We start from the raw sequence: 72089 nt of genomic DNA on the forward strand, positions 1-72089 counted from the left end.
CGATTCTAAGAAAGACCTAGTTGAGACTAGAGTGCAGGGACAATGTATTATCAATTGTATGATTTCACTGAGTTGTAAATATCATGCAAGCAATCAGGAAGAGGACCTAATGGATTCTGTAGTTTTGAGGAAGGATTTCCCACATTAAATATGGGTTTATTGTCAAAGGAATAGTGCAAGGAATCAGGGGGTTGGAGAGTAGTAGAAGAGGATAGAGATTGGCTTGATCTTGCTTATGAGCAGGGAGATTGATCTTACTAAGTGTTGGGATTGTTCTTGTGAGAACAAGCATTCCATTATCATCTTGGATTTCTGATTTAATGCAATATAAATAGTGGGTTTTTCAGCTGCGGCTTTCTTGGGATACCTATTGTGTATATGCCATTGATTTATCTTCTTCTTATTCATATTTTTTTCATCGATCTATTGGCTTTTGTTGGTTGAAAGTATAAGTATATTCTTGTCTTGTGCTTTAGTAAATTGCATGAGCTTGAGAATCTACAAGATTTTCTACAATGAATATATGACCTAATGGATGATAATGCAACTATCATGAGAGGGCATAAGACCTTCTTGAAAAATCTCAAATAAGTATGAAGCCCCTATGCTCAGATGTGTTTATATGACCTTTAGATTACATGTTTATAATGTGCCTGATGAAATGTCTGTCATGACTAGGCATTATCAGGTCAGGCCCTTATTCACATTTTTCTTTAGAGGCATCGTCATTATGTTATTTATGATTTATGGAAGTTTCATAAAGTTTTGGGCAGATGCCTAAGTCTTGGCCCTGAAAAAGTGTCTCAGAATCCACAGTCACTAGCACAAAAATGCCTGAAAAAGGCCACAGTGACATGGAGGCCTTGCTATGGGAGCAAATGGAGGGTATTAATTGCATGGAGGGCTTGTAATGGGAGTGAATGGGGTCTAATTCAGTTAAGAAGTAAGTTCTCTCAGAGGTTGGACATCTAGAGGGGTTGGTTGGATCTTGAAGGTTTTGTAGCTCTTGAGGAAGGTCAGTATGGTTTTGCTTAGTCGATTCCACTTCCTTAACTGTACTTGGGGAGTTGAATCATATCATAGTAACTCTTTTTCACATGTTTACCACGGTGGAATGGTTAGCTTGGGTAAATGTGGGAGGAGGGTGTTACAGAGTGGTATCAGAGCATGGTTAACCTCTTGGACTAGATGGGTAGAATGTGTTTGTCATGCATACATGTCAGTTTCATATGTGTTCTCTATGCTTATGGTTTATGTAGTTGTTGTGCAGGCATGGTGGTGGTCATTGTTATAGGTGTGTCGCCATGTAGAGGATGATGGTGATTGTTGTTGGATGTGGTTGTGTTGAAGGCTCGAAAATATCTGCCTCAACATCGGGGAAAGCCACTCGGTCAGGAACTTAGGGAAACTCCTTTTCCATTTGGAATAGTGTTTCCAACTAGGTTTATGGGACTAGTTTCCCTAAATAAAAGATAAAAAGCAGATGTGATATATAAGTGTGGGATTTATTATGTGAATGAAACTAAGAAAAAAAATACATAGATTTTTTTTTTTGTCAGTAAAAAAAGATGCATTATATTATCATAATTTAAAAAAAAAATACATCAACAAATTATATGAGTACATCATTGCTGCCACATTAGAAAAAATAACAGGCTTGAGAGCTAATAAGAGTTCTGCTCTAGACAAGATTGAGCCTGTGAAGAAGCCAAGAAAACTTGTGTCATTGGTTATTTCCGAACCAAAAGTAGCACAAGAAGATAAATTTCCAGAATTGCACATTATGGGAGTGGGTTGGGGGGAAACAATGGCGGGGCTGAAAAGAACGCTACCCACTCATGCGTGTGGTAATCAATATGCTCCACCTGTGTCTTCAAATAATGGAGGTGGTCATTTTTTCGCCGGTGTTGCCACTAAAGGCCATCTATGGAGTCCATGAGTTCATTTTGCGTGTGTTGGAGGTCATTAATGTAGGCCACCAATTCATTCCAATCGTCGTAACATTGTTCCCTCAGAGTCTCCATGCTCAGATCGATATTTTTCAATTGTGTTGCAATGGAGTCCAGGGTGGCCGAGGCCTCTACGCGGCCTGGGGAGCGACCTGGGGACATGGTTGCCTCAGTATCAGAGTGGCGACTCTTGGTTGACTCTGAGCCCCAACTGGGCACATCCTGTTGTGGACGGTTTTCCATACGGTGACCAGCTCCCCGTCTGCGAGCATGAGCTCTCTATCTCAGCATACAACTGACTCCTCCTTCGCCAGTTGCACCACCACGACGACGAACCTGGCTATCCTGTGCAACCCACCACATAAATCCAATATGGACCAAACACAAAAATACACTACTTACCTCCCCAATGTTAGGGTTCACTGTATACCTGGTGCAATTCCCATACCCCTCCCCACTGTCTGTCGGCGAGCTGGGGTGCATGCTACTAGTCTCTAAAGTGGACAAGTTGCTCTAGGGGAAGAGCCACGACCCAAATTCTCCACCACACTACCTCTCCAAAGGAGAAATCCCATTCTTGAAGTAGACCCAGAGTGAGGTAGGGGAAGTGAAAGCCCACCACCCACACTCTCCAACCCCAGGACTGTAATTCTCATCACGACAACTATTCCAGTTCTCTCCCGGATCCCACAACCAGAGTGCTTGTAGGTTCTAGTCCCTTGCATACCCTCTTGCACCGAACTCGTCTTTCATTGTCACCCCAATCCTTTGCCTGAGCCAGGATGCCAATACCTCACTTCTCTCCCACACCCAGCACTCCCTCCTCATCACCCAACAAGTGAAAATGACCACCCTCCTATGTTTGTTGCAAATTAAGTAACGCTCGCAGAAGGAGCCCAGGTCCCAACGACCTTTACGATGTTCGTGTTATGCGCGGAGGTCCATCTGGCTCCACACTCCAATGCGCAACCACCTATCATGATGATTGGACACCCCCAATAGGGAGAAATACATAAACTTAAACTATCTATCTCGGGAAAGTTTTTTGTTGTTGTTGTACATGTGACTTATAAACATCTCACATTAAACATGATAATATAGATCATCAAATCCTTTTTGAGGTTAAAATATATAAAGATAACTAATTTAATTAAATAGTTAATTAAATTAGTTGTTGAAACATATCACACATATCAGATATCATTGTTCATTCATATACTTAAAAGATTTCAATTAAGCACATCAATAGTGATAAAGCTTAACTGCTTGCAAACATGTATATGATAAACACAAATACAATAACCATTTAAATCATAAACATAGTACTAGTATTCAGATAATAGTACCCGATAAACATTAACTCTGATCATAAGTGAAATAGTAGTGGTTCCTCTTTCTATTAAGATTCCTCCAAGATACAATAGTGCAAACTAGAAGCTTTCTCGTAGAAATTCAGAACCTTTCCTTCATAAAAATGAAGGGGATTTATAGTTCGTAATAAAAACACAAATCTAGAAAAGTGCCTATTGTACCAGCTACAACATTCTTCCAAAATTTTGCCTTAGCTTCGTTTTGGAGCATCCCTACCGACCATCCTTAGCAGCATGTCTTGCACTGCCCAGGTACATATGCTTTCAGTTGAGTTTCTTTGGCTTATCAACTTGTGTTCGCTAACTTGTTTTCCTTTCACCCACAAGCTGACCTCTCATGACTTGGTTTTCAACTGGTTCTGGTGCTGAATTGGGGGATTGCATAGAACTGGAGGGTAACTAGCCTTGCTCTCCATAATTGTGCAGAGTATCCAGGCATCCAACTCCTCTCCAAAATTGTGCAGATCATGCAATTTTCCTTCCCCTTGAAAATTGCGCAGAGAAGCCCATTACTAGGCTTTCTCTCAGAATTTGCACAGTTTTGGCTGGCAACCTTGGCTTCAGTCCAAAAATTGAGTAGAGCTTGAGGGGTAGCCAGAGCCTCTCAACCTAGAAACTGTGCAGAAGTTATCCTGAGGATTGTTGTCTATTTCATGTGCGCCCAAGTTGACCAGTTCCCTCCAGGACTAAGCAATCTTGCCTTGCATGCTTAGGCATGTTTTTCCTAAAAAAGAAAAAAGAAAAAAACATCCCTAGATTTTAGGGATCTATTTTTAGCAGCTGGGGGTTACATGCAAGATCTGTTTTAGAAACCTCCCTCCAAGTGTCACATTTTCCTAGATTTGTGGCATGCGCGTCATAAGCCTCGATCTTGTCAAAACTATTTATTTGACTCTTCAGAGCTCATTGTTCACTTCGATCTTGGAGTTCTGGCATCCTCGACGCATTTAGGAACATTCAGCACACTTATCATAACTTTTTTTGGGTAAGTTTGCTTTTCATGTCTTTTGCTGCCTTTGTTTCTCTTTTTGTATTTTGGTTTGTGTGAGTGCTTTTTGCTTGGTTTTGTTGAACGCTTGCTATCATTTTAATGCATGTTAGCTTATAGAAGCACTATTTCAATTTTTCCATTGCATCTCCTTGCTGTCGCATGCATGACACTGTTTCTTCACTGACGGTCATTGTCGTGGTGAATCAATTCACACTCCTCATTGTTTTCCCAGTACACTGAATCTGACACTCACTGATTGCATGCATGTTCATTCACTCATGTATGCACCCAACTTCAGACATGCATTGAGTCCTTACTGTTTTCAGTTGCCCGTCGGCGGGTCTAAGCTGCCTTGGCTCAGACCTTGCCTTGCCCGCTTTGAACTACGTATTTCTAGGATGGAAGGCCTTGCCTTGCTCCCAGAAATTGCACAGAGCTTACCTAACACTAGCCTCCCAATATTTTCTATGTGCAATTCTGAGAGGCAGTGCCTCAGTTGGCCCGTGGAAGTGCGCAACACAGTTTTCCCGGTTTGTAGTCATGTTGACTGAAACTACGCATTGCGCAGTTGCAGTCCTTAGTAGGCTAAGCTTTACTATGCTCTGCGCAGTTCTGATAGTTAGTCTCCCAACCTCCCAATGAAAATTGCGTAAATTTCCTAGTCAGTCACTTAGGTGTGTTGCATGTCAGTCCTTAAGTTGCTTTTGGTTTTCAACTAACAGTTTTCTTGCCATGAGTGTTGCTCTATCTCCAGGTAGCACATGTTTTCATCAGTCCCTCAATAGTAAGGTACAATGGCTTCCAAGAGAGCAGGGTCAAAGAACACCATTGAGAGAGCAACTGGAGATGTGGTCGAGCAAGTGTCTATGAGCTTGCCCATCTACGAAGACACTAAGTTGTTCATAGACAAAGAGATCAACATCAAATGGAAGGACATCAATGACATATTTTTAGGCACCTTTGAGGATAATTTGGAGGACTACAGAGTTTATGTCAACATACACAAGTCTTACTTGTACCGGGTTGCATGTAGGTATCCCGCATTTCCATGCGCGGACATGATCCATTGGATTGTCTCGTATACTGATCTAGAGACAATGGTGTTGAGAAATGTCATTAGAATAGAGCTTTCGACCTTTAGGGTAGAGAAATTTAAGGAGATGTATCACTTTCCGCATCTGGTGATCACAATGGATGCACCCTTCACCAAGCCTAGAAACAGTGCAAGCTCAAGAGACATCTTGAAGAGCTGGGTAAGAGAGCTGTTGAAGTTCAGGAAAACACCCAACCAAGTATACAAGACACAGATACTACGGAAGGCTTATCATTTCTTGGTCATCTTCGCATGCCACTTATATGGCCAAGATAGTACAAAGACCTTCCTGTAGAGTTGGGAGATTGTGTTGGATCAACTAGCGAACGAAGGAAGACCTTTTAATTGGTTTGACATGTTGGATCTCTAGTTGAAGGGACAAGTAGCAGATGCTCAACATCTGCCCAAGGGTCAACAAGCAAAGATATTCATGTTCTCCTACATTCTTGATGCAATATGTGCCCGCTAGCAGTTCCCTGGCTTGGGTTGGGCATGGACACCTTCAGAAACCTCTGTGCACACTAATTGTAGGTTGTTCTCCGAGTGTAGCTTCCATGGAGTTATACTATAGCTATTATACCACTTTGTCACCCCGGTGTATAAGATGATCTTTGAATAAAATCCACCTTGCATGTCACAGGCAGTGATGGAGGCATTGGTTAACATAACAGATTGGTATGCCTCACCCCTTGGCACCTTCATCCGGATGTACAACACGGAGAAGGCTCCACATGTTTTATCGAAGTTTTCCATGGATAAGATGGTCATGCAAGAAGTTGCATACCACATCTCGATAGGGTTGTCAGCAAGACTGCACAGGAAGAAGAAGGCACCTTGGCCCGCTCTTCCTTTGTGGATCGGGTTGTATGAGATCTAGAATCTGAAGCATTCTGAAGCCGAGATGAAGGAATTAAAGAGGTTCACCTTTGGCACCATAAGTTTCAATCCATATGACCTGCATCACTTAATGGAAGACCACTGTGCGAGAGTGTATCATCCTTGGATCCACGGGGCATGTCATTGGCCCGAGGAAGACCCATGGAGATACTACTACAACTCCTCAAGGCTCAATGAACCAGTCAGAGTGGTTGTAGAGTGGTTAGTAGTGCACAAGGCGACAACATCAGCAGTTGTAGAGGACAATAGGCCTGCACATGACAAAGTCAAGAGGAAAGTTAACAAATGCGCAGTGGTGGAGCAAAGCTGCAATTTCAAGACAAATCCACTTATATTGAGAGTAGCTTTGGAGATTGAGGCAAAGAAGCAACATCGTGATAGAAGGATTGCTCAAAGATAGAGGGAGAAGCAAAAGCTGTGGGAGGCAAAAAAGGAGTTGCAGGAGTTGAAGCAACAACTAAGGGAAGAACAATAGGTGTGCAGAAGAGAGAAGGAAGCATAGGAGGAACAAGAACAACAGGAGGCGCATCATGCACACATTGATGAAATTGCACCCATACAGGTTATTGATTCATCAGAACAATTGGAAGATAGAAAATAGAGTGAGTAGTCATAGGAGCAGGACTTGTCTCAGGAGATTGAGTAGATGTTGGAACAAATGGACATGGATGTGGTTCAACTAGGCAAGATCAAGATACAGACCTCATACCCAAAGAACAAGAGGTCACTCCATTGGCTTCACCAGATTCGAGAGCAGAGCAAGTCCCAAGTATCAAGGAGACACTGAAATCCTCAAGGACAATCCGGAAGAAGATGTGCACAACATATCCTTTGATGAGTCACAAAACAAAGTTGTGCAGTCACGCAGAGTGCCCACTCCGGATGTGCATGTATCTCCTGCTCATTTTCAAGAATGAGTGATCGTGTCCGATTAGTGCAGACATCTAGCTGCATTGGACGATGCTACAAAGGCATATGCCAAAGCCACTAGCACAAGTGTGAAATTCTTAATAGCTGAGAATGAGCGCATGGCTAAGGAGTTGCAAGCGACCAAGCAGGGAGAAGAGAAAGCTACAACATCCGCCAGAGCAGAGTTGAAGAAAGCGATACTTGATGAAGTATCATCTCTCGAGACAATCATGTGGAAGTTGTACTTCAAGTTCGTCACCGTGCATAAGTCGGTTGTCCATCTTAACAGTTGGTAGCATCACTGTGCTAGGAGAGCACACATCTTGATAGACGTACACACTATTTTCAATCGCATGCAGATATGGACAATGAGGTACAAGGGAGCCTCGTTGTACTTGCCAAAGATGATGAAGCCAAAGGCAGTGGAGTTGAAAGCACGCATCCAAAGTTAGATCCGGAACCAGCTTACAAGCTTCACATGCATGAGTGTTCAGGAGCATGGATGTAATTATATGCATGCATGCGATCCCATCCATTGGCACACTCACCGAGGTGAAAGAAAAGAACCAAGTCTGACTAGAGCTGGACATGTACTTCGAGCAGTTGATGCGCATATCCAAAAAATGCATATTTGCAGATGAGTGCAAATACTATGCACTAGTATGTTGCTGGTCTAGCTGCACTCAAGACTATGATGCGCATGCTATCTGATGAGTTGGACAAAGGTGCCAAATCAATGTACCCATGGAGGCAAGAGTTCACTTTCAGAAGGATGTCACCATAGAGTATGTAGACACCATAACAAACTACTAATATTGGCATCAGTTTGCCACTATTGATCACCAAGAGGATGTCGAAAAGTTAGTCTTCCCATAGTTGTCCGAGTCTTAATGATGTCTTGCATGGCTTACTCAAGCCCATTTTTGTCTCACATGGGTACATGTGTAGATTGTATTGCAAACATGTTGTAAAGTGAAAGGCCAAGTGTCAATGGTAGAATGTAAACAATCATGTGTAAGTTGAAGAGTCATGAGGGTAGTTGGAGAGTCACAAAGGGGAATATCAAGGGTCACCCCAACATTTTCTATATATAGAACCTCATAACTCATTGTACATGCTTTTGGGAGCCAAGCTTATGATAAGTATAACTTAGAGAAAGATTGGAGTGTATTGTAACAAGCCTTGGCTTCTCCAGAGTGCAAAGTGAGTACATATCTTTGGAGGAGCAGGTGACAGTGACTGTAACGTTCCTCTATTGGGGCTAGTGGCTATCATGGTTGTATGTATGATCGGATCTTTCACTCTTTTAATATAATAGAGCCAACACATTTCATGCATATATTGTTATTTTACTTCGACTATCCTGGTTACTCTAATGATGTATGTACTTGTAATTTATGCTTATATGTATGGACTATTCTGTATGTGTTTGTATGAATCTTATCGAAACGTGTTGTTGGTATAACTCATCACTTTGGATTGTCAGTTATCCTGCTTTCCATCTCGTGATGTATTTCAACTTGTGTGTTCCCTTTCAAGATGCGTGCTGTTAGTGTCAGTCTTTCCAGCCTTCCTCCAGTGATCAAACGTGCTCTTACAAAGTGATTTTGAAGTGTCAAGGTCAAATTTTGTCATTTCAGTGAGTCTTCAAGCAAAATTTAGTCACTAGCAATTAGGTCTAGGGTTTGCTTTTACTCCTTCCAAAGTTGTCCAAATGTCAGTCTATGTCATCATTTAGCTGAGTCTATCATCATTCATAGGGTTGTCATTATCATGTCAGTGTCTAATGAGTCATTTTACACCTTGTTCATGCTTCAGTTGTGCCTAGGCAAGGTTCATTTCCCTCTCCTAGGGTTTTGAAGGCAATTTCTCTTGGACGGTCAAATCATTGGCAAAACTTGTTTCCTGATGTTCATACACCTTCCCCTATCCTTAATGTACCTTATCAAGCACTTCCCAACACTCAGATTCCCCAAAATCCTCATTTTTGCACAAACCCTAGTTTCTTGCTACAACCTGGCAATTTTCTAGGTTGGGCCTGTGTTTTGCCCTTTTGGACCCCTTCCCCTCAATCAATCTCTGAGATTCCACTTTCCCCTACTTCCTAACATCCCTCCCTACTCCCAAAAATTTCCTCAAGAATTTAGAAGCCCCTTATCCCCTTCATTTCGCTCCATTTCGACCAAAACCCTTGTTCCACACATCGGGATAAGTTTCACTAAAATGATGTTTCTGAGCAATCAAAGATGCGTTTTTCAAAACTGAGAGAGGTTTTTGTCCAAAACAGGACAAGGAAGAAAAACCTCCTTCACTTTTTACACAGGTGTCATAGTTTTAGAGAAATGTCAAAAATACCGGCGAGAACGAAGGTGCTCCAAGGACGGTTGGCCAAAGCACAAAAACGAAGGAAAACGCCCGATCCACTCCAAATTTTGGCCAAAGCCTCTTTGACTGAGCATGGTACTTGATTGGGGACTCCCAGCCCAAATTTCAAGAAATTTGGAGAAAATTTTGTCATTTGTGAATTTTTTGTGCTAAACACAGGTTTTGTCCATTAACGGGTCTCACCCCCCGCGCGACCCTTCATCTTGGCAACTCCATTTTGCAAAAACTCAGCATTTCCAGATTTTTCATGCAAAGTTACACATGCTCATCCATGGACAAGAGATTTTGTGAAGTTTTGGGCCTCCAGAAAGTCAAAAAAGAAGCAAAAAATGACTTTCTGCCACATTTTTGAGACACAGAAAGTAGCCTTGGGAGATTGCACTTTTGGAGGGGCAAATGACCACCAAATTCAGAAATTCTAGTTGGGTTGGAAAGTAGACTCATAGAACTTTCCTAAAAGCCTACTCTTGCTCAATTTGGACACCTGGAAGTGCCCCAAAAGTGGCCCCAAAGGCGCGCGATCCGTCAGGCAGAGGCGCGCGACCCGTCAGGCAAATTTTCCAAATTTTCAGTGTACAGCTCAGAAAAACGCAGTTTGACCCTGTTTGACTTTTTGGGGTGGATTATTATCCTCTTTGATGTAATTAATGTGATTTTATGACACTTTTACACTTATGTATCTCTTCTAGAAGATTCATTCATGAAAAAGGTGAAAATTAAATGAATGAATTGGTTTCCTAGCTTATAGAGGCAAGTTGTTTTGACTGCCTAGTTTGTAGTGCTTAGTTTAGAAGTGGTTGAAACAGCTCCTAGGATAGTGAGATCGACCCATAGAGGTAGGGAAAAAGGTTAGATGATCTATATTATGTACTTTCTTGCTCATTTTCATGTTTGGACTCCTGGGGGAGAAGCTCTTATTGTATTACTCACTGTATCTCTGCAATTTTTGGCAAAGGAAGACCAGGGTTTTGCAGTCCTCTTTGGGATTCTTGTGGACACATGTGTTGATGGTGTGTTTCTCTTTGTATTTGTAAGTGTGTTATGTGAATCATTTCCTTACTTTTCCTTCTGCACATTAGGCAAATGAAGTGTTAAAGTAGAACTCATGACTGTCATGCTCTGCTTTTAAGTTTGCTTAATATCAATGTTTTCTACTGTTTAAGGAGAATTCAAGGTTATTGCTTGCTCTCCTTAGCTCCTCACCTGTCATTCTCATCCATCCACCTCTATCAAAGGCATCAATACTTTCTCCTACCTCGCCCCAAAGAACCCCCTGCAGAAACTATGTCCAATCCCCACACCCAAAATTGCCATCTCCCCAATTTGCCACCAAAAACCCTAAAAATCCCAAATCAACCCTTTTGATCAGTTTACTAGCCTAAAATCAGTGTTACCCTATTGGTTATCTCGCCCATTGAAGATATTTACCGAGATAGACCGGAGAGAGCCCTCTCCAGCCCCGTAGGGCTAGCTACGAGGCTAAGTGGTTTGATGTTGCCTTGAGGTTTACCTTTCTCAGCCTAAGGTGAAATTTCAAGCGCTAACATATTGGCGACCATACTGGGGATGAACAAATTGTTTGCTGATTGATGTGGTTATTTCATAAGTCTTAGATGGAGTCTGAAGATACGCCAGGTAGCCTTCGAAAACGCTCTTGCTTTGCATCAGCGCAAGTAGTTAAACGCTGCTTCAGTTGACCTCCGTGAGCTTGTGAATGTAGCACTTCATCTGCAATTTACCCCAGTACATGTATCAAGTTCAGATTTGATTGTTGATGGTGGACAACGATCAAACACTTGACAGGCTGAAATCATTCACCCAGCGACTCTAAATCAGTTTTGAGATCAGATCCAAAGACTCCACTGGAGGATGATCCCGACTAGCAGAAACATGAAAGGAGAATATGGCAAGATCAGGTACTCAAGTTGGAATTTCATCCAAGACATTTTGTTCTTTGTCATAAATTATTTCTTCTCTTTTCCCAAGAATGTCAAAACTTCTTTGCAAAGTATACTATGCTTGAGAAAAGATCCTAGGCCTGCAGTTGATTCTTTCCCTTTGAAGATTGTGAATACCAAAGATTTGCATGCCTTTGAGCTTGATCAAGATCCTTTTTCCGAATTTTGTGATGGCCATCTTCAAGTTGATAAACCTCAAGTGACCAAAACTAATTCTATACCTGCTGTACATACCCCTATACCTTGTAAAATTCCAGATCGGTATAAACCTCTTGTTTTACCTTCTGTTCTTCATGCTTTCCCCAAAAACTATGATCTATACTTGCTGATGTTTGATGGTGAATGTAAGAATGTCAACGCTGAGCAACATGTCCAGAATTTTGAGAATTTTCTAGATCTTTTTGAAGTTGATGAAGAAGATGTTAGTATAAGGCTTTTTGCTCTTTCTTTGCAAGCCAAAGTGAAGAGTTGGTTCAAAGCCCTGCCTGATGCGAGCATCTCAGATTTCCAGCAGTTCGTCAAAGTTTTTCTCGATAGGTGGATGATTGGGCAGAACATTTTCTTGATTATAGAAGAGTATAACCAGCTGAAAAGATTGCCAGGGGAGACAGTACAACAATTTTCAGCCAGATTTAACCAAGTTTATTATTCAATGCCAGTTGATATAAGGCCTACTCCTAGATCTTCTCTCTTGCACTATCCGGGTGCCTTTGATCTGGAGATGGAGTTTCAGCTGAGAGAAAGGGATATTGCAACACTTCACGAGATGCAAAACAGTGCAGTAAATGTAGAGGCTCATCTATTGATCCGAAGGGCAAGGTTGAAAGAAGAAGAAATGAAAAACATAGATCCGGCCGAATCAAAATCTCTAGAGGTGAAGCTTGACATTTTGGTAAGTGCAGTGGAAAAGATGATGGACAAGATCAACGCAAGAAATTCTTATGATGTTCAAGGCTCGCTGATTGAAGAAGAACAAGTTGTTGATCCAAAACATTTTGTTTCTGATCCTAGTTGTCATAGTGATTATTTTATAGATCATTGTGAAGAAGAGAGAGTTGTTGATATGATGTGTATGTTTGATGATGATTTGCCTCAGTTTGATCAGTATGATGATGATTATGTTCTCCAAACAGAAGCTAATCTTGTAGACAAATCAGCAGCTAGTTTGTGGGAGGAGGAAGTACACTTACAGCAGCTCGAGTACAATGCTCAAATGATGCATAGTAGCTATGACAATGATGAGGAAAGTGCAGCAAAGTTCGAAGTAAGTGAAGGATCTTTGCCTTTTTGTTTTGATTCATTTCAGTTCATCAGAGATAACTACCATGCAATCAGAAATCAAATGTCAACAAGTCTTGATTTAGACCATCTTGAGGGTAATGAAGACCTTGTTCAAGACTTTTCATATCCAGATTTGCAGCCCCCGGATGCCTTTGATTGTCAAGTTGTAAATAAAGACTTGGAAGCTGGAACATATGCTCAGATGATGCAAGATGATTCCCTACCATTTTGTTTCGAATCATTTCAGTTTTTGAAGGGAAATTTGCATAGTCCATCTTCAGTGAAGAATGAGCAGCATGTAGGCAATCATGTAATCACAATGGAACCAATAGAAATGGGATTGCAGCAGTCTTTTCAAGTTTTTCATGATCCAATAGCTGATGTTTTGGATGATGTTTGCAGTCAAAGTCTTTCTCCATTTACTATGTGTGAGATTGAAACATGTGCTGATATGAATTTGATCCGGCAGTCAGTTTCTTTGTCATTTTCAGCAGAGGTCTCGTCACAAGGCTCAGATCAAAGTTTGCATTCATGGTATGAGGAAAAGAGAAGTAATCCATTGGATGAGCTAGGTTCCAGTGTGCTTGAATTTCAAGATCCTTATGCAGTGTTTTTGGAGGTGGATAGAGAATTCATATCATTCAACGGATCTGTTCCCAAGTTGTCACGGGAGTTGCCTTTCAGTTGTTCTCTCTTGTTGTTCATAAGTGAGCATTTGCGGAGAATTCAAACAGCAGATGGTATACTTACTTGGTTGCATTGGTTGTTTCATTTCACTTGATCAGGTGATGAATGAAACTGTTAGAGTAGGTTGTGATGAATAAGCTCCCCTTTGAGCATCATTTTCAGTTTGTCGGTTGTGTTTAAGTGTTGAGTCAGTTTTTAGTTGAGTGAGAGTCAATTTGTGTTGTCAAGTCATCAGTTTTCAGTCATGCATTTCAGCTTGAGTTTTTGACTCCATTGCCCAATGGTTGAAAACACTGGTCTGCTCTCCCAGAGGTATAAGGTTCTTGGCACCTCCAAGGAGCTACCATCCCCATTGGAGCCAATGTTAGTGTAAGTCTTTCCAGCCTTCCTCCAGTGATCAAACGTGCTCTTACAAAGTGATTTTGAAGTGTCAAGGTCAAATTTTGTCATTTCAGTGAGTCTTCAAGCAAAATTTGGTCACTAGCAATTAGGTCTAGGGTTTGCTTTTACTCCTTCCAAAGTTGTCCAAATGTCAGTCTATGTCATCATTTAGCTGAGTCTATCATCATTCATAGGGTTGTAATTATCATGTCAGTGTCTAATGAGTCATTTTACACCTTGTTCATGCTTCAGTTGTGCCTAGGCAAGGTTCATTTCCCTCTCCCAGGGTTTTGAAGGCAATTTATCTTGGACGGTCAAATCATTGGCAAAACTTGTTTCCTGATGTTCATACACCTTCCCCTATCCTTAATGTACCTTATCAAGCACTTCCCAACACTCAGATTCCCCAAAATCCTCATTTTTGCACAAACCCTAGTTTCTTGCTACAACTTGGCAATTTTCTAGGTTGGGCCTGTGTTTTGCCCTTTTGGAACCCTTCCCCTCAATCAATCTCTAAGATTCCACTTTTCCCTGCTTCCTAACATCCCTCCCTACTCCCAAAAATTTCCTCAAGAATTTAGAAGCCCCTTATCCCCTTCATTTCGCTCCATTTCGACCAAAACCCTTGTTCCACACATCGGGATAAGTTTCACTAAAATGATGTTTCTGAGCAATCAAAGATGCTTTTTTCAAAACTGAGAGAGGTTTTTGTCCACAACAGGCCAAGGAAGAAAAACCTCCTTCACTTTTTACACAGGTGTCATAGTTTTAGAGAAATGTCAAAAATACCGGCGAGAACGAAGGTGCTCCAAGGACGGTTGGCCAAAGCACAAAAACGAAGGAAAACGCCCGATCCACTCCAAATTTTGGCCAAAGCCTCTTTGATTGAGCATGGTACTTGATTGGGGACTCCCAGCCCAAATTTCAAGAAATTTGGAGAAAATTTTGTCATTTGTGAATTTTTTGTGCCAAACACAGGTTTTGTCCATTAACGGGTCTCACCCCCCGCGCGACCCTTCATCTTGGCAACTCCATTTTGCAAAAACTCAGCATTTCCAGATTTTTCATGCAAAGTTACACATGCTCATCCATGGACAAGAGATTTTGTGAAGTTTTGGGCCTCCAGAAAGTCAAAAAACAAGCAAAAAATGACTTTCTGCCACATTTTTGAGACACAGAAAGTAGTCTTGGGAGATTGCACTTTTGGAGGGGAAAATGACCACCAAATTCAGAAATTCCAGTTGGGTTGGAAAGTAGACTCACATACCTTTCCAACAAGCCTACTCTTGCTCAATTTGGACACCTGGAAGTGCCCCAAAAGTGGCCCCAAAGGTGCGCGACCCGTCAGGCAGAGGCGCGCGACCCGTCAGGCAAATTTTCCAAATTTTCAGTGTACAGCTCAGAAAAACGCAGTTTGACCCTGTTTGACTTTTTGGGGTGGATTATTATCCTCTTTGATGTAATTAATGTAATTTTATGACACTTTTACACTTATGTATCTCTTCTAGAAGATTCATTCATGAAAAAGGTGAAAATTAAAGGAATGAATTGGTTTCCTAGCTTATAGAGGCAAGTTGTTTTGACAGCCTAGTTTGTAGTGCTTAGTTTAGAAGTGGTTGAAACAGCTCCTAGGATAGTGAGCTCGACCCATAGAGGCAGGGAAAGAGGTTAGATGATCTATATTATGTACTTTCTTTCTCATTTTCATGTTTGGACTCTTGAGGGAGAAGCTCTTATTGTATTACTCACTGTATCTCTGCAATTTTTGGCAAAGGAAGACCAGGGTTTTGCAGTCCTCTTTGGGATTCTTGTGGACACATGTGTTGATGGTGTGTTTCTCTTTGTATTTGTAAGTGTGTTATGTGAATCATTTCCTTACTTTTCCTTCTGCACATTAGGCAAATGAAGTGTTAAAGTAGAACTCATGACTGTCATGCTCTGCTTTTAAGTTTGCTTAATATCAATGTTTTCTACTGTTTAAGGAGAATTCAAGGTTATTGCTTGCTCTCCTTAGCTCCTCACCTATCATTCTCATCCATCCACCTCTATCAAAGGCATCAATAATGTCTCCTACCTTGCCCCAAAGAACCCCCTGCAGAAACTGTGTCCAATCCCCGCACCCAAAATTGCCATCTCCCCAATTTGCCACCAAAAACCCTAAAAATCCCAAATCAACCCTTTTGATCAGTTTACTAGCCTAAAATCAGTGTTACCCTATTGGTTATCTCGCCCATTGAAGAGCTTTACCGAGATAGACCGAAGAGAGCCCTCTCCAGCCCCGTAGGGCTAGCTACGAGGCTAAGTGGTTTGATGTTGCCTTGAGGTTTACCTTTCTCAGCCTGAGGTGAAATTTCAAGCGCTAACACGTGCTATCACAAGATTCTAAGGGGCACACTCTTCTCCCCTCCGTGTGTTAGATCCTTTCATGCACCTTCTATGGCTTGCTGCAAGGTCACACCCTGGCTTCCAACAAGGACATCTTACTTACCTCTGCCTGCAACTGCAGTCAAGGAAATACCGTACTACCCACTGCTGAGACTCCTACTCCATACGATATGAGGTCTAGTTGGGACTTCTTACCGAGGAGATCCCTTGACATTTTGGTGGTTCCAACACCATCAACAGTGCCATAGAATGCTGAAGTGGTTTTAAAAAACCATACTAAAAATAAAGTAGAATACGATAATCGATTGGAGTTGCAACAACTTGAATATTCGTTCGTTGTTGAATCTCACATATATCTATCATTTGGCTTTTAATTTAGGTGGATGATGGAGTCATATACACATCTGTGTAGTGAATAACACCTCTTTAAGTGCTGAAAGTAAATGAGTAGTGGTGTTGGAGAGATGTCTCAATATCAGCCATTGATTATACAGTTTGACTAGGAAATGCCAATGGCATTCCAAGTCAATCTTTGACAGATCTTTGATCCTCTCAGCCTTATTTTTCGATGATTCTTGCCATACTTTAGTCACCAATTTTACATCTGGCAAAAATTTGAGGAGTTCTTTAGCCAAAGGATTGATTTTTTGCCCACGTGTTGGCCTTTCTCAGTCTTTGTTACAACAATCTCTTTAGTTTAGAATTGCGTTGTGGCACATGGCAGAGAGTCTTCGGAAATCCTGGATCGAACTATTACTTTCTCCTTATCGACCCTGGGTTCATCCCTATTTCAGCAAAACAGATCTTATTAGTTCTTTTATTAAACTTAGACGAAAACTGATTTGAAATCAAAACATAACAAACTTCCCGCAAAACCAATGAAAACAGACTTTTCAATATTATAACAATGACCCCATATGGAAGTGACAAGTGGCAAGAACTGTATGGTATCAGAGAAAGGCTCATCACAACTTTTAAAATGAGACAACATGAAAAAATTGCGATATAGGTAGCTCCGATATGGAGTGGATGCGAAACCATATTCAACTCTTTTTGATAACTATATCGGATCCACAATATCAGAGCTTTGTTTCGGCGATGTGATATTAGAGGTTTCATTCAAAAGTTCTGATTAGACAAGCGGATGTGAAATTCTTATTAATCAACATTAAAACATATATCGGATCTAGGTATCAGAGTGGAGGACTTTAAGGATATCGGAAAATCTGCAGGATTGGCATATTGCAATATTGATGAAATGACATAACGACGGAACCGAAAGTCAGAGGATATCAGAGAAAAAAGGAATATCAGAGATCGATGATCGGAGCTTTGGAGATCAGTGACATGAGCATCGTTTTAAAAATGCCGATATGGGAATCTACGATATGCTACGTGGCAGTCCTGTGGGGTTGGGCTTTTGTTATTTTATTCATAAAAGAGTGCTTTTATCATTTTTTAGGCTTATACTTTAGAAAACTCAATCGGAGAAAGTTTAATTCGCAACTTTTTAAAAGAGGACATGTTACGCAATTTGAAATACCTCGATAATTTTTGCCGATAAGGGATTTAAAACAACAACCACTTGTTTGTGAATATGCGTGATGGACTTAAGCTCCGATATAAGGTTCCGATAAGGCAGATTTATCATTTTAGTCAAGTTTTTGAAAAATGAACCTAATATTATCTTATTTTATTGAAACTTAAAGGATTTTATCCTAAATTAAAAAGCCCCCCCATATTTTATTAGTTCTACTATTAACCATAATGGGGGGGTTGTTGAGTAGTACAACAATTAGCGACAATATTGGGTGAAACATTTATCTCTGTTAAAAATGAATGAAGCTTTAAACAATTAAAAAAGAAGACTTATAAAGGTAAAAATCTTGAAGTTTTGATTGATAAAAGTTACTCTGAATAAAATAACTCATCATCTTGTGAATTATCTCATAACCTGTTTATTGATGAAAATATTTATTATCCCTATTGGTCATTTAATCAGTTATAAGGATAAAGTTAATAACTAAGATTTTAAGATAGACCTATTTGTCACTAGTAGAGACACCACTACCAACAAACGTCCATAGCCTCGACAAGGTTACCATTTAACCAAAGATATACCAGTATCCCATCCACTTATAGTAAAATTCTTAGGTGTTTTTTAATCTTTTCTTTTAAAATTTTGTTTTAAAGTTTGCTTGAAAGCCATTGTCTTGGCTTGGTAACCATATTATGAGATTTCCATTCATAGGTTATAATGATATTGAACAAGTTAGCTCATGATGAGACCTCTTGTCTTATGGTTATATAACCGTAAGCCATTATCCTAGTTTGGTGGCCAGTGTTGATAATGTCAGTATCATTGGTTTCCCATGATCATGGTAAGTTGGCTCATGATGAGACCTCTTATCTTTCAAGTTTTATATATTTTTGAATTACACTCTAATTTTTTTTTTAAATAGTGGATGGGGAGGTATATTTACTCAAGAGTAATGGATGACAATTGAAGCCAAAAGATGCTAAAACTTCAAAATAGCCTTTACTTTTTAAAGAAAACCTTTTCATGACCAATCATAGGATAACCAAACTTTATAGAGTTTTCAAGTTATGAAACATTCACAATTTAATGGATATAAAGATTTCAGAGTTAGATGCAATACTAAACTTCAAAGTTATAATCAGTCTTTCTAAGATCTCTTGTCTAATCATTCAAATTTCATGTAAATAATAAGAGACCCCAATGCGAAGACAAAAGTGTATTACCTAACATAACTAGGACTAAATACACCGGTATATACATGTGGTTATTTACATATCTACAGAAGGATAGGTATCCTTAAGAAAAATATTTTTTTCAAAACTAGCCCATTAATGGGAAGAGCATCCCTCTTTCCCTATAGATCTTGGAGGATGAAGGTTGATGAGCCTAGTTTGTCAACGATATGAAATGGACCTAGCCATAATTTCTGAAACTTAGTGTGTTTACCTTTTTCTTCGTGAGCTTTGTCCCATTTCAGAACTAGATCGCCAATTTCAAAAATTTTATTGTTAACTGAACTTGCATCAAAAGAAGATTTAACCAATTGTTGATGATGGGTATGAACTTGTCTTGCTTTATCCCTTTCTTCCTCTAGCTTAAAAATTTGGGACATTCTTAATTGTAAAGAAGAGGAAGGTTTTTCTTCAATGGATTGGACTAGGGCTAGTGATGGAATAGCTAGATTAGGAGGTAGAATAACTTCTTTTCCATACACTAGTTGAAAAGGAGAAGTGCCTATAGAGACCTTCTGAGTGATTCTATCAACCCATAAAGCAAAAACTAGAGCTTTGTGCCAATTTCTTTGATTTTGGTCAACTATTCTTTTGATTATTCTAATGAGATTTTTATTAGTAGATTCTGCTAAGTCGTTTCCTTGAGGGTAATAATTTTCAGAATACTTAAGTTTAAAACCTATTTTAAGAGAAAATTCAGTAATGGAATTTCCTGAAAAATAAGATGCATTATCAAAAACAAGGGCATGGGGAAGACCAAACCTGGTAACGATGAATTGATCAATAAATTCAATAATGTTTTCAGAATTGGCCACCTTGAGGGGTATTTCTTCCACCCATTTGGTGAAGTATTCCGTAGTAGTCAAGATGTATTTATGTTACTTGGAAGAGTTAGGAACAATCTCAAATATTATGTCTAATCCCCACTATTCAAAAGGTTGTTCAATGTTAACTGGTTGTAAAGGTAAGGCTAGTTTCTTCTATCTTCCTGAAGAAGTCTAGCATACTTTACATTTTCTGACATAGGCATGAGTGTCCCTGAATAAAGTCGGCCAATAGTATCCAACATGCAGAATTTTATGAGTAGTGGTGTCTCCACCATAGTGTCCACCAACTGGTCCATCATGTAGCTCCTACAAGACCTTTTCAGCTTTAGACTTTTCTAGACATCTTAGCAAAACAGAATCGTAATTCCTTTTAAATAAGACATCATTGACAAGCTGATATTGATTAGCTTTAAGTCTAAGAGCTCTTTTCTTCTTGTAATTGAGTTCTAATGGAGCATAACCATTTTTCAAGTAAAAAATAATATTAGCGTATTGAGATTCAATATCAATGGGACATACCTCTATGATTTGGACATTATTACCTGAATCTTCATTAGTTGAACTGTCATAAGCTCCAGTAATTAACCTGCAAAAACCTTGACCCCTTACTATTTTAGCTGGTTTGATGTCTAGGTCATATTCTTGCAGGGAAATAACCCAATTTTCCCTTTTCTCTCCCAATTCTTTCTGGATAAGTAATTTTTTGACAACAGGGAAAGGAACAATTACTTTTGTATGTGTTTTTAGGAGGAAAGGCCTGAAATGTTTAATGGATTTGAAGACTGCAAAGGCTTGCTTTTCAACCTTTGAATAATTTAACTCGGCTCCTTTAAATTGGAACTAAAGAAGGAAATCAAAGCTTCAATTTGTTGCCCATTAGGTTGAGTCAAGACAACTACATAAGATTGTTCGGAAGAAAAAGTATAAAGAATGAATGGTTTGCAAAATTAGGGGTTGATAATTAAGGGGTATCAATGATTTCCTATTTTAATGATTCGAATTATTTTATTTCGATCAACCCCCATTTTCAAATTGACTTCTTCTTTATCTTAGCATGTAAATGAAGTATAATTTGAGAGAAGCCTGGAAGAAATCTTTTAACAAAATTAATTTGTCCAAGGAAGGATTGCATGGATTTTTTGTTGTGTGGTAAGGGGATTTCAGATATTTCCTTAATTCTATCTGGACCTTTGCAGATTGCTCCTTTAGAGACTATAAAGCCCAGAAGTTTTCCTTCATCAAGAGAAAAAAATGACTTTTTAGGATTTAGGGACATTCCAAACTTTCGACATCTTTGAAAGAGCTATTTTAAATCATGTAAATGACTACCTTTTTGTTTGGAATAAATTGTAATGTCATCTAGATACACTACAACTGTCTTATTGATCAATCCTCTGAAAGTGATATCCATAGCTCTTTGGAAAGTAGCTCTAGCATTAATCAGTCTGAAAGGCATTTTTTGATAAGCGTAGGTTCCCCACTTAGTCTTAAATGTGGTTTTTAGTCTGTCATCTGGATGTACAAGAATTTGATTGTAACCTGAAAAGCCATCTAAAAAAGACATTAGTTCAGACCCAACAACTGATTGTAAAATTTGTTCCATTGGGGGCAAAGGAAAGTTATCCTTTTCATAGGCTTTGTTCAAATTTATAAAATCTATACAAATACGAATATCCCCATTTTTCTTTCTAACTGGCACAAGGTTTGAGACCCACTTGGAATGTTTGATTGGAAAAATGATTTTAGCTTTAAGAATCTTATTCAGTTCAGTTTTAATCTGAGTTTCCAAGTTAGGGTGGATTTTCCTGAGCTTTTGTTGGATTGGCTTGACATTTGAAAGAATAGGAATAGTGTGTTGAATGATGGATGTGTCATAGGTTTTTAGATCATCATAATTCCATGAAAATATATCCTTGTATCTTTTCAACAAATGAATGAAAGAAGATCTTTCATCTGGTGAAAGTCCAAGGCCCAAATTGATGTTCTGAGGCTTATGATCAGATCCTAAGTTAACCAATTCAAATCTCTGAGTTGAACTTTGAAGTTTGCAATTAGTTACCCTTTTGAATCTATCTTTCAAGTCATATAAATCTTCCAGTTTAACTACAGGTTTAGGTAAAGAATTTTCCTCAGAATATTTATTCAATTGTCTGTCATGTTCATCTTCATTGATAATCTGATTAGAGTAAGACCCTTCAGATGTCAGAAAACTCAAGATGTCATTGTCATCATTAAACACTCGCCAATTAGTAATGTTGTATGGAATGGAGGGGTGAAAAATTAATTCAATAGAAAATCTATCTGGATTGAAATCTTCAAGTGGAATGAGTTTGGAAGCAACATTTGCTAGAAGGTCGACACTAGCATTTTGTATTCTCAGAATAGGAGCTATGTTGAATGTAGTGAAATGAGACGTGAGTTCTTGGATCAAAGATTGATAATGCTTAAGGTGATTAGAAACACAATGGATGATGTTTCTAACTTGTTTGATAGAAACCTCTGAGTCATTAAAAACTTTATATGCAGAGTAATAGCTTTCTGTAAGTCATGTACCAATTATTTGTATTCTGCAACATTATTGGTACAGTCAAACTCTAATCTGTAAGCTAACATAGTTTTTTCTCCATAAGGATTAATCAAAATGCAACCAACTCCTACTCCTTCATTAGATTTCAATCCATCAAAATAAAGGGTCCAAAATACAGTATCATGATTATTTACAAGATTATCTACAACATTTAAACACTTGGAATAATATGTTTGGGAGAAATTTTCAATTTGGTATGAAACATAGTCAACTAAAAAAGGAGATTCTTATGCATGAAAATGGCCAAAGAAAGACTCAAAGGTATAACTTCCAAGAATATTGTTTGTAAAAACAACTGATTCTTTTCTTCATCAAAATCAGTCACTGAATGTTTCATGTGTTTTTCCCTATACACATGAATTTGACTGGGTTTTCGATTGTAGGGAAGCCACATGTGTAGCCAAGTGGATTTGACTTTTTATTGTAGCCAAGTGAAAATTTCAAGCTTAAGATATTGTGACTGTTATTCTCATGTTATTTTTGACATTTTGATGACAATTAAAAGGTTTTCTTTGATCCAGCACTGAGTTGATTCAGAGCGCTGAAGCTCTTGGGTTAGGGCCCAACCCTAGAAACAAAGGTTCCTCTTCTTTTTGCACATGTATCCTTAGATTATAATCGTAGATTAGCTGCTAAAATTAGTTATGTTTAGTTTAATTTGCAAGTCTTTGAATGATGGTTAGTTTTTCTTCCATTAGTTGGATAAGTAGATCAATGTTACAATAGGGAAAGAAAAGACTTAAAAAAATCTTGTGACAATGGCCTCATCCTCATCTTCCTCATGGGATCATGGTTTGAGGGCCCCACTCTCATAACCCCAAAAACAGATTTATCTTTTGGTTATTACATAACTTAGGGTTTCTTGTTGAGTAGGTCATTGTTCATGATTTCTTAGAAGCACTTACAATTGTCATTTTGGTTTCTTAAGTTTGTTGTATATTAGAAAGCATTCCATTCCATAGATTTGATCCACTAGCCATCAATAAATCAATTTCTCAAATTCAACTCATATTTTCCACATTTACATCAAGTTGTGCATAAATTAAGAAATGAATATGTTTTGTTGCAGGAGTTGCTGATATGCAGGGAGAAATCATTCCACCAGCCTCATCTAAGTCTTCTCCACCTCTCTCCAAACCCTACCAACCATCAATTCAGATTTTTGTTTGTAGCCACCATGGAAAACCACCTTGAGAAAATCCAACCATCCTGAAGAGTTGGGTTGATCCTTGGGTAGTGTGCACCTTCCCCATACCTTATTCCACCATCATACACCTTTCCAACACTTCCTTTCACCTTCCCTACCTTCCTATAGCTTTTAGCTAAGTTTCATGTAGTAAACTAGGACATCCTGTAGTAACTACAAGAAATTCTGTTGCAAGTACAGGAAACCCTCTAGCAGCTTGTTTCAGACTGTTTTGGGTAGAAATAATGATTAGAGCCTAGGGTAGGCCTTCAACTTGACCTCCATACTCCTCAATGTGATTTTTGACCAGTTTTCCCATACCTTTCTCCTCTGCAAAAGACTAGCTTGATTAGTTTAACATTTACATTTATAAATTGAAAAACCAAAAGACTCTTTTTTGCAATATTTCGCTAATGCATGCATACATCAGCCTTAACAATATTAGGATCATTTCCATGCCTACTTAGTCCAAAAAACTAGATGATACAATGCAAGTTTTATAGGTCCCTTTTGAAAGTAATGGGTGTTAATTCCTAGCTAGTTGATTTCATGTCATTTTCGTAGAACTTTCTATTCAACACTATCATTTCCTTAACACAGGCAAGCATTTACTTTCTACATTAAGGATATCTTTACATTCACTGCCAGTAGTCAGCCTCTTTCTAGTCAATAGAAGACTGGTTTGAAAAACTCTAGTGGTATATCACCCTAGTTAAGCAGTGACAAGAGTAGATTGTTGCATATGTTGTGCATATAACACTGTCACCTCCAAGTTTTTACGAACCCCGGGTTGATAAATTAAAGTTGGTCACCCTAGGATTTGCAACATCCTTACTGTAATACTAGGGCTCATCACTTTTTGGCATCGTTTCCAGGGAGGTGTCTAGGTAGATATGATTTCTGCTTTCCTTTCCATTTGACATTCAATAAATAGATGCAATTCCTACTTTCCATTTGTTTTTCATTCAATAGATAGTTGAAATTTCTATTTTTTTTCCATTCTGCAAGTAGTTCTGAGAAAACCATAAAAGAAAAAACAAATTTCTTTCATGCCTCGTAGGAGCAGAGATAACTTAGGAAATTTTTTGCCAAATACCCCCACAAAACCAAATAGCCAACCTTCCCTCTTCTTCAGTGGCTGTGAGCTAGAGAACCCATTAGGCGAAAAACCATGGATTTTTGAAGAGCCTATTGGGGAAGAAGAAGAAGAAACCATTCCACCAACCTACACCATGACTGAAAATAGAAACGGAACTGAAAACATAAATGGAGCTGAAAATAGAATTGAGGGTGATTTTCCCATCAAAGAAACTAATGGATATGCTAGGATGAAAAACATAAGCCCCTCTACCTTTCCTCACTTCGATGGATTAACCTTAGAGGACCCTGATACCTTTTTGTTTGAGTTTTCTTTCATCTATAGAACTTATGATTATACCTCTGACGACTAGAAGTTAAATTTCTTCCCGTCCACCCTTCAGGATGCAGCCTTGCATTGGTGTATGGGTTTACCAGGGGACATCATCAATACTTGGGCTCAAATGCAACAAGCCTTCAACAACAAGTACATGGACTATTGTAGGTCCAAAGACACCAAAGAAGAAATCTTTAGAATGACCTTGGCACATGATGAATCTTTGGAGGATTATAAGGAAAGGTTCCAACACAACTACAAAATGGCCAGATGCACCCTCAATCATGAATCAATCAAGCTATTCCTTCTTAGAGGGATCAGGGAAGATCTTCTAGAAACCCTAAACAAGCTGTTAGAAGGGGACATCTACCAGTTATCTTATGATGATATCAAGACAGTTTTCAAAAATCATTCTAGGGCCGCCAGAAAGAAGGGTAGGAATAGTCCAGCTTTGGCCAGTTCATCTTCCTCCAACACATCCATCAAAAGTGAATTTGGGAACATGTTGGAAGACTATAAGAGTGAAATTTTGCATACCCTTACCCTGCAAATGGACACCATGTAGATCAAGAGGAAGAAGGAGGAAGCAAAAAGAGCCTTAGCTGTATTTTTCCATAAATGCACCAGGAGGCACCCAAGAAACGAATTCCCATTGAACCTTAGAGAAATCTGCTAGGTCTGTGAGGAGAACCACTCCATAGACAAGTTCCCATCTCTCTCTGGATTGAAAGCTGTGTATCAAGGAACTGAAGGTGTGACTGAACAACTCTGCTGTATCAACCAAATGAGGCATCAAGGACCTCGACCATACCAACAAGGAATGCACGGGGCGTCGTATTCATATTACAACCCTAACCATAATTCATCCATTCCCCCTTGGTGTCCTCCTGTTCATCCTTCATGGTCCACACCTTCTCTGTGGTCTTTTTCCCAACCTGCTAGCTAATCATTTCAGCCATATGCTCCCCCACAACCTCAGTGGAATACACCATCATACAGGTGGAGGCCCTCAGACAACCAATCTCTAGCCTTACTACCTCCACCTGCATCTTAGCCACAACAAATTCACCCTACTTCACCTAAGAAACCTTAGATGCCTGCTCAGTGAAATCTGAACCCGAACAACAAACAGGTACAACAGGTCTATAGTGGAGAGACATTCTACCTTGACTTTGTTGTGGAAATTCAAGAAATAAACCTCAGGTATGGAAGATTGCTTCTAGATAATCAACCTCCATCTCCACTTGAGTAGCTTGAAGAGGAAAAGGAAGAGTGTTCCTCAAGCCAATCCACATCCTTTTCCTGAGAGATTAATCCATCCTAGCTAGAACATCCCAAAAGAGACTGAAATTCTGGGTGAATTGAAAAAAATGTGTGTTAAATTCCCACTCCTCCAAACTATCAAGGATGTCCCCATCTATAACAATTTAATCAAGGAGAAATGATTTCAAACATCCTGGGAGGAGAAAGAAAGACACCCCTACCATTAATGTCATTGGAAAACTGTCTAACATAATGTTGGGGCGTGTGATTTTCCCGAAGTATCTAGATCCTGGAAGTCCTGTGGTAGATGTGCACATCGATGGTATCATTGTCCCCCATACCTTGATCAATCTTGGGGCTTCCATCAATGTGATGACTAAGGAGAATATGCTTAAACTGAATCTCAAAAGATCACTAAGGAAGACCACAACAATATTGCAGCTTGCAGACAGATCCATAGTAGTTCCTGAGGGAGTTGTTAAGGATGTGATGGTCTCCATTGATTCCAGGGAATACCTTGCTGAATTCTTAGTTCTCCAACCTAAGACCAATTTCAACGGTTATCCTCTCATCTTTCAGAGGCCATGGTTATCCGTTGCTATTACTTACATAAGTTGCAGGGTTGGGAATATGACCATTCAAAATGATCATTTTTCCAAACAATTGGTCTTGTACCCTCCTGCTCAACCATCTCTAGAGCATGACTTACCTTTATGGTTGGAAGAGGAGGAGGAAGATGAAGTCTAATCTACCACATCTTACCCAATCTGTACCCTAAATGCTACTATAGGAGGGGGTCAACCTTATCAAGGCAACATGATTGATCAAATCCTCCAGAATTAGCCCCCCAACACCAAGTCTCTTGATGAGTTAGTAAAGAAAGCTGAAGATAACCCCTAGACTAATTTGTGCCTAGCTGACTAAAGTCCTACTCATGTCAAGATGATAGAATTTGGTCCAGATAGAACATTGAAAATGAACCCCTTTCTTTATGCACATCAGGAAAAGGAGTTATGTGACATGCTAAGAGAGCATCTAGATGCCTTTGCGTGGAGTTATAAGGAAATGAAGGGAGTGCACCCTTCGGTGTGTACTCACCACATTCACATCAAAGAAGGATGAAACCCAGTGCACTAACCTTAGAGGAGAATGAACCCAACCCTCAAAGACATAGTTAAAGAATAACTATAGATGTTGTTGGATGCAGGGTTCATTTACCCCATCTCAGATAGTGAGTGGGTGTCTCCTCTAGTTCTGGTCCCAAATAAGAATGAAAAATGGAGGATCTGTGTGGACTATAGAGAGCTAAACAAAGCCACCAAAAAAGACCATTTCCCTCTAACTTTCATTGATCAAGTCTTGGATGGTCTTGTAGGAAATACGTTCTTCCCTTTCCTGGATGGATTCAATGGTTACAATCAGATTCAGATCAACCCAAAAGACCAAGATAAATAAGAAGGCCTAGGGCCTCATTAGGATTCAACTGTTTCCTATAATCAAGAGGTAATTTCGAGCTTAATATATTGTGACTGTTATTCTCCTGTTATTTATGACATTTTGGTGATAATGAAAAGGGTTTCTTTGATCTAGCACTCAATTGATTCAGAAGGCTGAAGCTCTTGGGTTAGGGCCCAACCCTAGCAACAAAGGTTCCTCTTCTTTTTGTACATGTATCAAATATTAGAATCATAGATTAACTTCTGAAATTATTACTATTTTGTTTAATTTGCAAGTCTTTGAATGATTGGTTGGTTTTTCTTCCATTAGTTGGAGAAGTAGATCAATGTTACAATAGGGAAAGAAAATACTTTAGAAAATCTTGTGACAATGGCCTCATCCTCATCTCCCTCATGGGATCATGGTTTGAGGGCCCCACTCTCACAACCCCAAAAACAGAGTTATCTTTTGGTTATTACATAGCTTAGGGTTCCTTGTTGAGAAGGTCATTATTCATGATTTATTAGAAGCACTTGTAATTTTCATTTTGGTTTCTTATGTTTCTTGTAGATTAGAAAGCATTCCATTCCATAGATTTGATCCACTAGCCATCAATAAATCAGGTTCTCAAATTCAACTCATCTTTTCTAAATTTACATCAAGTTGTGCATAAATGAAGAAATGAATATGTGTTTTTGTAGGAGTTGCATATTTGTAGGGAGAAATCATTCCACCAGCCTCATCTAAGTCTTCTCCACCTCTTGCCAAACCCTACCAAACATCAATTCATATTTTTGTTTGTAGCCACCGTGGATAACCACCTTGAGTAAATACAACCATTTTGAAGAGTTGGGTTGATCCTTGGGTAGTGTGCAGCTTCCCCATACCTTATTCCACCATCATACACCTTACCAACACTTTCTTTCACTTTCCCTACCTTCCTATAGATTTCAGCTAAGTTTCCTGTAGTAAACCCAGACATCCTATAGCAACTACAGGAAATTCTGTAGCAACTACAGGAAACCCTCTAGCAGTTTGTTTTATATCGTTTTGGGAAAAAATATTAGAGCCTAGGGTAGGCCTTCAAATTGACCTCCATACCTGTCAATGCCATTTTTGACTAGTTTTCTTGTACCTTTCTCCCCTGCAAAACATCAACTTGATTAGTTTAACATTTACATTTCTAAATTGAAAAACCAAAAGACTCTTTTCTGCAATATTTCGCTAATGCATGCATACATAAGTCTTAACAATATTAGGATCATTTCCATGCCTATTTAGTCTAGATAACTGGATGATAGAATGCAAGGTTAAGTTAGGTCTCTTTTTCAAGTAATGTGTGTTAATTCCTAGTTAAGTGATTTCATGTCATTTTCGTAGCACTTTATATTCAACACTTTCATTTCCTTAACATAGGCAATCATTTACTTTCTGCATTAATGATATCTTTACATTCACTGTCAGTAGTCAACCACCTTCTAGTCAATAGAAGACTGGTTTGAAAAACCCCAATGGTCTATCGCCCCAATTAAGTAGTGACAAGAGTAGATTGTTGCATCTATTGTGCATATAGCACTGTCACCTCCAAGTTTGTATGAACCCTAGGAGTTGCAACATCCTTGTTGCAATAATGGGGCTCATCACTTTGTGGCACCGTTTTTGGGGAGGTGTCTAGGTATATGTGATTTTTTCTTTCCTTTCCATTTGACATTCACTAAATAGATGCAATTCCTACTTTCCTTTTGTTTTGCATTCAATAGATAGTTGCAATTTCTTCTTTCTTTCCATTCTGCAAGTAGTTCTGAGAAAACCTTAAAAGAAAAAATAAAATTCTTTCATGCTTCGTAGGAGTAGTGACAAATTACGAAAAATTTTGCCAAATACCCCCACACCATCAAACATCCAACCTTCCCTCTTCTTTGGTGGCTATGAGCTAGAGGACCCATTAGGTGAACAACCAAAGATTTTTGAAGAGCCTATTGGGGAAGAATAAGAAAAAACCATTCCACCAACCTACACCATGGATGAAAATAGAAATGGAATTGAAAACAGAACTGAGGGTTCTTTTCCCATCAGAGAAACCAATGGAGATGCTAGGATGAAAAACATTAGCCCCTCTGCCCTTCCTCACTTCCATGGCTTAACCTCAGAGGGCCCTGATACCTTTTTGTTTGAGTTTGTTGTCATCTGCATAACTTATGATTATACCTCTGGCGACGAGAAGTTGAAATTGTTCCCATCCACCCTTAAGGATGTAGCCTTGTGCTGGTTCATGGGTTTACCTGGGGACATCATCACTAGCTGGGCTTAAATACAACAAGCCTTCAATAAGAAGTACAAGGACTATTTTAGGTCCAAAGACACCAAAGAGGACATCTTTAGAATGACCTCTAGACAGGATGAATCTTTGGAGGATTATGAGGAAAGGTTCCAACTTAGCTACAAAAAGGCTAAGTGCACCCTTGATCTTGAATCACTCAAGTTGGTACTTCGTAAAGGACCAGGGAAGATCTTCTAGAAACCCTAAACATGTTTTCGGGAGGGGACATCTACCAGTTATCTTATGATGATGTCAAGATAATTTTCAAAAATCATTCTAAGGGAGCCAGAAAGAAGGGTAGGACTAGTCAAGCTTTGGCCAGTTCATCATCCTCCAACACATCTATCAAAAGTGAATTTGGTAAAATGTTGGAAGAATTGAAGAGTAAAATGTTGCATACCCTTTATTTGCAAATGGACACCATGCAAATCAAGAGGAAGCATGATTGAAGCAAAAGGAGACTTAGCTATCTTTTGCCCTAGATGCACCAAGAGGCACCATAGAAATGAATGTCCATTGAACCTTATAAAGATATGCTCAGTTTGTGAGGAGAACCACTCCACAGAGAAGTTCCCTTCTCTACTTGGATTGAAAGCTGTATATCAAGGAACTAAAGGTGTGACTGAACAACTCTTCTATATCAACCAAAGGAGGCTTCAAGGACCTCGAACATACTAGCAAGGCATGCAAGGGGCATCCTATTCATATTACAACCCTAAACATAATGCATCCATTCCCCCTTAGTGTCCTCCTGCTCATCCTTCATCGTCCAAACCTTCTCCCTGGGCTTTTACACCTCAATACCATTCCCAACCTGCCAGCCAATCATTTTATCCATACGATCCCCCACAAATTCAGTGGAATACACCATCACAGGGGTGGAGGCCCCCCTACAACTAATATCCAGCCTTACTGCCTCCACCTCCATCTCAACCATATCTCCTTCACCCTGCTCCACCTAAGAAACCTCAAATTCCTAGGTCCATATCAAATTTTGAGGAGATGTTTTAGCGAGGAGGAATTCTTTGACATCCTTCTGGCCTGTCATGATGGGCCTTGTGGAGGTTAATTTGCAGCCAAGAGGACAAGCTTCAAGGTACTACAACTTGGATACTACTGGCCCATTTTCCACCAAGATGCAAGAAAATACACCAGTCGATGTGACCAATGCCAAAAAATGGGGAAACCTACTCCTAGGGACGAAATGCCTTTGCCACCTCAAGTGACTCTTAAGCCATTTGACAAGTGGGGCATGGATTTCATTGGGCCCATTGATCCATCATCAAGGCATAAAAAGTACATAATTGTGTGCACTGATTATTTGAAAAAGTGGGTTGAAACCAAGGCTATCAAGGTAGCAATAGAATAGAAAGTGGCAATAAGTTATATAGGATACCAGAGGTATCACCAACTACCACTAATTCTTTGATTTCTGTGAAGAAATGCAGTAAGATCATTTCCTAGACCAGGAAATTTATCTTCCTTATGATTCACCCTCAGGGAAAGAAGAATATTGTGGCCACATCCATGACCTCTAGATAGGTATCCTCCACATGGCAGCAACAAATGGACAAGGTTGTGGAGGAGTATAGGGACATCTTCACCTCTCCCATGGGGGTACCCCTACACTATTAGGTCAAGCACTCTATCAATCTGATCTCAGGCACGCTGTTACCCAATGGGCTGATCTATTGATGCTTTGTTCTAGAGAACGATGAGATAAAGAGACAGATTCAGGTGTTCTTGCAGAAAGGGCACACCAAGCCAAGTTCATCACCCTATGGGACCCAATCATGTCGATACAGTAGAAGGATGGGACCTGGAGACTCTGTATTGACTATTGAGTGTTGAATAAGATTATTGTACAGAATAGGTATCCATTCCCACAGATTGATGACCTTATAAACCAACTCAAGGGGGCTAAATATTTCAGCAAGATTGACTTGAAGTTTGTTATCACTAGGTACCAATAGAACTCTTTGATGTGTGTAAGACTACCTTTAAATCCAAGGAGGGAATTTTCGAATGGTTGGTCATGCCTTTCAGGTTGAAAAATGCCCCTGCAACCTTCATGAGGTGGATGGACAACATCTTGTGGCCCTTCACCAACTCATTCATGGTAGTGTGTTTGGACAACATCCTATTCTTCAGCCAGAGTTGGGAAGTGTACCCCCACCATATTCGATAGGTCCTCCAAACCCCGCAACAACACAAATTGTGTGCCAATTTGGAGAAAATCACTTTTGGTATGACCCAAGTTCAATATATGGGGTACATCATTGATGAGCGGGATGTGCATGTGGACCCAACCAACATACAATTTATTCAGGATTGGCCAGCCCCAACCACTCTAACAGAGCTCCACAAATTTCTGGGTCTTGCCAATTTCTTTCGCAAGTTCATGTTGGGGTTCTCTCATATCACTTAGCCTTTGAGTCAAGTCACCAAGGGTGGAGAAAAAACAAAGTTCTTTTGGTATGAATCCCAACAAAAGGAATTTTTCAAGTTGAAGCATCACCTCTGCTCTGCACCAGTGCTCAAATTACTAGACCTTCGACAACAGTTTGGGATTGAGACAAATGCTTCCAACTATGTTATTGGTGCAGTTCATACTTAGTAGGGGCATTTAGTGGCATATCACAGTGAGGCACTTTCAGATACATTCCAAAAGTATCCCACCTATGTAAAAGATATGTATTCCATTGTGAAGGCATGCCAACAATGGAATCATTATATTATGGGGAAGGAAAAACTCATCCACACAGACCACCGACTCTTGCACTTCATACAAACACAAGGGAAGTTCCATAACAATCGCCATCAGAAATGGTCCACATACCTGCAAAAATTCCATTTGAACATTAAGTCTAAGAAGGGCAGCACCAATAATGTTGCAGACTACCTTGGCTGACCCCCGATCATGGCGCTGACCACTGTGATCGACTCTTATGGATACAAGTCTTCGGGGTGGACGCATATTTATAAGAACAATCAAGAATTCATCAACACATACCAGATGCTCCGAGAAGGCAAGAAAGTTCCTGATTTTCACCTTCAATATGCACTATTATGTCACCTGGGACACCTATGTGTTCCTTCAAGAGAGAATTCCAAGATGATTTTGGAGGTGCACTACAGTTGGGTCATTGGAGATTTCAGAGTAGGGAAAATAGTGGAAGTGTTGCAAAAGTATTTTATTGGCCGAACCTTCGACATGATGTTGGGAAGTACATCATATCCTGCACTGCTTGTGTCATTTCCAAACCACCCATCAAGAAGCAAGGCCTATATACTCCTTTAATTACTCCTAGTCAGCCTTGGGAATCCATATCCATGGATTACATGTTGGGCCTTCCTTCTACTAAGAATGGAAACCACTGCATTTTCGTGGTCGTCGAAAGATTCTCTAAGACGACCATTCTAGCGGCCGACAAGAGGAGTATCATAGCAGAAGCCATTGCTAATATATTCTTTGAATGAGTGTGGGTACACTTTAGGATCCCATAGTCCATTATCTCAGATCAGGATAATAGGTTCTTGAGTACATTTTGGTCAAGCCTCTAGTCGATGCGGATACCAAGCTCACTAAGTCCACGACCTTCCACCCCTAAACTGATGGCCAAATAGAGGTTGTCAACAGGATGATTGTGTAAATTCTACGCATGTACAACTCAAAGCATGCACATGCATGGGATTAAATCCTCCCCTATGTCCAACATAGTTGAAATAGAGCTCTCCATAGATCAACTGGACACAACCGCTTTCAGGTGGGATTGGGATTCCATCCACTATGTCCTATTGATGTGACATACCATTTGCAGCTACTCAGGTGGATTTGTCTCATGTCCATGCCGAAGTTGACAAGGCTAATAACTTCATTGAGTGAATTCAACACATCCACTATTAGGTCCATGACATATTGGATAGAGCCAATGACAAGTACAAGCAATGTCATGATCAAAACCGATGCCACACAAGTTCTAGTTGGGCGACAAAGTTTCGTTAAATTTGTATAAAGATCCCCTCACTAGGCCCCACCGCAAACTTTTCCCATTCTAATATGGTCCGTACACCATCACCAAGGTTATATGGGAAAATTCCTTTGAGATCAACATTCCACCGTTCCTTGGCCTACACCTAGTATTCAATGTGAACCTGTTACGATCATACTTTTTCCCATTATTGGACACATCTGATGTTACTAAGAAATTGACACCAACATAGATCAACCCCCGTTTCATTGAATAAGATATAACTAACATGATAATGGAAACACATTTCAATAAAACTCACCAACAGAGGATCCAACTATATCGAGTTGTTAAAGCAGGCCAATTCCTTCACTAGGGCAAGTGGTTCACAAGGGACTAGGTTCAACAGAAATTTCCTCACCTCGGGGAGGCTTTGCATGCAATGGGGACCATTTCTTCCTAAGGGGGGAGGATTGATCCAAGTGGATATTGGTGTCCACCCACCTATTCCACATATACCTCCATTCGGTTTCATTCGTTTCCTTGATTATAGCAACATTTACTATTTTTAGCAATTTTTCGGGTCTTGAACTTCAAGAGTTGTTTTGACCCCTTGAACGACATTTTCTAAAGGTCCGTAGTAGGCCAATATTCATAGGAATGGGCATGACCTTGCAAAATATCCTATAGTAATCAAAGAGATCTTTCCAGCAAGGTATTGTTCACATGAAATGAAGATCATATGACCAAGTTATGACCCAAGGAAGTTGGATTCCCAACTAACTCCAACAAGGCCCACAAACTCTTGGCGTTCCATCTCCTGGGGTTATGGTTTTGGTTTTTTAGGGTTTTCCCTTGTTTTTCAATCATAAAAAGTCCTTTAAGCCTCATTTTAACATAGTTCAAAGGCATGTATCCGCCACATCTCTTCTCAGAGATAAGCTACCATCACTCGAGCTAGTTTATTTCCATTTTGTATGTCAACATATTTTAATTCTTTGATATTAATGAAATGAATTTTTATTTATGTTGCATATTGGTTTTCATGTTTGTATATGTATTTTGTTGTGTTCCTATATGAGTCCAGATCATAATTACAAAAGAATATTACAATATTGTTCATACCCATATAAGACAAAATTGGGTAGAATCAACTAGACAACCTTATAAGACAAAATAAGTCAAGCTTGATTTGAGGGAAACTCCAACTCAACCACTTCAATTTGTTGTTTGTCAGTCACATAGTGGTACCAAGAATTGGATTGTGTGAGGACTTCCCCAAGCTGTGTGATGGGATCAGGCTGGAAGAAGACTCTAGCCTCCATTGCATCCGGGTACACTGACTTGGAACTAATCTGAGTTTCCTTCTTTAACAAGAGAAACATGGTATTGATCTAGATAGGGCCACCAACGTACTTCTACATATTATGCCAGTTTACCTATAGATCTTTCTTAGTGGTAAACTACCTAAGTTGGTATAAGTATTCTTAAACCTCCTACATGACTTTATTCTCGCCTTTGGCTTTGGTGAGTGAGCCAACTAAAGGGATAGGTGTGACTTTACCATGAAATCCACACTGTTGTAAAATCGTGCGTACGAGGCCTGAATTTTGGTGATGAATGAGCCGATTTGTTTGTTACTCTAGATAAGCATATGAACTTGTGCTTTTTCTAACTCAACATGTTGCCTTATTTTCTTTACCAATTCAGACAATTCCCCTTTGTATTGCATTGACCACTCATGCACGACCATGATGGCTATATGAAAAACCTTGAGGGCTTAAATCTACATCAATGGTGAAAATATCCTCATAAAGGCTTCTCATGGTCTCTCCCAATGCCGATACTTCACCCAGTATGGCTGCCTTAAGTTATTCTAGATACACCTATGTAGGAGCTGCTTTCTGGACCTCTGCTTGGAGTTGTTCCACTTGTTGCCTTTACTGCCTACAAGTTCTTTTCCATCTTCCTATTCTTGGCCATCAGATACTCCGTATTGGACTTGGAAGCCCCTGCGAAGGCCAAGTTTGTTGTGGCAATGGCTTCTGGATTCCTTCTGGTGTCTGTCACAATCACCCTTTCTTTGATGAATGCAAGAGATGTAAGCTCATCCGGGAAATGCTTCTTTCTCCCTTGTACAATTTTCTTTTGAAGCTCATCGTAAGTTAGATTGTACATATCCATGACTGAACCATCATCAAGAGGAAAAATTTCCTCTTCTTCGCTTGGAGCTTGCTCTACTATTAGAGGAGGGGGAGACTGAATGGTGACCTACTGAGTGCTCGACATAAGATCAACATCTTGGTTTAGCGGCTCCAGTTCCACCTCCATGTCTTGAATTATAATCAAATCTTCAATTTATTGAGCAAGTTCCTTCTCTTGCAACTGTTTTCTCTCTTCTTCTAGTAGCCGGTTATGTTCCTCTTCTTCTTCTTGCTTTTGTGCTGCTTCTTCTTCTTATCTTCTCTGCCTTTGTTCTTCTTCTTCTTGTTCCTGTCGTTCTTCTTCTAATATTTTCTTCTCTTTTTCTTCCTTCTGCTTTAGTTCTTCTTCCTACTTCCTCTGTTTCCTCTTATTTTCTGTTGCTATGGCTACTTTCAGAATGATTTGGTCTGCTTCCATTTGCAACTTTGTTCTTCTGCTGGACTATGCACAACCTTCCTCTTTCACTTTTCGCACACTAGGTTATGCTTTTCTGATGGTTCTGCCTCTGGAGTGAATTTTTTCTAAGGAGTAGCTTGTGATGTACCTGCGAAGCTGATTGGTTGGAGTGGCTTTGCTACATTGTAACAATTCTTCATCCTTTCCTCCTCGGGTCTAACAAAAGTCCCGCTTGGCCATTGGAAATGAATCTTTGCACAATGTTGTTTACAAACATTCCTAGGATCGTACAAATTGAATTCCAAACAACCGAATGTGAATTTCTCTATCTCCTTGCCTTTGGTGTCAGCAACCTTCAAATTCTTGATCTTGTACAATCCAACTTGCAAAGGAAGAGTGGGCCAAGGTGCTTTCTTCTTTCTTTGCAACACTCTTGATAACCCTGTGGAAAGATGATAAGCAACTTCTTGCATGACAAACTTTTTAGTGGCATAGATCGGTAGCATATGTGGAGGCTTCTGACCTCCAAACACTCTGAGGTAAGTACCATCTGGTGAGGCAAACCAATCTGCTAGTTCTGACACTGCTTCCATCATGCCACGTGACATGCAAGGTGGCTCTTCCTAAAATATCATCTTATACAATGGAATGAGGAAGTGATCAATCAACTTTTCAATTACTCCTTTGTAGCTGCACTTCGAAAGCAACTTGTAGTAAATGTGCACGACAATTTCTTTTGGTGACCAGGTCCAACTCATGCTAGGAAATGAATTTTGAGCACATATTGCATCCAACAAGTAAGAAAACATGTAGAATTTGGCTTGCTTACCCTTAGGAGGGTTTTTAGCATTAGTCACATGAATTCTCAATTGTTGAGCCAACAAATCTAACCAGTTGAATGGTTTTCCTTCATTCACAACCTGATTTAGCAAGAATTCCCAGCCTTCTGGAAAGGTCTCAGTACTACTTTGACCGTAGATTCGACAACATAGGACTATCAAGTATTGATAAGCCTTCCTGAGATATTTGGTCTTGTAAGTGTTGCTGGGTGTCTGGTGGAATTTGGAAGGCTCTTTTACCTAACCTTTGATGACATCCTTCATGCTCAAGTAGCTAGTGATTGCATAGAAGTGGGAATCCATGTAAGATTATGGCAGTGGAAAATGATACATACTCTGAAAATCATGTGCCATAAAAGATGCAAGCCTTTGTCCACTGGCACTGTTGAGAGTCATAGTCTTTGTATCTGTATGTGACAGAATCCAGTTGACAACATCTACGCATGGAAAAGTTGGATACCTGCATGCAATCTTGTGTAATCCTAACCTTTGGACATTGATGTAAACCTGCTTGTATTCAAGATCTGCTTTGAAACTACTTGTTGAGAATACCTCATTCACCTTATGCCATGTAATGTCTAAATCTTTCTCTATAAACAGTTGAGTGTTTGAGAAAACTGGCAAGTTTACTAGAGTACTCTCAACTGCCTCCCCAATGTTTCTTTTTGTAGTGTCCTTTGAGACAGATCTCTTAGGAGCCATAGTAATAGTAAATAACAAAGAGAAGTACTTGAAAATTGCAGAACCTATAGGAGAAAAAAAATCACTCATGGAAAACATAAGTTAGCTCAAGCAAAACAACCCACAAAGCAAGATCAAGGAAATAACCAAAAGTCTGAGATGAATAACTACGCAATATTAGAAAATTATATATTACAGAGAAATGGAACACATAAAATATTGCAGAAATATAAACACATAAAACACATCAAACAAGAGAGACACGAATATACGTGGTTCACCCAATTTTGGCTATGTCCATGGAAACAACAAGTCCTTCATTTTATATTATCCAACAAAATGAAGAGATACAACCTACATCAGACCTGTTGTAATTCCCTCTTTGCTCTCAATATCCTCCCTCTTCCTCGTTCATAATACACATCTCCATAGACGCAATACAATTCCCTCATATATAGCGAGGGGTTACCTTCTAGGGAAAAAAACCCCAAATTAAACATAATTTCTACCGTCAGATTTATGCCTAATGAACAACCCATATTGACTACGAAATTACAACATTTTACAAGGAAATTTTACATTTAATTTTAGCTTCATGGGCGCTGCCCCCGATCCCCCGCCAGGGGGGGTGGGGGGGGGGGGGGGGCGCTCCAAATAATCATTTTTGCCCCCCCCTTGGACCCCCTTGGTGGCGCACATAAACAGGCAGTGTTGCTGCCACATTACGAAATGGAGTCCAATGCGACGATACCTACGAATAAAGAAGATAACCAGGTTCCACACCCAACACGCAATTCCTAGATTGAAGGGGAGAGGCTGAGATTAGGAATTTCACATTACTTATCTCAAGAGGTAAGGCAAAATCTTGAGGTTTGAGAATGTGCAATGTGGAGTCTCATCCTGTGTAGACAAAGGGAGAGACTACGCATTGCGCAGTCTCAGTGGCCAGGGCTGAGGCTTGAGCATTGGAAATGTGCAATGTATAGTTGGGCAAGCCAGGGACTACACATTGCACATTCTCAAAGACCAAGCACAAGGATTGAGCCTTAGAGTTGCAGAATGTGCAATTGAAGAAGGCAATTGTTGGTTAAGTTAGAGCACATCTTCCCAGGAAGGAGATGGAAAAGTGACATATATGAGAGATAGTGTAAGCAAGAGTGAAGATTTGACTAAGGGTAATATAGATCAATGAGAATCAAGTTTAAAAAATCAAAATGCAAAAGCAAAAACAAACATGCATAGGGGGATGCCACAATGACAACCACTAGTGGGCAAAAACAAGAAGTTGATGCGACACTTGTAAAAAGCAAACAACAGACCAAACCAACACTTGTACAAGCTAATATAAGTTAAAATTACAGCTACTATGAAAATAAATAGGAAAAAGAACACTCATAGAAGAAAAACAACAAAAAATGACACATGCAAAACTTACCCAAAAAAGCACCACAAACTCAACCAAAAGTTCCTTGATCTCCTTGGGAAAGCTAGAGCTCCAAGATCAAGCATGAAAATGAGATATAGGGGCATCTATTAAGTAGATCTAGGAAAGTTAGGGTTTCTAATGAACATGCCCACAATCAAGGAAAAAGTTCCACTTGTCTGAAAGTCATAATTAGCAACTTAGTGGACTTAATCAAAGATTAATTAGGAAAATTCTATTTTTTAGGGATGAAAACTTTGCTTTTTCGAGAAAATAAATTTTCACATTGGAAAAGCATATTGTGCAGTTCCCAAGCTCAAGGGCTTAGTAAATTCCTTGCCTTAGTGAATTGCGTAATTTTTGAGCTCAAGCCTAGCCTGCTTCTCAGGATTTCATAGTTCAAATCATCAAGGTTGGTCTGCCTTCCAAGATTGTGCAGTTTTTGAAGGGAAGACAAGAAATGCTGGAAGATCAAGGAAGGAGATGGCTTGTGCTTGAAAAGGTTTAGATCGGGGTTAAAACAAAACATCACAAGTTCTTCATGAAAGAATAAATATTCAACATAGCATGAATACTTGACGACAGTGATTAATGATATCCTATAGACAGAAGTGAGGCTGCAAAATCAAAGAATGGGAAATTTTTTGAAGGGTGGTTGTAGCAACTACAACACTTGGTGACACACTTGTAGAACTCTAACTCTGTGTAAGGGTCTTACCTTGTGTAAAATAGGTCTAAATATTTAGGAAGCATTGTTCATCTCATTGATCACCATAACTTCTTTACTTAGCTTGAACTAATGATATAGTCCCTACCATTCTTTCCATCAATGACACACTAACAAAGACAAGTCAAACTTAGTTGTTTCGATTGGGGATGAGGAGTATATAGATTAACAAGTGGAAAAGAATTATAAGAGTCTTGGTTTTCATCTCTGGTTTTTCTCTGCTGCCAGTAGGTCTGAACAGTGCCCCGACAGACTCACTTCAGGGACACAAACATTTCTCCATTGCTAGCGAGCTTGGACAATGCCCTAGCAAAGTTTCTTGCTTCACCTCCCTGCGCAAGAAGCCTTTCTCTTCTTTCACCCTTTATTTATTATTTTTTGTATTTTATTCATAGAACTATGCATTGAAACTTATTGATTTCATGGGGCGGAAGAGGGATCCTGACTTATTGAGAGCAGAGGAGGTTGTCCCTTTAGAGAAGGATATTTATACACCTCTGAAATATAGTTCAATTGTTAAAGTTTCCTCCCCTCCTTACTCTACTTGACTTAGTTGACAAGGAAAAACCGACCAATCATTACAACTGATTAGAGTAGGTGGTACTAGTTATAGATTCAAGCATCACAATTCCACTAGGTTCTCTCTGAGAAAGAACATATTTTCCATCAAGGTATCATCGACTAAAAGGTGCAAGGCCCACGCAAAGAGAGGGAATAAAAATATAACCAATTATTGAAAATAGCACAATTGTCTCTTGAACTTCACCATGCTTGCTTTGGAAACCAAACACAGCCTCATGCAAAAGTTATTTATAAAGAAAGGGAAAGAAAAGGGGCAAGGTCGAAAAAAAATAAAGAAACAAACAAAACAACCCCTACTACTAAACTAATTGAGAATAGGCTAGGTTCACGTAAAATGAAACTTCCAGTGTAACCATCGAAGCATCAACTGACCTATATAGGTGAAGGAATCAATAATAAGAGAGATTTTTAGGAATGACAACCAACCCAAAAGATACGACGCAAAATGATACAACATCTGAAGACTGAAAATGCAAGTAGAAAAATACAACAAGAAAGCATATGTGAAACATTATGCTAATGCATTGTGGTGTTCATGCACATTGCAACAAGGTGACATGCTAAAATGTTATTTTGAACTTTCAATCTTGGAAAACATAAAGAAAGTGGAAAACTTACAATTTTCTAACGAGATTTCCAGATATGACTCCTCCAATGATTGAGTGATCAGATCATGCAAAACATATGGAGGATGTGAAACTTGTGAAATTGATTTATTTTCAAAATGCATGATCAATTGATGTGGATTCTTGAGAGATAAAGCATTATCTTGATCATGATTGGAAATAGCATCAAGATTGTGAGAACCTGACATAACCATCAGCGTAGGATAAAGTGCCTCAACAACTTGCAGTAGTTCCAAGGCATCAGAAGGTAGATCATCGAAAATCGGTGGCTTAGAAAAATCAATAGTAGAAAACATAGAGTCGTGACTAGATGAATCAATGAATAGATCATGATAGCTATGATCAGAACTTCCATCGTCAAGAAGAAAATGATCCTCGTGATCTGATGAATCATAGATAGGGCGAGGCTAAAAACAAGGAATTTCACCCTTTGTTTCTCCACAATGATCAAATGATGGATGGGAAAGATCGGGAAGAGAAGAATTTTCCTCTCCATGTTCAAATGTAAAATTGACATTCCATGAGTCCTAAGTGTGATCGGAATTAACATTGTTAGAAACCAATTCTTTAGAATATACAACAAGTATAGCATAATCGTGGAAGATGTGAGGATAATGAGGGAGAGGCAAAAAAGGAAAAAAATCAAATTGAGTCACTGATTCTTGTTCAGAAACTTAGTCCCACAGATAGTCATTACAAATTATATCACAAGTTTCTTGACTAACACCGACTCCATCCTGAACTTTATCCTCATGAGAACCAGAAGAAATGATTGAAATAGGTGGATATAACTATTAGTGCCTAGATTTACCTCAGGCTAAAAAGGTAGGATCCAGGGCCAACATCAAACCACGCTCAACCTGGTAGCTAGCCCTACCAGGTCAAGAGAGGGCTCTCGCCGGGTCAATCTCAGCAAATGATGATCTATGGGGCTTGAGATGACTGAAATATCTTCTGATTTTAGGCTAGGTATATGTGCAAAAGAGTTGATTTGATAAAATGGAGTTTTATTAGCTCAGAGGGAAAGGCACATTTTGGGGTGCGAGGATTGAGGCTCAGTTCTGCAGAGATCTCGATGGGGAAAGGTAGGCAATCGTTTTGGCACTTAAATTTTAGTGAGATGGAAGGAAAGACAGGTGAGGTGTTGAATAGGGTAAGAGCAATCATGAATCCTCCCCAAACAGCTGAAAACATCAAATAACTAAAGCAAACTTCAAGTAGAGCATTGCACTTTCAATGGATTCTACTTACACTCTTATTTGTTTAGTTCAGAAGAAATAAGATAGATAATGGCATGCAATCACATAAAAAAATCTACAATTACAAAGAGAAGCATTGTACCAAGACAAATTGCCACATGAATCCCAAAGAGTGCTGCAAATCCTGGTCTCAATTCCTTAGCCAAAATGATGAAAATGAATGTACAATGAAACTCAAGGCTTTCTCAAGAGTCCAACCATGCTAATGAATGAAAAATAGCATAATATAGACAAACATAGCTCATCCTTGCCTCTAGGGTTCGAGCTCACAAGTTTAGGAGTTGATCCAACTGATTCTAAACTGAGAACTAGAAACTAGGCAACATAACAGCATGCCTCTAGAAACAAGGGAACTGATTCATTCAGTTTCAAACAACCTCTAAACTGATGAATCTACCTCTACAAGTGAAAATCTAACATATTTACATCATAATCCATCAATTTTCATCAAATTACATCATAAATTTTCCATTAGGAAAGTGAAAAAGTCAAACTAGGCGAAGCTGGGCGAAAAACAGAGCAAAACTTGGTCAAACTGGCAATTTTTCCTCTATGCGCCGCGCCTGTTTGGACCCACTTTTGGAGGCCTTCCTGATGTCCAAATGAGCTCTAGGTGTGCTTGCTAGAAATTTCTACCTGTCTACTTTCCAACCCAAGTGGAATTTTTCAATTTTTCCTCCATTTCCCCCCCAAAAGTCCATTCTCCCAACACTGCTTCCTGTGTGTCAAAATAGGGGCAGTGAGGTCATTTTTTGAGTGTTTTTGACCTTTTTGAGGGCTCAAAACCTACCCAAATTTCTTGGCCATAGGTAGGAAAGTGTAATTTTGCATGAAAAATCCAAAAATATTGAGTTTTTGAGATTTGGAGGCCTCTAGCAAAAGCAAGCGCCACGTGGCACGACGCATAGGGCAGAAAAACCTGTTTTTTGTGCCAAAAATTTGCAAAAATGAAAAAATTGCTCCAAATTTCTTGAAATTTGGGCTGAGTCTTCTCTATCAAGTGCTGTGATGGGCCAAGGAAGCCTCAGCCAAGATTTGAAGTCCTTCATCCTCTTTTTGCCTCCTTGATGCTCTCTTCAACTTTGCTTTCAAATTCCTGATTCTCACTTGGCACACCAAGTTTCGGGACAAGTAATGATATGAAAATTTTCTAAGCACATTCTTCTCATTTATTGCCTTCTCCAGCTTCCTCTCCAAGTGGATATTGACTCTTTCGAAACATGACTCCCTATCGACATTGATTTCTTGCTCCAAAGAAGTAAACTCCACCCTCCTCCTTCGGGTAGCTTGGCGGTTTTGCCCAATGTTTTGCAACTCCATAACCACCTGTTGATCCTAAAGTTGCTTATTCCTCTACTCCAAGTACTATATAGTCCATTGGGCTCTATGCAAGTTGATAGACAAGGCATCAATGTCCGCCTGCTGCTCCTTAATGATCTCCCTAAGATTTGCGCTTTGCGGGCCCATATCGGTATCATCACCCTCAATGAGGATAAAATCTGTCTCCCGCTCACCTGATGGTCCTTCCTCTTGTAGTGGCCTCTTGCCTCGGTTCTGAACCTGCTATGCTGATGATGGAAGCGAGGCCCCTTCCACCCTGGGTGGAGATAACACTCGCTTTGCTGCTGCAAACAACCGTCTAGTGCCCCTTTGATAGGAGATGAACATCGACACACTAGTGGTCTCATGGCCCTCATGTTGATAAGAAGGTCCACCTATCTCATGCCCAGCCTCTGAAGGTCCCTGTGAAGCTCTGAAAAACTCATGAGAGATGAATTCATCCCAAGTGATGCCCTGTAAACCAAGCTGATGAACGACCACAATTTTGATGAGAGCAAAATGATAGATACTGTTGAACTGCTGCTGAGGGGTCTTGTGCTGCACAAGAGTGGTCATCTTCTCTATGTTTCGGCATATGAAGTAAGGAATGTTCATCATCCGTACCTGAGTAAAATGCATCAGCAGCCTGATGTGATAAGCATACAAGCGGGAGAACCGGCCCTCACAGGTGAAATACTTCATGATGAGTTTCATCAAAGGAGCATATTCATCCCTGAGGTACCAAAAAGGAAACACTCTCTTGAGCTGTCTCAACAAGCCGGGCTTGATGTATGGTTCATAGTGCTGCCGATCAATTTTCTGCCTCTTTTTCCATGGTTCTCCAATGTTTGGTATGCCGGTTGCTAATGAAATTGATTCTGGTGTTAATGTGAAAGTGACACCAACAAGAGTGGCTTGATCACCATGTAAATGCAGCACAAATAAGCGAGCCAAGTCATGATGAAATTGAATATTAGCAACCTTCTCACAAAATTCATAACATGACTGATGCTGGAAACAAAAAATGGCAAGAGGGCAGGCCTATAATTCAGTAAGAGTGGTTGGTTCCTCTCTGATATGTCTGTCACCTCTATGAGGCCTCCTGGGTGCATGTCCCTCCGTGGGTGAGTCACTCTGGGTCTCCTCTTCATAATCATATGAAGGGTCAGATGCCATAGCGGCTGGTAGACAAATTGCCTTGGAGAAATAGGTGCTGAAGTGTCAAATTGTGTTGGATTGCCTTTGATGATTTTTTGACCTTTGCCAACAAGGGAAAACAGTGAAATGAGGGAGTATAAGGGGAGGGAAAAATAGTGGGAATTTTGGGACTGTTGGGATAGATTTAGTTAGGGAAATATGAGATGTTATGGGAGTTTTTTTATAGGATTAGGGTTTGGGATTTTACAATTAGGATTTTGGGAAAGGGAACTTGGGATAGGGGATTAGTGATTTTAGGGGTAGGGGAACTTAGGGAACAATGAAATCAAGGGAAAAATTGGATAAGGGAGTGATGGAGGGATGATAGACTTGGTCGCAAAATAGTTAATCAAACCCTAGGCAGCAAGTTTCTTGGAATTTCAAATGGTAGGGTTTGATGTTTTTTTTTTAAACCATTACCATTCATCAACCACCATGATATAAGCACAAACTTGGTTGAAACACAATTATGGAGGCTCTACCTACTTGTCACAACGCAAATCCGTGCGATTTTTGGTGAATTGGAGCAAATGATAGCAATTTCGGGCTCTCTGGTTGTGTGCGCCGCACATACAACCCAATGCGCCACGCCCTCCGTATGCGTCGTGCCTGTGTTGTTTTACACTGCAAAACGAGGCCCAATGCGCTGCGCCCGGTGAGTGCGTCACGCCTCCTGCCCAGTGTGCCGCACTAGCAACTAACATTGATTTTCACCCAAACTTCACACTCACTCACCAAAATCGTTTGCTTCTTGCTTCTCTTTGCTCTTAGAGTACAAATGAACTTCAAACACTTGAAGGAATGATTTCTACATGGAGCTTTTAAATTTATTCTGCCAAAACCCACTTTCATAATGTTTTGTAGGTGACTTTATCTTCAAACTCTATTTTTTTGCACTTTTCACTTCATTTGAGTTTTGTGATGAACTAAATGACCTGAGCTTTGCTTGTCTTGCAGGTGTTGAAGCTTCTGGGGCTAAGGAAGGAAACCAAGATTACAGATGAAGAAATTTACAATGAGGAAAACAAAATTTTCATGATTTTTTACAATAAAAGCTAAATACTTTGTTTTTTCCTCAAAACAGAGTTTTGAGGAAAAACACATTTTCGAACACTTGGCAATGAAATTTATTGATATTAAAACCTCCTCATGGCCTGCTGGTAATTATTGGACACTCTGAAACATTTTTTGACGAAACCCTAATGAAACCCTAGACCTAATTGACCATGAAACCCTAAAGACAACCTTTGCAATTTGCAAGATAAAAAGAAGACTGTATATGTTTTTTAAATGAACAAACATGAGCCAACAGGTAGATAACATGAGGGAAACTGGAGGAATGCCACTACCGTCAGATGATCCATGCGCCTAATGGAATGCAAATGACTGGGCAGGACACCTAATATGAAATTCAACAAGAGGGTTTGATCTCTGATGGAGGGATGAGAATACCGACTCTAACATTGGCTCCAATGGGGATGGTAGCTCCTTGGAGGTGCTAAGAACTACAGATCTTTGGGAAAGCAGGCAGTGCCTTCGTCCATTGGGCTATGGAGTCAATAATTTCGACACGACAAAACTGAACTCTTGACTGAAAGACTCAATTTCAGGACTGAATGTGACTCAAATTGACTCATTTTCAAGACTGAAATTGACCGAAAGACCTGACTCTAACAAACTAAACCAAAATTGAAATCAAACCTCAGCTTTATAGCCTTCACCTCGGGCCCCAAACTGAAGAATGAAAACAACACACTCTTGCAATGGAATTTAAACAAACTGGTATATACAATGATGAATAGGACAGCAGAAAACAATTCACACAATATACCATTTGAGGAGCCGACCATTGACCAGTCCACCAGGATAGTCTTTGCCATTCAGCTCTTGCAAAAGCAAAGCATTCTGGCCCCGATGTGCAACAATCTTGTACGGTCCTTTCCAGAGATTTTCAAATTTGTCGTGCTTACCTTTTTCTTCGTTCCTTGCATCCCATTTCAGCACTATGTCTCCTATTTCAAACCTGTCCACCTTTGCTTTCCGGTCATATATCCTCTTAATTCTTTCCTGCAGCTTGGAAGTATGCTGAAATACCTCCTCTCTAGTTTGCTATAAATGTATCATTTGGTTGATAATCCTGTTAAGTTATGGTATGTTCTATGCTTATAACATTTTACTTCTTTTTCTTATTATATTCCACCGATTAGCAATCACATGTACATAAAGTAAAGTGCAGATAGAACATTAAACGATCGACAGAAAACAAGCCAAGACAAGAGACACAAGATGTAGCGGCTAGCCAGGGACAAACCCCACAATGTGTGGGGAAACCCTTTGATCAAATATTCTTTTATCTTCAATAATTCAGTAGAGAGAAATAGTACAATAAATCTGATTCATATTAGCAGTAGCAAACCCTAGATCAGCAGCATCAGCATTAGCGGCTTCATTATCAAACTAGGGCAGACGATATCTCACAAACCGACCGTCGGATTGACTTCATTCCACCACCAAAAGTTTCGGCTTCCAGAGGAGGTTCAGATGAACCTATAGCGTAGTTCAGATGAGGAGATATTCTAGGCCACGCAAGTCAATCTTTACTTCTGCAGTTGCAGCTTCAGTTTCAGCAATTTTCGGCTTCAAACTAGGGCAGTCGATATCTTGCAAACCGTTCGTCGGATTGACTTCATTCCACCACCAAAAGTTGCGGCTTTCAAAGGGGATTCAGATGAATCTACAGTGTAGTTCCAAAGAGGAGATCTTCTAGGCCACGCAAGTCAATCTTTACTTCTGCAGTTGCAGCTTCAGTTTCAGCAGTTTCCGGCTTCAAACTAGGGCAGTCGATATCTTGCAAACCGTTCGTCGGATTGACTTCATTCCACCACCAAAAGTTGAGGCTTTCAAAGGAGATTCAGATGAACCTACAGCGCAGTTCCAAAGAGGAGATATTCTAGGCCACGCAAGTCAATCTTTACTTCTGCAGTTGTAGCTTCAGTTTCAGTAGTTTTCGGCTTCAAACTAGGGCAGTCGATATCTTGCAAACCGTTCGTCGGATTGACTTCATTCCACCACCAAAAGTTGCGGCTTTCAAAGGAGATTTAGATGAACCTACAACGCAGTTCCAAAGAGGAGATCTTCTAGGCCACGCAAGTCAATCTTTACTTCTGCAGTTGCAGTTTCAAACAGCTTCCCGCTTCACATGTGTGAGAGAGAGAGACCCATTTCAGCGCAGTAGAGAAGAGACTCATATCTGCGCAGTAGAGAGAGAGAGATGTGATGAGATGAGTGAGTCCAAATGAGGAAAATTCTTCTTATATTTATACACAACGTTGGTGGGTGAATAGATGCGACTGTTGGGCTTCTGAGCCTACATGAGTTGTAGGTCGGCTTGAAAATAATTCCATAATCAAAATAAATTCATATCTCCATGAATACTTATCGGAATCGGATGATCTTTATATCAATCCTACACCTCTCGACGAGAGGAATCTAATAAAAATATTATCAGCCATGAATAAGATGACCCACATGAAGTTTTTCCCTGGTTGCCAATTTTAACACTCCCTCTCAACCATGGAGAACTTCATCTGCAATCTGTCTATCGGTCGTTACTATCCATCCATCAAATGCACTGCCCTGTACAGCCTGACCCTTGCCCTACTCTGCTCTATTCTGCCTGTTCTGCTTTGTCTTGTTCTGCCTGCACTGATATGTACTATTTTGATCTGTTCTGCTCTGCTCTTGCATTGTTCTGTTCTGCTCTGCTTTTGTCCGAATTATGAAGAAGAAGAAATGATCGAGGATGTATCATACTAACTCAAAGTCAGTCTCAGAGTATGTACCACTGGTCCCAGACCAGTCTCAACCAACCCAAAGTCAGCGTCATAGTGAGTACAACTCCAATGGTCCCAGACCAATATCATCCTCCACTGATTCAAAGTCAGTCTCAGAGTATGTACCACTGATCCCAAACCAGTCTCAACCGACCCGAAGTCAGCGTCATAGTATGGTACAACTCCTACCACTGGTCCCAGACCAGTATCATTGATCCCAGATCAATGGAGGTCATCCTAGCGTAGGGAGTATGGTAGTTACAACGATGCGTCCATCGGTACTACTATGGTCCCTAACTTCATTTCCCTGCTCATTGACCAGATGAGAGGTACTTCCCATGAGTCCCAGACTGCATGGGTAGGATGCCTCGACAGGAGAACTAATCAATCCTGTCCTCACAGGAGAACACATCAATCCTGCTACAATTGCCATGGAGAACACATCGATCCAGGCCTCACAGGAGAACACATCAATCCTGCTACAATTGCCATGGAGAACACATCAATCCAGGCCTCAGAGGAGAACACATCAATCCTGCTACAATCGCCATGGAGAACACATCAATCCAGGCTGCCATGGAGAACACATCAATCCAGGCCTCACAGGAGAACTAATCATCCTGCTACACAGGAGAGTGAATCATCATGTTCCACAAGAGAGTGAATCATCTTGTCCCACAAGAGAGCGAATCATCTTGTTCCAGTGTGCACCACCAGGGGAGGGTGAGTCACCCTGTGGTCATATGTTGCTCCAGTAGGAACCGCAAGCCCTTAGAGCTCCCAGAGCTCAATGTATGCAACATGCAGGACCCTTGTACAAATGTTTCTTGCCGACTCCAAGTCGTTTGGGAAAATCACAGATTAGATCTTTCCTCGGGGCTTTGACAAGGTGTATCAACCTGTACATCATCTTAATGTGATGGAGCTTCCTTGCTCATCGACTTACCATATCCCAGATGATGTCTATCTGCTGGAGAAATTGACGAATACGAGATTCCTCAATAATCGAATCCCACCTCTGGTTGTTACAGAGAATCACAGTGGTATCCAATGTAAATCCAAACAACTCACTGAAGAGCTTTCGCAACCAGACTGCCTCACACGAGGTTATGCTAGCAACAATATATCCTGCTTCGGCGATGCTCAAAGCCACCGACTTCTACTTCCTGCTCATCCAGGATATCGAAGTAGATCCCAAGGTGAAACAGTACCCGGAAGTGCTCTTACGGTCCACCACACTGCCTGCCCAATCAACATCAATATATCCAAGTAGTCTCACTTCTTCGGCAGTGTATCTTAATCCATGAGAGATTGTGTCCTAAAGACATCTCAGAAGATTCCTGGCATCAATCCAGTGAGGCTCAACCAAATATGAGCTCACAATGCTAACTGCAAAACATATGTTCGGACGGAGGTTCACCAAGAACATCATTGCGAATGAGTGTTTGAAACTCAAAGGCATTTCCCAAGTCTGGTCTGACATTACTACCATATAAATTCTAAAAGTTAAGATCCTCGAGGTAGTCACAGGCTTGCAGTCCATCATACTGAATCTTTCCAACATATTTACCACATATTTTCCTTGAGATAGGAAAATTTCCCTTGGCTTCTGCCACACTTCAAGTCCTTGGTCCTTCATTTCAAATTCAGAAGCCATCTCCCTCTTACATTTGTGAATGAGAGGGTTTGCACCTGTTAGAAAGGGGTCATCCACATACAACACCAGTATGAGAGGCTTGTCATCTTCAACCTTAAAGTAAAGGTTAGGATCAGCTTCACTCCTAGTGAATCCCAGCTTCGTCAAGTAGCTATCGATCCTCTCATACCATGCTTGGGGTGCTTGCTTCAGCCCATAGAGAGCCTTCTTCAACCTGCATACATGAGATTTTCAATCATAAATCTCAAATCCTCTAGGTTGCTCCACATAGACTTCTTCTTTGATAGAACCATGCAAGAACGCGGTCTTAACATTCATCTGATGTAGGTTCCATCCTTGTGAAGCCACAAGGGCTATGATCAAGCGGATGGTCGTATATCTGGCAACAAGTGCAAATATCATAGTCTATACCTCCCTTCTGGGATAAACCACGAGTAACAAAATGAACCTTATACTTTTCCATACATATACGACTCATATTCTGTGATCATAGCATCCTTCCATAGTTAATGCTTGATGACATCTGAGAATAATGAAGATTCATTTTGTATGATCGTGCTCATGATGGTTAGGTATCCCTGATACATGTTAAGTTTCTTACTTTGATGGAAGGTTCCTCAGGGTCCAGCATGTCCTTCAGCATCATTAAGTATCCCCCTAAGCCATGAAGGCCTCTTCCTAGAAGAGGAAGGCTCATGTGAATGAGGATCAATCGGATCCATGGGTTCTTCTACATCAGGCATTGATTCATCATCCTTTTCTTTCAGTTCTCTGGTGTCAGCTTCTTAAGAGCTACTCAAAGTCAGCAGATTGTCCACCTTGCTGAGAGCCATATCTTTGTCAAAGGTGACATCATGACTAATCACGACTTCCCTTTGATCGGTGGTGAACATTTCTTCAGGAGTTTAGGAACCCAATGCTTGATGAGGGCATCAATTTTGTACATATACGACAGTGATTGTAGTTTCAACCCATAGAAACTTTGGAAGTCTTTGATCATGTAGCATGGCTCGGACAACTTCCATCATCGTGTGGTTCTTCCTTCCTACCACACCATTCTGCTCAAGAGTATGTGGTGTAGTAGTCTCCCTCTTAATGCCAGCCTCAGATATGCCTGAGTGAACCAACTGTAATACATCGGAGGTCTTGCTTTGGCTTGAGGGGAACGGTCCCCTTTTGAGCTTTCCTTCGACACATCCCGGACATACACCTTCTTTCTCTACTTGGAATTCGGGCATCCCTGTCACCATTTGTTTCACACCAAGTAGAGCTTTGTAATGAAGGTGGGCAAACCTCTGATGCCAAAGTTCGGACTGAAGAGATGTGTCACAAGACATGACACCTAGCGGACTTCCATCGACCTGATATGATGAATCAACACTAAACCCAAGAGTAAAGGCATTTCCATATACATACCTTGCCATTGCTTAAGGTTACCTTGTAGCCTTTGTCTTCCATTGTCGAGATGGACACTAGGTTCTTTTTGAGGTCAGGTGCATTTAATACATCCTGGATTTTCTAGCCTTCTTGAATGGTTATCCTCTTCCTCGATCCCCAGCTCTCCTCTTACCTTTGCTGTTGAATTTGTCATTCCTTTGATTTGCCATCAGAGGGATTTTGATCATTGTCCCGGTTTGAGTCCTTTCTATTAGGGCACTCCCTTGCATAGTGACCTGCTTTATCGCAGATGTAACATCATCCTTTTCTTCCACCCTTAGGTCCAGCCTTTCCAGAATTATTTCTTTTCTTAGCATGAGAAGAAAAAATCAGCAGGAGGACCTTTAGGCAAGGGCATTTCCTGCTCTTCTACCCTTGTTTGTTCTTGAATGCATCTAGCCATTAATTCCTCGAAACTAGGAATTACATTATTGTTCAGAAGAGTAGTCCTGAACACATACCATTCATATGGTAATCCTCCGAGAGTTGTGAGTGCCATTTCTCTGTCAGTAATGGTTTCCCCAATAGATAGGAGATCGTTCTTGATCTCGGTGATTCTTAAGAAGTATGCTTGCATACTTTCATCTTTACCCTTCTTGATTTCCCTCAACTTATTTCTAAGAAACAAAACTTGATTTTCATTATTAACTTTAAATAAACTCACCAGTCTGTCGTAGATTTCCTTGGAGGTGTCTAGATCAGAGATGTAGGCCACCAAGCGCTTGTCGATAGAGTCCCGGATGATTTTCTTTGTTTTGACTTCTCCATTTTTTCATTTGTTCCAGGCAGCAACAGATGCATTTGATGAAGGCTCAACAATATTGCCTCTTACATGGTCCAGCACTCCTTGATCTTCAAGGGTTAGATCGATAGACATCTTCCATCCGTGATAGTCAGCTTTCTCACGGAGCTTGTCTTCGGCAGGAAAGAGTGTTGAGGACCCCATAGTTCTTTTAGGATAGCCTTGCCAATCTTCTCTTCAATGATTGCTCTTGCTCTTGCTCGGGCTTTGTCTTCACCTCAACTCTGATACCATGTTAAGTTATGGTATGTTCTATGCTTATAACATTTTACTTATTTTTATTATTATATTCCACCGATTAGCAATCACATGTACATAAAGTAAAGTGCAGATAGAACATTAAATGATCGACAGAAAACAAGCCAAGACAAGAGACACAAGATGTGGCGGCTAGCCAGGGACAAACCCCACAATGTGTGGGGAAACCCTTTGATCAAATATTCTTTTATCTTCAATAATTCAGTAGAGAGAAATAGTACAATAAATCTGATTCATATCAGCAATAGAAAACCCTAGATCAGCAGCATCAGCATTAGCGGCTTCATTATCAAACTAGGGCAGACGATATCTCACAAACCGACCGTCGGATTGACTTCATTCCACCACCAAAAGTTTCGTCTTCCAGAGGAGGTTCAGATGAACCTACAACGTAGTTCAGATGAGGAGATCTTCTAGGCCACGCTAGTCAATCTTTACTTCTGCAGTTGCAGCTTCAGTTTCAGCAGTTTCCGGCTTCAAACTAGGGCAGTTGATATCTTGCAAACCATTCGTCGGATTGACTTCATTCCACCACCAAAAGTTTCGTCTTCCAGAGGAGGTTCAGATGAACCTACAACGTAGTTCAGATGAGGAGATCTTCTAGGCCACGCTAGTCAATCTTTACTTCTGCAGTTGCAGCTTCAGTTTCAGCAGTTTCCGGCTTCAAACTAGGGCAGTTGATATCTTGCAAACCATTCGTCGGATTGACTTCATTCCACCACCAAAAGTTGTGGCTTTCAAAGGAGATTCAAATGAACCTACAGCACAGTTCCAAAGAGGAGATCTACTAGGCCACGCAAGTCAATCTTTACTTCTGCAGTTGCAGCTTCAGTTTCAGCAGTTTCTGGCTTCAAACTAGGGCAGTCGATATCTTGCAAACCGTTCGTCGGATTGACTTCATTCCACCACCAAAAGTTGCGGCTTTCAAAGGAGATTCAGATGAACCTACAGCGTAGTTCCAAAGAGGAGATCTTCTAGGCCACGCAAGTCAATCTTTACTTCTGCAGTTGCAGTTTCAAACAACTTCCGGCTTCACATGTGTGAGAGAGAGAGACCCATTTCAGCGCAGTAGAGAAGAGACTCATATCTGCGCAGTAGAGAGAGAGAGATGTGATGAGATGAGTGAGTCCAAATGAGGAAAAGTCTTCTTATATTTATACACAACGTTGGTGGGTGAATAGATGTGACTGTTGGGCTTCTGAGCCTACATGAGTTGTAGGTCGGCTTGATAATAATTCCATAATCAAAATAAATTCATATCTCCATGAATACTTATCGGAATCGGATGATCTTTATATCAATCCTACACCTCTTGACAAGAGGAATCTAATAAAAATATTATCAGCCATGAATAAGATGACCCACATGAAGTTTTTCCCTGGTTGCCAATTTTAACAGCTGTAAACTATCATCCTCGTTGCCAGCTTCTTGCAACAGTTTTACCATCGGGACAGCGAAACAGGTCAGGAAGACTGTGTCCACACCGTACACAAGCTCAAAAGGAGATATGCCAATGGATTTCTTTTGACTTACCCTGTCTGCCCAAAGTGCATTGACTAGCTTTTTGTGCCAACTCTTCTTGTTAGTTTCCAGCAGCTTTTTGATGATGTTGACAAGAGACTTGTTTGAGGATTCCACCAAGCCATTGCCTTGTGGGTAATAGGCAGTCGAATGCCCCAAAAGTGATTTGATACTTATGACAAAATTCAATAATTCTTTTTGATTTAAAGGCTACTGCATTGTCAGTGATCAACTTATCTGGACATCCAAAATGAGACAAAATGTTGTTTTCAAGAAATGAGATAATTACTGAATTGGTGGCCTGCCTTGTAGGAATTGCCTCAATCCATTTGGTGAAATAATCCATCGCTGTGAGGATCCACTTATGTTGTGCTGAAGAAGAAGGATGAATCTCACCAATAAAATCCAAGCCCCACTGCTGAAATGGAGCGCTTACTTCAATGGGCTTGAGTGGTAAAGCTTGCAACTTCCTCTTACCTTGAAAAATTTGACATTCATGACAGCTGGGCACTGTTTTGTACACATCAGCAAATAGACTTGGCCAATAATACCCCGCTCTCAGGATTTTATTGGCTGTTGTCTTCCAGAAAAGATGGCCTTCGCAATCCCCCTTGTGAAAATCTTCCATCACTTGTTTTGCCTCTTCTTCTACCAAATAATTTAGTAGGACACCACCGAGATCTTTCCAATAAAGTGCACCATTCATGATACAAAATTTTGCAGCTTTCAATTTTAGTGTTCTACTTTTGTTCTTGGCCATTCCAGGAGGTGATGACAGATTTTGAAGTACATAAACAATGTTCGAATACCAAGGACGAAAATTTCTGATACCTGAGTGGGCAGATTTTCTTCATCTTCCTCGGACATGGCAGAAATTATATTAATGTCCAAGGTGTGCAGATTTGACTCAGCCATTAGTTTTTCCAGCCCCTATCCTTTAATGAGCTTTGTTGGTTTGATTTCCACGTTTATTCCAGCAAGGCAGCAATCCATTTGCCTCTCCTTCCCTCCGGATCTGTTTGGACTAGGACATCCTTAACAACAACATTAGGAACATAAGCAAGGATGTGAGAATGCAAAATATAAACCCAAAAATATTCCAATGCTTTAACCAATGCAAGGGCCTGTTTTTCAATAATATTATACTTCAATGTTGCATCCCATATGGTTCTGCTGAAGAATGCAATTGGTTTCTCAAGTTGGTCTCTTTTTTGCATCAAGATCGCTGCCATAATATGATCCGAGGCAAAGGAAAACAAAATAAAATCCTCAGTATAGTCCGGGCTGATCAAAACCGGAGCTGAAGAAAGAGCTAATTTCACCAAATTAAAAGACTTAACTGCTTCCTCAGTCCACCTTACTGAACTATCCTTTTTCAGCATGTTTGTGATCTCTCTTAAGTGTTCTGTAAGATTGGGAACAAAGCGACGTAGGAAATTTATCTTACCATTGAAGGATTGGATTTCTTTCTTACTTCGTGGGAAATCAATCTTTTGAATGGCCTCCACCCGAGCTGGATCGATGCGGATGCCCTTCTTTGAGATAATATGCCTGAGTAGCTTGCCTTCATCCATGGCAAACAAGCTTTTCTTTGGATTGAGCGAGATGCCATTCTTCCTACACCGCTGAAAAACGATCTTCAAATGATAGAGGTGCTCTTCATCTGTAATGGAGAAAACTGTTAAGTCATCAAGATAAACAACAAGAAAAACATCTTTTTCATTGGCAAATGCTATATCCATCGCCCGTTGAAAGGTTGCACCAGCATTTTTCAATCCAAACAGCATCTTTGCATAATGAAAAGTTCCCCACGGAGTGGTGAACGCTGTTTTGTCACAATCATCCTCATGGACCAAAATTTGGTTATAACCCTAATAACGATCGAGTAGCGACATCCATGATGCTCCAACTACTTTTTGAAGTATGTGATCTATCTTGGGCAATGGATAATTGTCTTTCAAGGAAACTTTGTTCAGATTTCTAAAATCAATGCATAACCGGATCTCACCTGTTTCCTTGCGGACAGGCACCAAGTTTGAAATCCAACCTAAAAATCTTATGGGGACTATGATACCAGCTTTATACAGCCTGTTCACTTCCTTTTTGATTGAGGGCAGTAGCTTTGGATTTATTCTTCTTAGCTTTTGGCGAAAAGGATTTTGATTTGGCTTGATCGGGATCACATGCTGGATTATGCTCGTGTCATAAGCCTTCAAATCTGAATAATCCCAAGCGAATACATCAGTAAAAGAGGACAACAAACTGATATACTTTGCTTTTACCTGTGGGGGCAGCGCCTTTGATAATTTCACCATCTTGGGATTTTCAGCTGATCCAATGTTCACATCTTCAACTCCCTTTTCGGTTGGCAGCAAGGTCGGTTTTTTAGCCACATCGTCCTGATCGAAGAGCTCCTCTAAAGGTATTAGACCTTTAGGAATGATGTTGTCTTTGAGCTGCAAAACTTCCATCTGATTGACTTCCATATTCTCATCACCATCATCATACTCCATATCGATAGAAATGTCCTTGAATTTACCTTTATTTTGCAGAAATTCATCGATCTCATCATCATCTTGGAACACTTGCCAATACCTTTGATTGTCGGGCACAGCCGGGCGATGCTTCACGTGAATCTCAAACTTGTTGTTTGAGTTCATAGGAATCTTCAAATTGCTTGCTACTGTTGCAAGTGAATCTGCAATGACATTCTGAGCACGGGGCACACAAGTTATAGTGTAATCAGAAAATACCTTCAAGATATCCAACACCACATTGCGGTAGGCCCACATTCAAGGATGCTTAGCTTGGTACTCGCCTTTCACCTGCTTGATAACTAACTCGGAGTCGCCATACACTGAAATCCTCTTAGCATTTAATTTTCTAAGAACTTTCAAACCAGCAATCAAAGCTTCATATTCAACCTCATTGTTTGAACAGTCAAAAGCTAATTTACAAGAGCAGACCCTTACATTGCTTGGCACTTTGTTTGGGGAAAAAATAGGGTTGCGTATCCAAATACCAATTCCAACACCTTCTCTTCCTACAACGCCATCAAAGTCCATACTCCATAGGCATGTTTCATCCTCTTCCAAATGCTAAAATTCTTTTTCTTTTCCTTGTTGTCCATCAATATTTTGCTGCTGTCGAACAGCTGATTGCTCAGCGGTACCATCAAGTCTTTGTTGTTCTTGTCTCAAAACTTCTCTAAATTTTTTTGTAATCTCGGGAATGTCTTCTACTTCCACTAGTTGACTATTTACATCATTAAAACTATCTGAATACAAAACAAATGACTCTAGATCAGTATGTACATAGTTGATCGGATGATTTACCAGTTTCTCCTTGCTAGTGATCATGTACTTCATTTTCTGTTCCCGGTATAGTTTCCTCATCTGACCGAACATGGGAATCGTAGCATAGGAGAAATCAAGTTGCATTGTCCCTTTAATCTTTGCTCCCCAAGATCTGGAAAGAAGCATGCCAAATCTAGGAGGTATATCCGCCACCACCACATCCATCAAAACATTTTTAGCCGGAATCTGATCCAAACTGACCACCAAATCCTTGATAAGCCCAATGCACCTTACTCTACCGGAATCGAAAGAGTAAAGGTCATGGTATTTACTAGTGACATCCAATCCCAATTTCTCCATGATGGCTTTCGGCATAAGATTATGAGAAGCTCCAGAATTAAACATAGCATTATGTAAAATAAAGTCATGTACCATGAGACTGATATAGAAAGGAGCAACACCACTATCTTGGGATTGACCTTCCAAAGCTGGCTCAAAGATCAGCTCGGGACTGTCATCCTCCACATTTACCATGTCTGATGATGGATCTAAACTCAAAATTTCAGACACTTGACTTTTATAATTGTTGTTCTTCATCAGATCCGTCAAAGGAATGGATATTTTCAACTTAGCAATTTCATTTTCTAAGTTAAAAACTGAAACTTTGTCTACCTCTTTCACTGGAACATCCTTCTTTTCCATTTTCTCCTTTGACACATTTGGTTGGTTTGGTCTTTCACTTGCTGATGTTGTTTTTCTCGTGCTAGGATCATCTATCTCTTTTCCCTTTTTTTGCACATTAGTAGGATCATTCTTTGACGCTGCTGCCTCCTTCCTTTTCTGAATTGGATTTATAGGCACATCTCTATTTCAAAGTGAATATTGTCGCTGATGAGCTGACAAAGCATTCATGTATCCCCTTTAGTAATCATCAAACGCTTCCTCAAGGATTATCTCATTTGCCAAAATAAAATTCTCATCCCCTCGTTCAGCTAGATTCTCGGAGTACTCCTCATCTTCAGTGATGTAAATTGGCATGTCATCGGGCGTAAAGAAATGATTTTCTTCTCCAATCACATTCTCCTCCTCTTCTGATTCCAGACCAAGTACAACATTCTGTTGTAGAGGTGTCTACACTTGCTGCTGCGCTGCTTGATCTTGGGCTCGCTGCTCTCTTTGTTTGATCTTGTATTGGGGCTGCTGCTGGCCATGGAAGTTAGGATTTCTGATTTGTGGTTCAGACTTGTCAAGTTTCAGTCTATCAAGCATCTGTTCCACCTTTCAAAGCACTTGATCTGATGAGGAAGACTCTTCTTTTATTGTGACTTTCTTTTCAGCTCTTGCTCTAGCTCTCTTGGCCAGCAGATTTGCTTCAACGCTGACCGCAATCTTCTACATGTCTTCCAAAGTAGCCAGATCTCTTTCTCTTAATTGGTAAGCCATATCAGTGTCAAAACCATCCAGAAACTTAATCAAGGCTAGCCCCATGGGTGGCTTTATATGATTAGGGATAGCATTGTAAACTGAATTGAATCTAATACAGTAATCTTGAACAGACTCACCAACATTCCGCTTGATGTGCTCATACTTGGAAAGAATCTGAAGGGGATTTTTCTTCACTTCCCAATGGTCTAAGAATTGTCTCTGTAGATTGGCCAATGTAGTGACACTTGCATCCGGCAAGGCCCTGAACCATTTCCTTACTTCACCACCAAATGTTTGTACAAAAAGTCTCTTGGTTACATTTTCTGCATCAATCTCATGGAGATCGAAGAAATCCGCTATTCTGTCCACATGTTGCTGAGTTGTGACACCATGAGGAGTGCCATCAAACAAAGGAATTTTGCTTTGATAGTCAGCGGGCATATCATCCAAATTTTGAGGTAGTACAAGAGGTGAAAAACGAGCAGCCATTGCTCTTGGTGGATTTGCAATCGGTCTAGGTGATGTTGGGGGAGTAGGTGGAGCTGATGTATGAGGGGTATGAGGAGGTGTATGCAGAGGGGAAGCAATCTTGGATGTTTTAGGAGTAGAAGGAGTATATGGAGGTGATACTAATGCAGATTTTTTATCAGAAACAATAGGCTACACAGGAATAGTAGGGATGAAAGGAGGTTTGGTAGGAATTCTTGAACTAGATGCAATTGTAGATGACCCAAGGGTTGCAGAAGTAGTCTCTAAGAAATCAACAATATTAGAAGCCACAATTGTAGTTTGGAGCTGGTCAAAATATAATCATCAATGGATTTATTAGCCCTTTCAGTTTCAAGATTTCTAATGAACTCGGGATTTAAGGCAATTGAAGCGATGGCACTTTCAGATTTGGTTTCAAACAAAGACAACTCAAAATGCTCATGAAATTCAAGATCCTCAAGATACTCAAAACCTACAGGACACGATTGAGCTTTGAACACGGGAATAATAGAACTTCCTTGGCGAACGATTCTTGGAATAAGATTGGGATTTTCATAGACAGGAGGAGGATCAAGATCCGGATTTTCTCTGGTATGTCTTCTGGAAGCCAGTGTGTTATTATTTCCAAGAAATCAAATGGACATTTTTTTTTGTGTAAATCAGCATATTATATTAGTATCAAAATACATATTTTACAAAAGGTTTGCTCAAGCCGACAGTGGACTGCCATCCTACTAAGCCAGCACCTTGTCATGATCAAAAGGAGCATCCACAAGACCCCATGGCACACCACGCAGGGCGGCAGAGAAAGTTGGGGTTGACAAAAACAACAGTAACTAAACAACGATTCATATAGAGCCGAGGACATCCATAGTTAAGCCTAGAGCAAAATTTGACACAACAAAGAAAAAACCAAGGTTGACAGACACATAAACTGACCCATCCCACAGGATTTCAGCAAGATCAGACAGCAGAGACTCATTACATTTCAAGAACAATATAATTCTTGGAGGTATCTGGACCAGTCGACGCCTTAGCTTTTCCCACCTGAGATGGCACTGGAAGTGTACTCTAATTATCGCCTGTGTGCCCCTCCATCTTTTCCCCAGCATTCCTGGCATCTTGACTTATAGTATGACACAAGAGACTGATCAGGACTGAGAGTTTCTTTGAAATACTGTCAAATTGTTGCTCCAGTCCGCTGATCTTGAACTCCAGACACTCCAGAATCGCCATATGCTCCTCTGACGTGACGACAATTGCCTATTGAGCTTGATGAACTTGGTTGGTATAGTCCCCCTGCATACTAATGGCCTTAGCCAACATTGTTTTCATCCTCCACATCTCTGCTTGCGTACGCACATACTGAGGTGCATGCGTTGTTACTGTGCCAGGGTCTTGAACCCAGTCCATTTCCTTCTCCAACACCTTTGCTTCCAAATTTTCCTCCTCCTCAGTAATAATGGCCTCCAACTCCTCAATTCTTTGTTTTTCTTTTTGTGAGGTTCGAGTTTCATAGGCTTCCCGAGCTCATTTCAGATCTCGGTTGGCCGATGTGCTTTGGCTCCCCTCACCCGCCATTATCTTAACCACACACGACTGATAGCTCAGCATTCTAAGGATCAGGGAAAAGATTTTCAGCCTACAACTCGAAGAAACAGTGGCTTTGCCGTTGCCAGGGGCTGAGAATAAATAGATGAGATTGGGAGAATTGCTGGGTACATTCCAACCTATCCCCTGTTGCCCGCAGGTCTTATCATAATTATTCTTGCTTGGTGGTTTATATTTTCGGTAATGACCCGATTTCCTGCTCTTACGGTCACCTCTCTTGCCTTCCTTCGAAGCATGCCAAGTGTCCCATCTTCTATATGGGCGTCGACGGTGCTCATTGTTTTTGATCATATATCTGATGGGAATGACTCCCTCCTGCTCGAGCATTGAATGCTCCTGTTCTGCCTGTCCTTCGCTTTTTTGCCAACCTTTAATTCTTCCCTCAGTACGCTTTATCCTCATCATTTCGTTAAGCCTGCATAGATCACCGACTCTTCGTCCTTACCTTTCATTCTCCAAATCCTGCCTCGAGAGCAGGGTACACTTATTTCTTAATTCCGGGTAGATAACGTCCTGCCAACAGCTGTCCAATATGCTAGTGGGGTTCTCTATACCATAATTTGCCAGATGGTCCACAGCTACATTGGATTTACGATGAACCGCCTGAAAGATTAAACCTTTCAACCCCCCCAAATGCTCAGCTATACTTTCTGTTACTTTAGCCAGTTGCCAGTGTTGTGTTACCTTGCTAGATTTAGCTCCCGCATACATCCTTATGGCTGTTGTTATTGCAAGCTAGGAATCCCCCTCAACTACTGCTGCGCCTACTTGCAAATTTCTAAGAATTCTAAGACCCCGTTCCATTGCTGCGAACTCCATCCCATTGTTCATTCCTTCCCCTAAGGCTCTACTGTAGATGTGTTGAATTTCTCCTTTGCTATTCCTTATAATGCTACCGATGCCAGCCCTTCCTGGATTACCTCTCGATGCACCATCGAAATTTAGCTTGAGGAAGCCTAAAGGTGGTCGTTTCCAAATGCTTAATGTGGTGCTTATCTCCTGTTGGCGATTCACTGTAGCCATGCAAGTTCCATTATCCAGGTTAAAGGCTTTCAAAATTTGTAAGTCCTGATTTGAAGCTTTACTATCTTGATCTGATTTGCTTTTGACAAGAACCAATTGTCTTATATTTTGTATGATAATTTCTATTGAGTGATTTATATCCCTGGTTTCGTTTAAGAATACTCTCCTGTTCCGTTCTTTCCAGATTGTCCATGTAATAAACCCTGGCATTATTTTCCAAATGATGTTGACCCTTTGATTACTGGAGAAATTGCCTCGCCAATTCTCGATGGTCTCTTGGATGGAATCTCTGGTTCTGTCCATTTGCTGCAAAATATTTTCTACCCAATTCCACATTAGGTTTGCCGATTCGCATGTGTTGAAGAGATGGTTCATAGTTTCTTCTTCCTTGTTGCACATGGGACACCTAGAAGGGCCACAAAACCCTTTCTTGCGGAGATTCTCCCAAGTTAGGGTTTTCCTATGCATTAGGAGCCAGAGGAAGATTTTAATTTTTGGCCAGAACTGAGAATCCCAGACCTTGCTGCTCCATTGTACCTGTTCAATTTGCTCTGAATCTTCGATACAATTTCTGGCTTCTTTGAGCGTGAAATTGCCCCCTCCTTGCTTTCCCCATCTTAGTTGGTCGTTGTCATCCGCCTTCCTAATTCTTCTTTTGTTTAATAGAGTTTGCAGGTCCCTGACGTCGTTGTTTGCTTCAGTTATGTTCTCTGTTTCATTGATTGCCCAATTTCTCCATTCCAGGTCCCTGTTATTAGGAGTCCAATAGTGATTTACCATTGTTCTCCCAAGCCCTTGATAATTTCTTTGCAGATCTGCGAACTCTGGCCTCTCTAACTTAGGGAGTTGTTGCCAGGCATCCTCCCAGAAGAGGGCCGTTTTCCCATTGCGAATTTCCCAAAAGCTATTCTCCTGTATAATTCCTCGATTTCTCCTTGCTAGGTTCCAGATAGGTGAACCCTCTGGATTCTCTTGCATTCTGATCAAGTTTTGAGTGTTGTGCATTGGAGCGTATTTCTCCTTCCAATGTCTAGCCCAAGGAAGATTGGGTTCCTTCAGCCATTTCCACCAAAGCTTGGCCCCACAGGCCCTATTGATGGTGAAGGGGTCTAGCAGGTTTAACCCTCCCAAATGTTTGGGTTTGCACAATTTATTCCATGCGACTAGTGCCCACTTTTTCTTCTCTGCATTTCCTGTCCATAAGAAAGTTCTCTGAATCACTCTCATTTGCTGCAGGACTCCTTTGGGAGCCGGGATTATGGAGAGCATATATTGAGGAATAGCTTGCAGTACAGCTTTGGTTAAAACTAGCCTCCCTACTAAATTGAGGGCCCTATGGGTCCAGTGATGACATCTTTTCTCCAAACTGGCTAGGATCTTCTCCCAATGAATTTTTTGCCAAGGTTTATCCGTTAGAGGTGCTCCTAGGTACCTCGAGGGCAGACTGCCTCTACGGAAGCCTAGAATGATAGAGAGATTTTTTTGCACAGCTAAATGCGTATTGAAAAAGAAGATGGTGGATTTAGATAGATTAATTTCCATACCTGAGGCTTCACTGAAAAGATTGAGGATCCTTTTATAGCCCAGGGCTTCTTTGACTGTAGGAGAACCATGTAACATTGTATCATCAACAAATTGTTGGTGAGTGGTCACTGGAATGGAAGGCAAGGGCTGCAATCCTCTGATCCTTCCTTCCTCTTTAGCGCTACGAATGAGTCTGCTTAAACCTTCCATCAGGATGACAAAAAGAAAAGGTGATAATGGGTCTCCTTGTCTGAGTCCTCATGAGGGGGAGAATTGGTCGGCAGGGGCACCATTTACTAGTATAGAAAATTTAGTAGATTTGATCAGAGCTAAAATCCACTTTATCCATTGATTGGCGAAACCGAAAGCTTTTAAGATTGCTTCTAGGTAATTCCAGTTGACTTTGTCATAAGCCTTTGATAAGTCAAGTTGCATCATCATGCCTGCGATTTTCCTGGAGTGAAGTGTATGAATCATTTCCTGTGCTAGTAAAATATTGTCCAGAATCTGTCTTCCCTCAACATATCCCGACTGTTCTTCTGAGATGAGGCCCGGGAGAATAGGTTTCAATCTGTTGGCAATGACTTTAGAGATAATCTTATAAATGACATTGCACAAGGCAATAGGCCGAAATTTTGCTGGGGTGTTGGCCTCTTCTTCTTTTGGAATCAGGGCCAGGAAAGTTGAATTTAGAGATTTGAGAATTGAGGCAGAACGCCGAGAGTCCTCCACCACTTCCCAGACCTCAGTTTTAACAATTTCCCAGCAAGCCTTGTAAAAATTGATGGTAAAGCCGTCAGGCCCAGGCGCTTTGTCATTTGGCATATTCTTCACCGCTTCTTCCACCTCTTCCAAAGAGATTTCTCTAGTTAGTGCAAGGTTTTGCTCATTAGTGATTGTTTTGGGAATGGATTTGATGAGTTCAGCAATTGCTTCTGTTCTATCTACCTCTGGCTCCTGAGCTATGCTGCTAAAATGCGTAGTGAGCAGGGTAGAAATTCCTTGATGATTCTGGATAATGTCCCCCTGTTCGCTTTTGAGACTGAGGATTTTATTGGCGCCTCTGTAGTCCAGTGCTGATCTGTGAAAGAATTTGGTATTCTGTTCCCCTTCCTTGAGCCACTGAATCCGGGACTTTTGTTTCCAAAGGGTCTCTTCCTGTTGGCAACGAAGCTGCCATTGTTGCATCAAAATTTTTTCTTTGTTTGCAGTTTCTAGGTTGCTATCTCCAGTTATCCAGCCTTTGTGAATCTGCTCTAGCTGCTCCTCTATCTTGGCTTTTTCTTTGAATATGTTCCCAAAAACTGTTATATTCCATGTTTTGATTTTATTTTTGATGTATCTCAATTTACCCTGTAGTTTGTACATTTTGGTGCCTCTGATATCCATCGGTTCATGCCACCACTTCTCAACAAGTTGAGTAAAGTCCAGATGATTAAGCCAAAATTTCTCAAATCGAAATGGCTTATTTCTAGGAGTACCCTGGATAGCAGCAATCAGAGAAATGGGCCAATGATCTGACCCTCCACTAGGTAGGATGTCTGATTCTACTATTACTCCCTCCAACAGAATACTTTCAGATATTAGAAATCTGTCAAGACGAGAGGCGATTTTTCTTTCACCTCCCCTTCTGTTATTCCAAGTGAAAGCCCCACTCTTAGGGTGGACATCCACTAATTTAGCTGTGTTGATGAAATCTAAGAATGCTTCAGAATCTTTGTTGAGTTTCCTGATCCCTCCTTTCTTCTCCAATAGTGTAGTTATCATATTGAAATCCCCTCCTATGATTGCCTTCGCACTGGGATATCTGAGCTTCAGATTCAATAAAGTTCTAAGAAAAATGTATTTCTCTTCTAACTTCTGAGGCCCGTACACATTGGTGCACAAATAGGTTTCTGAATTGCCTATCACTTGAACTTCTATGGCTATAAAGGACCTGGTAGCTTCAGAGGAGAGGATTTTGATTACATGTGGATTCCACAGGGTAACTAAACCTCCCTCCCATCCATGACTAGCGGTTTCCAGGTATTCCATTTGTCTACCTAGCTTTTTGCTTGCATTATAAATAGTATTACTTGCGCATTTGGTTTCTTGCACAAATATAATGTCAGGTTTTTCCTTTTGGACCTTCCTCTTTAAGAGTCTCTGTTTTATTTGGCTATTGAGCCCTCTAGCATTCCAAGAGATGACTTTCATTTTAACACAAAAAATTAGTAGCTAAGAGAAAAAGCTTCTAGAGCTTTCATCTTACCAGAGTTTAAAAGCATTTGTCCCAGTTCCTGCAGTGCCTCATTATTGGATCTGCGCCCTCTCTTCTTCTTTTGTTTGGAGCTGGTGGATGTTTGAAGTAGGCTTTTTGTTCGGAGTCCCATTCCTTTTGCTACGCCCAGATTCTTGTTTTGCCTATTAATCTCTGCTTTCTGTTTTGCTATGAATATCTCATTAATTTTCCTAACTTCCTCTTCCGATATGTTTTCCATCCCCTTCTTTTTCCAGTCTTCCACCATGTCTGGTAGGTTAACTCCTTCCTGGTCTAATACCTCATTAAGCTCCATTTCCTCACTTCCTATGTCACTTATGAGCATTTTTGAATCTTCATCTGCCCCTTCTGTTCCTTCCTGAGTCTGTGCTGTAATGTTTTGAATATTTTCCTCCATTGCTTTGGTTACATACTCTGTTGTAGTTTTGTTTGCTTCAGAGGTATTTTGTTCCTTATTTTGGTCCTCTGATTCGGTTTCAGTCTCCAGTACTTCAAAAGCGTTACTAGTATTACCTTGTGTTGCGCTTGTTCTGATTGGGCGTTTCCTGTTTGCTCTCTGTCTTGCTCTTGGCCGAATGAAGGTGTCCCTGTTCTTTTCTGCCTGATCTCCCTTGAGTTCTTCCGCTGTTCTGTTTAATGGACATTCTCTGATTAAATGTCCATGCTCATGACACTTCCTGCAGCGAAATGGAATTTGCTCATAGTCAATGGCTTGGAAATAGTCCTCATCCCTATATTCCAACCACAGTCCTTCATGCAATGCCCCCGATACATCCAACTCCACACAGATTCGAGCACAGGACGTATATTTTCTCTGCAGAGTGGCTTCTGAAGCTTTGATAAAAGTCCCTAAATTGTCACCTATCTATTTCAGAGCTGAATGTCCCCAATAGTCTATAGGTAGTGCGAAGAGGCGAATCCAGACTGGCACCTGCTTGAAGGTTTCTTTTTCTGGCACGAAGTTGGGTTTCCAAGGCCTCATATATAGGCCCGCTGAAGCGAAGAAATAAGGTCCACCATCAAATATTCTATCCTTGTCCTCCAGATTCGAAAAAACAACAGTGAAAAAACCTTTGGCTCCTAAGTGCAGTCTAACATCACCTTTGGGTTTCCATTGATGCTTTATCCATTGACACAACGCCCTTTCCGTTGGCCAGAGTCCCATGAACTTGCAAATCACTGCATGTTCAGTCATATGTTCTCTGTAGGCTTGAATTTCTAGGTCCGTTATCACCACCCTTAGGGCTTCTGCTGTTTTAGGCTTGCATGGGCCTTGAGTCGTTTTTCCATTGAGGTTTTCTGGTTTGTTCCCCTTCTCCTCGCTCTCTTTTTCCGGGGCTCCCTTTTCACCGTCTTCTTGCTCCTTCTCTTGTTTATTCTCATGTGCGGGATGTGCCTGCGCTACCTTCTCCTTGCTTCTACTGTCTGTTCTATCGTCGCTCTCCTTTCCTTTCAGTTTTTGAGTGTCGTGTTCCTCCTTGCCCTCATATCTTCTCCTTCCCTTGCTGGTCCCATCCTCTTTCTGTGACCTTTCATACCCTGCAATTTGCACACCTTCCTGTGCTGTTTGTTTGTGCATGATTATCTGTTTGTAAGTAGGGGTCCCTATGGACCCCTCGTTTACCATCTGTCGGGTCAGGATCTGTCCCCTCTTGAAAAGTTCTGCCACTCTGACCCTGTTCCTTTCCAGTTTCAAACCCTAGGTCTGAAAATTCCGTGAACTGTAAACCCCTGTTTCACCCAGCTCGCGCCGAAATCAAATGGACATTAACAACTTGTTCAGCCTATCAAATCCTAAACTTATCATCCAAAATCTTAGAATTCTCAGATGTACTGGGGTGATATGCAAGTGAGATACTCCGTTTATAAAACTAGACCGGAGATTGACTGAAGTAGTGTTTATCTACTTGCGCTAATGCAAAGCAAAAGCGTTTCGAAGGCTACCTGGCTAATCTTCAGGCTCTGTCTGTAGTTTATAAAACGAAGAACACCAACAAACAAATAATTTAGTTCCCCAGTATGGTCGCCACTATGTTAGTGCCTAGATTTACCTCAGGCTGAAAAGGTAGGATCCAGGGCCAACATCAAACCACGCTCAGCCTGGTAGCTAGCCCTACCAGGTCAAGAGAGGGCTCTCTCCAGGTCAATCTCAACAAATGATGATATATGGGGCTTGAGATGACTAAAATATCTTCTTATTTTACGCTAGGTATATGTGCAAAAGAGTTGATTTGATAAAATGGAGTTTTATTGGCTCAGAGGGAAAGGCACATTTTGGGGTGCGGGGATTGAGACTCAGTTCTCCAGAGATTTTGATGGGGCAAGGTAGGCAATCGTTTTGGCACTTAAATTTTAGTGAGATGGAAGGAAAGACAGGTTAGGTGTTGAAGAGAGTAAGATAAATCATGAATCCTCCCCAAACAGCTGAAAACATCAAATAGCTAAAGCAAACTTCAAGTAGAGCATTGCACTTTCAATGGATTCTACTTACACTCTTGTTTGTTTAGTTCAGAAGAAATAAGATAGATAATGGCATGCAATCACATAAACAAATCTACAATTACAAAGAGAAGCACTATACCAAGACAAATTTCCACATGAATCCCAAGGAGTGCTGCAAATCCTGGTCTCAATTCCTTAGCCAAAATGCTAAAAATGAATGTACAATGAAACTCAAGGCTTTCTCAAGAGTCCAGCCATGCTAATGACTGAAAAATAACATAATATAGACAAACATAGCTCATCCTTGCCTCTAGGGGTCAAGCTCACAAGTTTAGGAGCTGATCCAACTGATTCTAAACTGAGAATTACAAACTAGGCAACATAACAGCATGCCTCTAGAAACAAGGGAACTGATTCATTCAGTTTCAAACAACCCCTAAACTGATGAATCTACCTCTACAAGTGAAAATCTAACATATTTACATCATAATCCATCAATTTTCATCAAATTACATCATAAATTTTCCATTAGGAAAGTTAAAAAGTCAAATTAGGCGAAGCTGGGCGAAAAACAAACCAAAACTTGGTCAAACTGGCAATTTTTCCTCTATGCGCCACGCCTGATTCTCTATGCATAGCACCTGTTTGGAACCACTTTTCGAGGCCTTTCCGATGTCCAAATGAGCTCTAGGTGTGCTTTCTAGAAAGTTCTTCCTGTCTACTTTCCAACCCAAGTGGAATTTTTCAATTTGGCCTCCATTTTCCCCCAAAAAGTCCATTCTCCCAACACTGCTTCATGTGTGTCAAAATAGGGGCAGAGAGGTCATTTTTTGAGTGTTTTTAACCTTTTTGAGGGCTCCAAACCTGCCCAAATTTCTTGGCCATAGGTAGGCAAGTGTAATTTTGCATGAAAAATCCAAAAATGTTGAGTTTTTGAGATTTGGAGGCCTCTAGCAAAAGCAAGCGCCACGTGGCGCGGCGCATAGGGCAGAAAAACTTGTTTTTTGTGCAAAAAATTTGCAAAAATGCAAAAATTGCTCCAAATTTCTTGAAATTTGGGTTGAGTCTTCTCTATCAAGTGCTATGATGGGCCAAGGAAGCCTCAGCCAAGATTTGAAGTCCTTCATCCTCTTTTTTCCTCCTTGATGCTCTCTTCAACTTTGCTTTCAAATTCCTGATTCTCGCTTAGCACACCAAGTTCCGGGACAAGTAATGATATGACAAGCTTCTAAGCATATTCTTCTCATTTATTGCCTTCTCCAGCTTCCTCTCCAAGTGGATATTGACTCTTTCGAGCCATGACTCCCTATCGACATTGATTTCTTGCTCCAAAGAAGTAAACTCCACCCTCCTCCTTCGAGTAGCTTGGCGGTTTTGCCGAATGTTTTGCAACTCCATAACCACCTGTTGATCCTCAAGCTGCTTATTCCTCTACTCCAAGTACTGTATAGTCCATTGGGCTCTATCCAAGTTGGTAGACAAGGCATCAATGTCCGCCTGCTGCTCCTTAATGATCTCTCTAAGATTTGCGCTTTGCGGGCCCATATCAGTATCATCACCCTCAATGAGGATGAAATCAGTCTCCCGCTCACCTGATGGTCCTTCCTCCTGTAGTGGCCTCTTGCCTCGGTCCTGAACCTATTGTGCTGATGATGGAAGCGAGGCCCCTTCCACCCCGGGTGGAGATAACACTCGCTTTGCTGCTGCAAACAACCGTCTAGTGCCCCTCTAATAGGAGATGAACACTGGCACACTAGCAGTCTCATGGCCCTCATTCTGATAAGAAGGTCCACCTATATCATGCCCAGCCTCTGAAGGTCCCTGTGAAGCTCTGAAAAACTCACGAGAGATGAAGTCATCCCAAGTGATGCCCTGTAAACCAAGCTGATGAACAACCATAATTTTGATGAGAGAAAAATGATAGATACTATTGAACTGCTGCTGAGAGGTCTTGTGCTGCACAAGAGTGGTCATCTTCTCTATGTTTTGGCATATGAAGTAAGGAATGTTCATCATTTGTACCTGAGTAAATTGCATCAACAACCTGATGTGATAAGCATACAAGCGGGAGAACCGGCCCTCACAGGTGAAATACTTCATGATGAGTTTCATCAAAGGAGCATATTCATCCTTGAGGTACCGAAAAGGAAACACTCTCTTGAGCTGTCTCAAAAAGCCGGGCTTGATGTACGGTTCATAGTGCTGCCGATCAATTTTCTACCTCTTGTTCCATGGTTCTCTAATGTTTGGTATGCCGGTTGCTAATGAAATGGATTCTGGTGTTAATGTGAAAGTGACACCAACAAGAGTGGCTTTATCACCATGTAAATGCAGCACAAATAAGCGAGCCAACTCATGATGAAACTGAATATTAGCAACCTTCTCGCAGAATTCATAACATGACTAATGCTGGAAATAAAAAATGGCAAGAGGGCAGGCCTGTAATTCAGTAGGAGTGGTTGGTTCCTCTCTGATATGTTTGCCACCTCTATGAGGCCTACTGGGTGCATGTCCCTCTGTGGGTGAGTCACTCTGGGTCTCCTCTTCATAATCATATGAAGGGTCAGATGCCATAGCTGCTGGTAGACAAATTGCCTTGGAGAAATAGGTGATGATGTGTCAAATTGTGTTGGACTTCCTTTGATGATTGTTTGACCTTTGCCACCAAGGGAAAACAATTAAATGAGAGAGTATAAGGGGAGGGAAAAATAATGGGAATTTTGGGACTGTTGGGATAGATTTAGTTAGGGAAATATGGGATGTTATGGGAGTTTTTGTATAGGATTAGGGTTTGGGATTTTACAATTAGGATTTTGGGAAAGGGAACTTGGGATAGGGGATTAGTGATTTTAGGGGATAGGGGAACTTAGGGAACAATGAAATCAAGGGAAAAATGGGATAAGGGAGTGATGGAGGGATGATAGACTTGGTAGCAAAATAGTTAATCAAACCCTAGGCAACAAGTTTCTTGGAATTTCAAATGGTATGGTTTAATGTTTTTTCTTTTAAACCATTACCATTCATCAACCACCATGATATAAGCACAAACTTGGATGAAACACAATTATGGAGGCTCTACCTACTTGTCACAACGCAAATCCGTGCGATTTTTGGCGATTTGGAGCAAATGCTAGCAGTTTCGGGCTCTCTGGCTGTGTGTGCCACACATACAACCCAATGCGCTGCACCCTCC

The sequence above is a fragment of the Pinus tabuliformis genome, chromosome J (genome assembly GCF_031772625.1).
Source record: "Pinus tabuliformis cultivar Carrire ecotype Pingquan chromosome J, CPIR1, whole genome shotgun sequence".
NCBI classification, from domain to species: domain Eukaryota; kingdom Viridiplantae; phylum Streptophyta; class Pinopsida; order Pinales; family Pinaceae; genus Pinus; species Pinus tabuliformis.